The sequence below is a fragment of the Haemaphysalis longicornis genome, unplaced genomic scaffold (assembly GCF_048455015.1).
Source record: "Haemaphysalis longicornis isolate Haplotype H1 unplaced genomic scaffold, Haemaphysalis longicornis Haplotype H1 scaffold_6, whole genome shotgun sequence".
In the NCBI taxonomy this organism is placed as follows: Eukaryota; Metazoa; Arthropoda; class Arachnida; order Ixodida; family Ixodidae; genus Haemaphysalis; species Haemaphysalis longicornis.
Genome location: NW_027526407.1, coordinates 103,371,047 through 103,443,135, shown reverse-complemented (window position 1 = coordinate 103,443,135; position 72,089 = coordinate 103,371,047). Strand labels below are relative to the sequence as shown.

At 44.6% G+C, this 72,089-nt stretch overlaps 1 protein-coding gene, 1 long non-coding RNA gene and 1 pseudogene across 3 annotated transcripts; all 3 read left to right on the top strand.

Annotated features, from left to right (window-relative positions):
- The first annotated feature begins 21,930 nt into the window (after nt 1-21,930).
- On the top strand, nt 21,931-24,824 carry LOC144141836 (uncharacterized; annotated as a pseudogene). Its single transcript, XR_013316713.1, has 2 exons — nt 21,931-22,097; nt 23,186-24,824. The product of XR_013316713.1 is annotated as an uncharacterized LOC144141836 (transcript).
- Nucleotides 24,825-25,467: 643 nt separating this feature from the next.
- LOC144141835 (uncharacterized) lies at nt 25,468-40,808 on the top strand. The gene is made up of 3 exons (XR_013316712.1): nt 25,468-25,586; nt 27,267-27,439; nt 40,731-40,808. It is a non-coding gene; the product is annotated as an uncharacterized LOC144141835 (long non-coding RNA).
- A 1,567-nt stretch (nt 40,809-42,375) lies between these two features.
- LOC144141834 (A disintegrin and metalloproteinase with thrombospondin motifs like) lies at nt 42,376-60,874 on the top strand. Its single transcript, XM_077673321.1, has 10 exons — nt 42,376-42,504; nt 45,139-45,299; nt 51,634-51,705; nt 51,785-51,912; nt 51,998-52,047; nt 54,096-54,204; nt 56,539-56,706; nt 58,592-58,730; nt 58,849-59,001; nt 60,762-60,874. The coding sequence occupies exons 2-10, from the start codon at nt 45,288-45,290 to the stop codon at nt 60,837-60,839; spliced, it is 909 nt and encodes a 302-aa protein (XP_077529447.1). The 5' UTR covers nt 42,376-42,504; nt 45,139-45,287; the 3' UTR covers nt 60,840-60,874.
- Nucleotides 60,875-72,089: the final 11,215 nt, after the last annotated feature.

Genomic DNA, 72,089 nt, shown 5'->3' with positions numbered 1-72,089 from the left:
GTGAAACGCACAAGCTGTACATTGGTCGTTAGTGAGTGTTGCTGTTGGATAATTTTTTAGTAGACATAAAGTAACTGTAACGATATTTCTCGTTACAGTTACTCCACAAAAAGTAACAGTGTTACAGTTACAAGTTACTCTAACTTTAAAGTAACTAGTTACAGTTACAAGTTACACAAAAAAAGTAACAGTGTTACAGTTACAAGTGGTTCTAACTTAAAAGTAACTAGTTACAGTTACAACTTACTGAAAAAAGTAACTAGTTACCGGTAAGGCGTTACTAGTAACTGGTTAGTGCCCAAGACTGGAACCGTGTGTGAGCTGAGGGTGTATTCTGCTGCGGCAAGGAACACTTGTGGTAGTACGTCGCTTGAAGTGAAAGGAACAAACGCATGTTTCACCACAAGGTAAGGCTTTTTATCTCTATGGGACGGCTTGAGGAGTGTGCTTGATGATGTTGGCCGCACGTCCCCGTTGCTGAGGCGACACACATCGTTGCCGGAATGGACACCACGACAATAAATACAACATATACAGATCAGCGCCTACTCCTGAATTGTACAGGGGTCAGCTTGTAGGCAAGAAGTAACATTACAGGCAGTGTCTACACCGTGTGTTTATCGACTAACTGCGATGCTATAGCAGCTACTGCCCATGTCAACACAGCGGTAATTCAAAGGAATAACAGTATAACGGTTTATAGGCGCAATGCACCGCCGAACCGGCTGAACAAATATAGCAGAAGAGCAAATGTTTGCAGCAGGTTTGTACAAGTGTGTCAGTTTGGGACGAACAAGAGGAATTATTTCGCAAAGTGATAGTAGTCTCCCTGAATATTAGGACAGAAGCAGACGTATTTCACAAAGCAATAGTAATCTGCCGTAAATATTAAGACAGAGGCAGACGTGTGTGCAGGGAACGGTAAAAAAAAGCGGGTTATGTTTGTACGTTTCAGCGGAATACGGGTATTACTATACTCAAAAAGCCTATTTCATATTTTTTTTTATTCAGGGATTATAAACACGCATTTGGTATACAAACCAATCAAGCTGCTTGTTGTCAAATGAAGTATGTTAAAGGGACACTGAAGTGATATGTAAACATTGCGGGATTACTAGCGCAAATTGTAGTCCGGAGTCCCCAGGCCATATTTCGACCGCTCTAGGCGCGTTTACGCGATTTTATTTAGTAGAAAAACTAATTCGAAAACGCTGTCCTCCTCTCTTTACGCTCGCCCATTTTCTGTGGCGTTTTCGTGTGACGTCAGGAGGGGATGAGCTGGCAATTGGCTGCGCCACGGCTGCGCTACTGCACGGCTCCCCGGCCGACAGAGTCAGTTGGCCCAGCGTTTCGTCCGCCGGCCGCCGGCGGGTCGTCGCAATCAAGGAGGTTAAAAAAAAAAATGTTTGGTCGCAATTCGTTCGCTTAGTTGAAACGAAGCCAGGACACGTTTGTGAATGGAAGAATGTGCCTTTCTTTACTTGGTTTGTTTGTACACTGTATCTAGCTCCAAGTCAAGGTCGCTTCACACAAGCGCTGCACATGCGACGCTTCGCTGACTGGTACGCCAGTAGGAAAATATAAGGCCTCTTGAAGGCGGGAGAAGAGTCAGCGAAGTCAATATAGGTACTAAGCAAATAAAATCAACTGATATTTTTACCGTACAGCGTAAAACTAGGGCGCGGGAAGCACTTTTTTGCGCTGGGCGAACAAGCACAGCGGTCAGCAGCACGACTACGCATCTGCGAACGCTTTTCCGTCTACGAAATGCAATTGCTAGACGTGAGCTACTGTGGAAACTCGGGCGACGCTTACTGCACGATCGCAGTACAACAAATAGTCACCTAAGCGGCTTGAAATGCCAAAATTAAATAAAAGTGTAAACCGGTTGTACAATATATACCCTATATTAGCAAGGCGTTCGCGTCCCGCTCCGTGGCCTAGCGGTCTGGGGCGCTGGGATTTCTCCGCAAATGTTTTGCGAGTCACGGGTTCGAATCCCCGCGGGTACGTGCTTTTTTTTTGTAAGTTAACTTTTTTGTTTTCCGCCGATGTTTTCTATATTGAGTTCACCTTTTTTTGGGCCGCAACGTTCATGGCTACACGAACTAGTTCACAAAACGCGCGCAGGCTGGCACTGGCGCGCTAGCGAGTTCTCGTTGGCGTGCTGTTGCCATAAGCACCGACTGCTTGCAGGCAGTGGGCACAGGCCAGAATGAACAGACCCTTGGCCTGGTGCGAACACGCTTTTTACGACACAGGCATGAGGGAGGCAAGCTCCAAATATGGGGGAAAAGCGCATGACATTTGGGCGTCTGCGGGTACGCGGAGGGCGCTCATGCACTGCGTAGGTCTCGGCTAGTGAATGCTACGACTACAAGCCGTCCTGGGAGGCTTATCTTGTGCATTTTACTGCCGACAACATGGCAGAAGCGCGGTACGATGATTACTGAGATATTGAGAATGCCCATCCAACAAAGCCATTGGTTATGTTTTACAGAACTGAAACCGAAACCGAAACTTGTGTGATTGCTAACCTTGGGCATCGTCCAATCACGGCGCCCCTCCTCTCAACGTCACAGCCTTAGTTGGTGCGGCCGCCGCAAACCGCGCATGGTAGTTTTTCTTCTTTCGCGCTTTGTAAAATAATTACCGATTTGTCAACCGGATAAACGATGAAAAGTGTGCTAATTTGAGCCAGTCTACGCAGTGCAAGCAAAAACGGGAGCTTGACAAATTCACTTCAGTGTCCCTTTAACAAAGATGCTATACAAAGTGTAAGCGACGTTATTGATTTCTCACAACCAAGGGAATACGCTAGAATATGTACAAACGTGTTCAAATATCATCATCATCATCGCAATCATGTTTGTTCTCTTCAGGACGAGGCCTGTTTCTGCGTCGTTCGAATACCTTCTTTGCCACCAAATACGCGTGCGGAATCCAGACAAAGAAAAAATCTGTTGAGTGCCAAAACTGGTTTAATTACTTCGGACCTAACGCTTACACTTAATATTCCAGCATTCCTTTATTATTTGATGCATTGATGGCCCTCTGTCCATGTAGAATTGTCGCCGTTGTGCTACCTACTCCCGCACATGAGAAACGGAAGCGGTAGAAAAATATTGAATTTTTGCTAGTATATTGAAGTAAAAAAATCATATTATATTAAGAGAAAACTAAGCAAAAACAATATTTGTGCAGTAGTCCGAGGGGCCTGCTGAAAAGTGTACAGAAGGATTGCTAAGTTTTAATGTGTCACGCGTCAGCTCTTTGAATACTTGTTCAATGACCTTTGTGTACCGACAGACTTGACGCAGCTTCAGAATACCCAAAAACAATCTCTGAAGGGTCGCCAAAGTCGTTTGTGAAGCCGCTGACCTAAGTAGATTTTCAAACCTCTATGTAGACAAAAGGTATGAATTCTAAAGTGCACTAACGTTGCTATTAAAGTCAGGATGTCCCCTCCCCACAACCCTTGTGTTGATTAATTTTAAGCTTTCTTCTCTTTACCCCGATTAAACAGAATCAAAGGCATTATAATAACAACATGTGCGTCCTTAATCTTGTGTTCGTTGGTATATACACTAGGCAACCTTTAAGAATCAAACAGTGAGAACCGTTCTTTGTATATATTTCTACCTTTGACTAAATTTCTGTAAAAACGTCTCCTGAATGACGTATGCAAGCCTCGAGTATGCAAACCTTCTCTTGGGAAAGTATATCAGCTACATTTTTTCTTATACCAAAACGGAAATTTTTATATTTAATTAAATATTATAGTTAGGAAATGACGGGCTCTTTGACAAAACACACAAAGGTAGGTCGGCAGTCTAAAACGCCAAAGGAGGCATATGGGTGTTGTAGGGCTCTTTTTTACTAGGGTTATTGAAGTTAACAATTTTTAAATTTACGTAAGAAAGAACGAAAGAAAGAAGAACCCGCGCCCAGAGTGGGGACTGAACTCAAACCTTTCGATTTCATCTCGAATGCCTTACCAATTTGGCTATCTCGGCGACCGTGTCCTCCTTCACTTTGGGGGGGATTAATATTTACTAGAACTGTATCTGACACTTGAGGGTGGTAGCCAGCGCCACTCTGATTACACGGGGAGAAGGGGACCTTCTTTTCAACCCCCGGGGCGTGAGTCCAACGTGTACAGCCTGTCATGAGTGCGTAACTGGCCGGAAACCCTCTTACGCTACCACGGTATGAAAGCTGCCAGAACCGAGACCCTCGCTAGGCTTTCGCAGAATAATATTGTTAGGAAATGAGGGGCTCCTTGTCTAAATACAGAAAGATAGGTCTGGAGTCTACAACGCCGAAGGAGGCATAGGGATGCAGTAAGGCTCATTTTTTTACTTCGGTTAGTTAAGTTAACATTTTTAAAACATACGTAAGAAACAAAGAAACAAAAACAGGCGCCCAGAGTGGGGACCGAACCCATACTTTTCGATTGGACCTCGAATGCCTTACCAATTCGGCTATCTGGGTGACCGTGTCCTTGAGGATGGTAGCCAGCGCCACTCTGACTACACGGGGAGAAGGGGACCTTCTTTTCAACCCCCGGGGCGTGACAAGAACGTCTACAGCCTGTCATGAGCGGGTAACTGGCGGGAAGCCCTCTTATGCTACCTGGGCATCAAAGCTGCCAGAATCGAGCCGCTCGCTAGGATTTCGCAGAATAATATAGTCAGAAAATGAGGGGTTCGTCGAGGAAATACAGAAAGATAGGGTGGAGTTGTACAACGCCAAAGGAGCCACAGGGGTGTTGTTAGGCTCTTATTTACTAAGGTTAGTGACCTTAACATTTTGAATAATAGTTAAGAAAGAAAGAAAGAAAGACAGAAAAACACGCACTCAGAGTGGGTACCGAACACACGCCGTTTAATATGATCTCGAATGACTTACCAATCCGACTATCAGGGCGACTGGGTTCTCCTTTACTTTATGGGTTTTTCTTATTTACTACAACTGCATCTGACACTTGAGGGTGGTAGCCAGCGCCAGTCTTGCTATATGGGAGAAGCGGCCTTTCTTTCGACCGCTGGGGCGTGACTCGAACGTCTACAGCCTCTCATGAGCGCGTAACTGGCGGGATACCCTCTTATGCCACATTGGCATCAAGGCTGGCAGAACCTAGACCCTCGTTAGGCTCTCGTAAAATATTATAGTTAGAAAATGAGGCGCTCGTTGAGGAAATACAGAAAGATAGGGCGGAGTTGTACAACGCCAAATGAGGCATAGGGGTGCTGTTAGACTATTTTACTATGGTTAGTGAAGTTAATATTTTTAAATATACGCAAGAAAGAAAGAAAGAAAGAAAGAAAGAAAGAAAGAAAGAAAGAAAGAAAGAAAGAAAGAAAAACACGCGCCCAGTGTGGAGCCCGAACCCACGCCTTCCGATTTGATCTTGAATGCCTTACCAATTCGGCCATCTGGGCGACTGTGTCCTCCTTCACTTTTTTGGGGCATTTATATTTACTAGAACAGTATCTGACGCTTGAGGGTGGTAGCGAGCGCCAGTCTGATTATACGGGGAGAAGGGGACAGTAAAGATGGTTGTAGTTCGTTTCCCCGAAGTCCGGTGTCGATCAGTAACCCAATCGCCCTGGCTCCGCTTGATTTGGCAGGAGGCTGGCATGGCGATGGTTTTGAAGTTCTTGGAGATGGAGTTCGAATTGACGAACTCGAGGCGTTGAGGATGGTTAAGTGAAACGAAAGTTTATATACAGCTATTTACAGTAGAAAAACTGGGTACATGAGTAATAAAAAGAAAAACTTCAAACTTAAGCTAGACGATAGCTCTAAGTGCGCACAAATCACTTGAGCTTCTCAACTTCGTCTAACTCTCCTATCATCGGAGCGTAAACAAACCACTCGAGAAACGACGGCCGAGAATCTGTCTTGCCGCAAGATCCGTCTAGTTGCCCGGTACGGCGCTGTACCCTAAACCTCCGACGCGATCTTAACCTCTCGCCAAGGGGGCTCACAAACCCCAACCTAGCTTTAACGGTCGAGACTCCTTGTCCTGCCGGGAACTGCCCAGACCGGCGCTCAGGCAAGAACGATTTCCAACGGCCAAGCTCGGCCATATAAAACCTCGAGATCACCCTCTCTCGGGATCGCCCCTGTAGCGTTCCTACACGCGTAAGGGAGTGCCCAAATTCACGTAGAAAGCTGTCACTCAGCACGCCACGGAATATTCAATGAGGCGCCGCCATCTTTGGGTCAACGGCATGCTCGCAGACGAGCAGGTGCGCGCGACCCCGCGGGGTGAGAGCGAAAGGCGGCGACAGTGCACTGTGCCAGCCGGGCCGCGTTAACAATGGTGTCTTGCGCGGCGCGCGCTTCGACGTCGGTAATCCCACCACCTCCGCGCGTCACGCAGACGGTTTCCGGAATCCGGCGGTGCCGTCTGCTTTCTCAATGGGGGATTATCCCTGTGGTATGCGGTGGGCCAGACAATCCGTCTCTCGTGCGCGCCGTGACGAATTGGCGACGGCTGCAGCGTAGTCTACAATGCTGGGCCACCAGACAGAGTGGCGGGTTCTCACGCGCAGCCCGGGCGCCTGGCCGCTAATCTCATAAGCGGACCTTACAGGGACCTTCTTTTCAACACCCGGGGCTTGACTCGAACATATACAGCCTGTCATGAGTGCGTAAATGACGGGCAAACCTCTTTTGCTACCTTGGAATCAAGGCTGACAGAACCGAGACCCTCCTTAAGCTTTCGCAGAATAATGTAGTTAGGAAATCAGGGGCTCGTTAACGAAATACAGAAAGATAGGTCGGCAGTCTACAACGCCAAAGGAGGCATAGGAGTGTTGTTAGGTTCTTTTTACTTTGTTTAGTGAAGTTAACATTTTTAAATATTCTTAAGAAGAAAGAAAGAAAGAAAAACACGCGCCCAGAGTGGGGACCAAACCCACGCTTTTCGATTTCACCTCGAATGCCTTACCAATTAAACCATCTGGGCAACTGTGTTCTCCTTCACTTTCTGGGGGATTTATATTTGCTAGATCTGTATCTGACACTTCAGGGTGGTAGCCAGTGCCACTCTCACTACACGGGGAGAAAAGGACCTTCTTTTCAACCCCCGGGGCGGGACTGTAACGTCTACAGCCTGTCATGAGCGCGTAAGTGGCGGGAAACCCTCCTATGCTACATTGGCATCAAGACTGCCTGAACGGAGAGCGTCTCTAGACATTCCCAGAATAATATAGTTAAGAAATGAGGGTCTCAATGAGGAAATACAAAAAGATAGGTCGGCTGTCTACAATGCCGAAGGAGGCCTAGGGGTGTTTTTAGGCTCTTTTTTACTACGGTTAGTGAAGTTAACATTTTTAAATGGAGGTAAGAATCAAAGAAAGACCAAAACATGCGCTCAAAGTGGGCACCAAACCCACGCCTCCTTCCAACCCGCTCTTCCGGAAAAGATACTTGGGCGTTCCTTCCGCCCTGTCTCTCGAGGCCCAAGCAATCACTGACACAATCGTATCCTTCGCCGCTGCTAGTAACTATGTGATCCTCACCGACAGTCCGGATGCTCTTTGCCTGTTCCGGGAGCAGTTGCTTATCTTCAATATGACGCGTATATACCATAATAATCTGGCCATAATCATCTGGCCAGAAAGTGTCTGGTGTCTGATGCTGGTTTTCGCACACCGAGGGTGCGTTGGGGAAGGGTAGATGATTTGCATTGATGGTTCTCTTTTTCAGACGAAGAACAACTGCAATAATGCGAATTGTTACCTTTTTCAAAGGTTCCCGAATGCTTTGCAAATACGACTTACGGTAGCATTTTTTTTGCCCACATCATGCGAAAACTTCTTTCAGCGCAGCTATGTATGTTACCTCCCTTCCCCTTGCTGTCATGACGTTGAAGCCGTTTTACTCGGCACCGCTTCTTCACTGCTCTTCGCAAACTCCGATCCCTCTTCCAGAGGTTTTGTAGCCTTCACCACCACCAAAGCTTCTCTCACAAAGTGCACAATCATGTGACGACTGCACTAGCCCCGTTATCAGCAATTGAACTTAACGCTGGCTATGGGACGGGCGAGTGTCGTTCACTTGCAGAAGGAAGAGCTGAAATCGAAGTAGCGTCGATGAAATCAATTGGGCGAATGGGCGCAAAAACAATTGAAAAGCACCATCGCAGAACTAGCAGCCGCTCCTGCCTCAAGCTCCACCTCGTCGAGTTTGGATTTTATCACAAACCGCACGTCAGGCCGCAGCGACTAGTGGTAACAGCGCTGACCTAAAAACGTTTCCAAGCTCGCCGGGAATTCAACACATCATACAACAAATGTTTGTGGTGTGAAAATAAGCAGCTGAAAAATAAATCCACAGAAGTTCACAGGTGTTCCTGTACGTGCGAGAATTTCTCCCGGATGAAGAGCAACTTCCCCGGCCGGAACGCCGATAAGAGAGCCAATAATTCTTGCTCATCTTGAAGGGTTTTCGGAACGAATTTACACCGGTGTGTTTAACGTTTAGGCGCTCGCACAGTAGCGGTGGCGAGTGAACGCGTGCACAGGTGGGGTAGATAAAGGGAGGTGGGGCGTGGACACGCCCAGAGGCTGCATTGCTTCACCGATAACATGCCCGTCGGGCTGGTGGGAGTTTTAAACGTGGAAGCCTCACGGCCCCATGCGACTTGTCTGCTATCTTGTGTGGTCGACTGGCTTGGACTCTTGTATTACAAAGACAGTAAAATACAGGAACGCCGAGGGAGGGAAACAGACAGCCCTGCGTGTCTCCTCTAGAATAAAGTATGATCCCTTCCAAGTTCGGTTAAACTAATTGGCTAGGATGTGTGTTCAATTGTAAACTACAGAAAAACATGTTTTGTTTAGCGCAATTTATGAAGCTCGCCAGCTGCTCTGGCATCCTTCTCCACAGAGTAACACGGCACTGAATTTCTTATACTTTATATAGTTTCGAGGGTGCCTTTCTTTAAAGGCAGAAGCGGCCACAAGATAATCAGCTGAGATAAGGTGGTTCGATTGCTTTTCGAGGCTCATGAAGCTGCAGTGCACAGAGGTGTTTCATTATTGAAGGGAATCCTAAATCAAACATTTCAAAGGACACTTTTTGCTACTTAGGTTGGGCGAAAAGGCATCGATAAAATGTTTCTTTGGTACGTACCATATAGGTGGTGTTAGAAAAGCGTCCGTTTGGAGTTTAAAGTTTTGGTGCTCTATCATCTAAAATGTCATCACTGAGAAACCCCCTCCAAATAAGGCTAAACTTTGTTGATGGTCAATACAGCCCGCGCTATGCTGTTGTCAATACAAAAAAAAAGCACCAACACGTTGTACAGTGCGATATAAAAAAGGGATACCCTCTTCTTTGATGGCCACTGCGATGCCGTTATTCCCGCAATCACTAGTGTTATAGCGGATGCGTGTGCTGGCTCAAACAAAAGAAGGAAGATAACTTTTGTCTGAGTGCTTGGCACGTTAGCTCCTCGCCATTAAACTGCTTAGCGCTCCAAGAGGAACTCTCCCACTGAGATTCATCGCCGACCAAAATAGCTGGTGCCACAGTGTCACCAGAAAGAGGAAAAACACATAAATATCAGTTCATCTAGATGGTACACAGGACATCTGCATAGGTAGGTTAAATACTATCTGCCTAAAACCGCAGCCCAACCAGACCTGGTACACACTGGGTTTATTTTGTGTATATGCGTCCTCGTCATTAAAAGTAGGTTGTGAGGTGGTTGCCCTTTATGTGCTCAAAGAGCTTGCCCAGGTATGAGGTCCACCTTGTGATGTACTGTCAGCCCCGATGGGGGTAGCGCTGAAGCCTTCTCAAACACCGGGGCATTCCAAGGCACACATCACGCAAAGGCTCCGGTTTTTGACCTCCTCTTTCCAAACAGCTTTGATGAGTAAAATTGTGGGGAGTGAGGAACATCTACTGGGGCCGCAGCCTCTATGTCATACGGCATCATTTTTGTGAAGCCGTCAGGCTGAGCCGACTTGTCGGGCTTCGAATTTTTTGGTGTTTAAAAGCCAGAAATATTATTATACTTTCCCACACGTGTGACATATTGCACATTACTCGGTTGTTATGAAAGACCAAAGCTCCGAAATAAATCTTGCATTTCTTAATGTAAATCTGTCTTACAACAACCCATTTTGCGCGCTTGTTGCAAAGTACCTGAATTGTGTGGAGTTGAAATAGTGAAAAGGCTGTGCTAGTGTTGGGACCTCTGATAGGCTACGTTGGTTAATATTAGTAACTGCATAGTGCAGTAGTTCATCACTTTTTTATGAGGACGAGTTCTTGCTTTAAATAGTGCTTAATGCAAAACCTAAAATAAAACGTCGCTGGCTTTTTTTGGAAACCAGATTAAAAATACGAGCTTGTCTGAAGCCCGCTGTGTACATTTCAGAAGTTTTAAAAATAATTAGCATTTAACACACGCACAGCAGACGTGGAACGATACTGTTCAGACGCGAAAGTTTGGAGAATGTGAAGCAATAGCATAGAGCTTTTGTTAGCCAAATGTTTTTGCTTCGGTGGCTTGTCGGTCGTTTTAGGCTCATAAAAAGGCAGAGAAGCCTTCGCCAGCGGCATATGACCTACAAGCATAAGCCAAGAAGTGGCTGAAAATAACGTATGAACTCAGAATAGTGAGAACTCTGCATGCAATTTCCCAAGAGAACGCCGTGCAAAGAAGGTTACTGTGAAGAAAAATCCCATGAAGGTTAGCTTAAGTGCGCCATTTGATTCAGCTACGGCAGAGAATGAACCCATGGCTTTGACGTTAACCGCCACATCAGGGAGTGTAAATAGCACTACAGTTGGCACTGTAGCTAAAAAAGCTAGTTTTGTTTCTACCGGAGAACGTGTATACAAACAATTTTTGAAGTACCAGTCACGAGTTTTTTAGGTGCCAAATATGTAACTTTTGAGTATTTTCGGACTGTTAGAAGTGATATTGTTATGCAATGTTTTCGGGAAAAGCAGAAAAAAGACGTTCTGCCAAAGATGACGGCTCAAACGCCGGATAACACAGAAATCGTGTCTTTTGAGATTAAGGGATTCACTTCAGTGCACTGCTGTAAAACGAAATGAAAGCATAGGCCAAAAGTCTGCCAATTTGAGAAAAAATTCCGAAGTAGTATAACCACGCAGCAAAGTAAACTCGTGAAGATTTTTTCCGAGCACAGACTTTCCCAATTAGTACAACTTCGGCTTCACACTATTTCCTGAAATGTTGCTCAGAGCCCTCATCAGCATCAAACGAACGTGAATTGTGGGTGTTAAGAACACTCTCATTGTCGCGCCGCAAAACAACAAGTATAAATATGCGCCATGAATAAGGATAGCCTTCAACTTGAATCGCGCCTTGCTGGAAGTTGGTTAAAATTATGATAGGAACAAAATATCTCCCAAAGCAAAATATTAAGATAATGTTTACGTACGATGGTGCGTGCACCCTTCTGATGCTTAGTAAAACGTTGCCAGTTGAATCAGTCCACTGGAGAACAATACACTGCCGAGTTGTCTCCTCCGGAGACAGATTTGTGTGTTTACCTTTGATAGCCAAGACAAGAGGTTGCGGGCTTTACCACCATCAACGAAGCTGGCATGAATGTTTGTGTTCGCACTCGTTCGAGCCAGAGATGGTTCACAAGGCGCACTGCAACCTTAAACTCAGATATCGCTTTCGCTATATTGCAAGCGCAAGAGAGCGGAGAGATGAATCAGTTTAAGCACTAGAGTGTACCCTGAAAAGTGGAAAACAAATGTTGGCTAGTTGGCACATCTCGATACATTGGGGCAAAAAACATGCACCTCTTTAGTACTCGCCCTCTGCGCAGTTTTTTTTTTGTTGCACCCTAAAAACGTTGCGCAAGCGTGTGGCGACACTTTGTGCGTCAGTGGCCGCACTGTGTCAACCGATGAAAAAGCGAATTTGGGAACTCGTGCTAGACGAGATGATGAATACTGGGTGAGTTAGTCGCGCAAGACTGGTCTGTGCATTGCTGTCGAATAGATGTCACTGCTAATGAACACAATAACAGTTTTTGGTGTGTGTTTCTTGTTCTGTTGTGTTTCATACCTTCGTCTATAGTCACGCTAAATCTATGTCTTCAAGATGAATACACCACGTCGCGGTATTTGAGATCGCCGGGTGTATGAGCGTTGCTTACAGGCTGACTGATATGAGATAGAAATTTTAAATACGCATTACAAACGTTTTCCAATCTGTCGAGCGCAAACAAGAACAATTATTTGCATCTTTCAATTCCCAGATCATACCAAACATTTGCCATTTCGGTGGAGCTCTGATTCTGCTGAACCTGAAAATTTAGTTGTACGCCAAAGGGTTTCGATCATCCAACAGGCTCGTGGAAGAGTTGAGTATTTGTTTTTGGATGCAGAAGATTGGAGCACGAGACGGGAATGTGCGTTGTCGATTTGCAGTCGGAGGGTGAAAGAAGAACGGAGAACAAAAGAGCACGCGCGGAGAGGGGAGAATGCAGCCAACCCACTGATGCCAATTGCTGTTGTGGTGCTGCGTTCGCATTGCAGGTGGTATCTTTGCTTGGTACAGGTTAACTCGACGTGATGGTGGTTGTTCGCGTGTTAAAATGAAGTATTTATCGAGTGCATTGCCGAGTAGGCGGAAAAGAGGGCAGATATAAAATGACGGCGAAGAAATGGTAGACACCAAATAAAGCGACAGGCAGCTGTTGCACCAAAAAAGGGACAGGCAGCTATTGCCTTTACTAGAGCGATCAAATGTGACTACTGAGAAAGTCAGAAGGCAAAGCCCAGTATGCCCGGAGTACAAGGGGCGTGCGAAAAATGACATGTTGCGGGCTCTAAAGCTCGAGCTTAGCATGCACATCGGGGCGTCCGCGAGAAAAATCTTGAGCATGTGGAATGATGATATCCAGTATGAAACAATGCGAGCGCTTACGAAGTTTAGCATGTAGATGTTTTGTGGTTGTACATTGAGAAGCTCTGACGTTTTAACCACAGCCATGAAGCTGCTTAAGAGGGACCGCATGCGACACAGTGTTATGATTTGCTTCCTTAAAAGTATCGTGATCGGTGCATACCGGTTGGTTGTAGTGTGCGTTGATTTTATGAAACGATAAAAATTCCTCGGGCACTTAGCTTCACTTACGCGCTTTGCAGCAAAAGACTAGCGGCATACATTTATTTCTTTGCTGCAACATTGTATTTGATCTGCTTGCATAAATTTTGTTTTATGAGCGTTCGTCCGAATTACTTCAATGCCTTCTTTTCTGCTCCTCCATGTATGCGTCCCGTCGCTTTGGTTTTTCTCTTTTTGCTTTCGACAGTGATGTCAACAAGCACTCTGGTCCAAGCGACTTCTTCCCTAGTTTCACGGTTCCGCGTTGATGGTGAACATTTGTTCTATGCACGGGACATCACGTTTAGGTGTCACGAAGAACACATTGTTCCGCAATGTGTAGGTTTAAAATTCACAGTTTTGCAAAGTTCGGGAATCTGGCAGATTGCTCCTCAAAGCTGCCTATATCTGGCAAATTTCCAAATTGCGTATGTTCCAAGAAGTATGGGATGACAACGACAACTACTTTTGCAGTACGCTGGGAACGAAGAACTAGAGTTTCACGACGATAGATAGTCTGGAATGCGCCAAAGGCTAACAAAAAACGTTTTATTTACCAACCTACTTGGCAATGTGTGGATATAGCGCAGCTTGTAGAGTTCTGGGGTACCACTGTGCAGACCAGTGCGAATGCCATCGAATCAGGTGTGTTGTTTTATTTGCAGTTCACTACGGCGTTCCTTTTCATGACAGGACAACCGCAACTACAACGAGAACGGCGCTTATTCGAAGAATGAGGTAGTTAAGGGTTTCGCCTAAATATACATTGGGAGTGCAAACAAGGGAGGGGGCTTTTTATGTTTAAATGTGATGATCCCGGACACGCTATACCAGCTATCGTCTCTACCCCACATCATTAGTTCGAATAAAAGAGCTTGGCTGGATCTAAAGCATCTGCGATCCGGCTGAATGACTATAGCTGTGTTCTATTTGTACAAGTGCATGAGTTTCCAACGAAACGAGGGGAGCCTGATTCCCAGAGGCAGTCAGCGTTTCCCAAATTCAGGATAGAAATAGTCTCGTGCGTATTATGTGTAAAATGAATAATAATGTGATTCTCATACTGTCAATATGTTAAAAATATTGGTATATCTGGAAATGCACGGCATGTTCATATTCTGAACGACAATATATTTAAACAGCATTTAACTTAAAGATGTACCAGAATACTCGTTGCTGAATATAAGTGTTTGAACAAAATAATCGGTGACGACACTGATTTTTAGGACCACGGGAACATGCTAGAATATATAGGAACTGTGTAGAAGGGATCATATTTGAGGCCCTAGTAATGTTCATAGTAATAACGATTATGCATGACAAAGCCCCTCGCATTTTCTAATTGATCTTGTTTTGCTCTGGGCCAATCCATTATATGCCACCAAAACATCCGTGCTACAAGCAGGCAATAAGCACTGTGAAACCAAGCAGGTAAATGAAATTTATGAGCGCAAAAAGGGTTTATTGCATCTCACCTAAATACTACATTCTAATAACTCAGTTTATTTTTATACTTAAAGCATTCGTCAGCCCTGTCTTAGTAAATGAAATAGATGTAACCATAATACAAAGTCTTTTCGCCAACTTCTGTATATGCAAAACGGAGGCGAGCCGATGTTCGAGGACAGTCCGTTATACATGCTACGTTCGAACCAGTTTTTGTACACCGCAAAAGTTAAAAAAATTGAAATCCCTTCCGTATAACAATGACAATGGTTTAAACACGAAGTTTTCTTGCATGCGGAAATGAAATGGCGAAGCGCCAAAGTCAAAGCTGCTGCAACCGAAGTACAAGCGTCAACAATAAAAATGGAAACTGCCTATAAGTCAAAGTCGAAGATTAGACGACAGCCAACCAATCCCTCACGAGAAAGCTAAGCGGTCCAACGTGTTGAAGTCGTTCAAAGTAAAGCGTTCAAATTCGGCTTAGATTCCAAGTGCTCCTACCATGTCGGAAGGGCACAATCGGTCTTTGCTATACACAAAGAGCATGCGCGCGGGATCCCCTGCGGTGATCCAACCGTTGTATCGGCTCGAGACTTCCACCTTCGACGCCCCGGACCGGTTCAGGGCAGCGCCGTGGGATTCGTGGCCGCTGCACTCGACGTCGACAGCGCCGCAGTCTTACGGGACTACAAAAGGCCTTCCACCCCTTTCCGGGACAACTGGGCACGGTTGCCCCACAGCACTGACGATCGCTAACCCGTTAACTCTCAATGCACAGGTAAGACGGCGTTACGGCCCGTGCTACCGATTTGGCACCCCACTTCTGTTGGTGCTGACGTGCCCACGGCTTTTACTCGTGCGTCGGTGTTTGCAAGTTCATTAGAAAGTTGGTCTTGCTATGCGGTGATGTCGAGACCAACACAGGGCCTGAAATAAAACAAATCCTAGATCAACTCAAAGCCGTAACATAAGACATTAACGACATAAAAGAAACACGACTAGAAGACATCGACAAAAGGCTGGACGCGATTGCAGATCTGGCGCAAAAGTTCGAGCGATGTGTTAATAAAATAGCGGCGGCAAACGAGGTCATAAACAGTGCGAAAAAACGCATGGATGACCTTGAGAATCTTAGACGAAGGTTGAACCTCATTGTGTTTGGCTTAACAGAAAAAGAGGGAGATACTAGCAAAGATCTCGAGAAAGCCGGTAATGACAACATAATTAATCATACACTCGAACTGGAACGGGTCACCGGATAGAAAAACCTGGGGCCGAGAAAACACGGCCGGTAATCTTGAAGCTTTTGGATTCAAGCAAACAAATTCCCATACTAAAATGCTGCAAAACACTTAAGGGAACAATCATTCCAATCGGGAAAAATTTCAGCCAAAGATTCGGAGATGTCAGGAGGAAGTTATGGGACAGCGTTAAACTAAACAGACAAAAACCAGGACAATGTCTCTCTGTCTCTCCAAAAACTGTTTATCAATAAGTGCGTGTTAATTCGGGTCGAGGCTAAGAACCAAGGAGTGTCTTTGCAAAACAACGCGATGTCAGAAAGAACTGTCCACAAACCCACAGCCGAGCAAAAGAAACGCACTAATAATACTAGACGTGGATGCGATACGCATACTCAACGAATCAGATTTTGGTAGCCTGCTTCTTGAGCATGTACCCGACATCGTCGGCTAATCATAGTCCATAAACGAAAAAATCAGTGTGCATGACAATTACACCAAAAAGAATCCTTCCAACCTCTACGTTATTGAAGGAACTGTCCTTACTAAAGCCAAACAGCCCAAATATTTAGGTGTCACTGTAACATGAACCTTTCCGTGGGAGTCACACATCGACACCACTCCTGTAACCGCTCCGCGCAAGTTATTTTGTCTTAGACGCCGCTTGCGGCTCGCACCGTGGCATAACAAGCTGCTAGGCTTCACCACGTTCGAACGCCCAATTCTCGAGTACGCCAACATTGTTCGATTTCCGCACACAATTTTCAACATAAACAAGCAGAAATAAACTTGAAACGGTCCAAAGAAAACTAACAGTTCACCTACAACAAGTAAACTCGCAACGACTCGCCCACAATCTTGTTACTTCATGCGGGTCTTTCAACACTACCGGACAGAGCAAAACTAGCGCGCTTAACAGGTACTCCACCATCAGCTGAAAATAGATGCTTCCAAATATATATCACTAGGAAAATCCCGCCTGTCACGCCGCAAACAGTCGCACAAACTAACAGAGTACTCATCCTGTAAAAATACATTTCAATACTCTCTTTTTCCGCTTGCACTAAAAGAACGGAATGAACTGGACCAAACTATAATAAATCCAGTTTGCTTTTCAGCTTTCTGCAAATTATTGGACAATGTGTCAACCAATCAAGGTAGGAAACCTTAAACACGTTTAGAGAATTACATATCTGTACTCATTTCACAAAGTACTTCCTTTTCGAAGTGATATGCCATAGAATGCTACATTTCTTTGGTTTTGTGTTCTTTTGATCGTCCACTTCTGTGATGCACAATGATCTAATTCCGCGGTTTTCTTTACATGTCTGTTCGATATTGTTGCACCCCAACCAACAAAGCAGGAAATAGGGCCCCGTGGTTTCGAGGCTGGCTCAGCCTCTTCTTCGGGAATGCCGGCTAACTCAGCGTAGAGCTGTCTTGTACTTTTTTAACGTGGTTGACCTATCATAGGGTTCTTCGTTGCGGAACGTAGCCCCTGTTATACGCAGACGGGCGCCTCTCGGCAGGGCTAACCCGAGCGATTCAGGCCCTGTGGGGAACTCAGGGAGGGGCTGCTTGACCAAGCCTGTTTTCCTATTGAGGATGGTCGTTCCGGCGAGGTCAACTTTGTGGTTTGTCATTCTGCATTGTTCGGCGACGTCGCTTAGTTCTTTCTTCTGTCTCCTGACTTCGCTTCTGCGTTTGGGGTGCTCTGACCCTTGTCGCGCGGTATTTGGGGCGGGTATCGGGTGGCCCGTCATCGTTGAGGGCTTACCGGCCATTTGCACCCCTTTCTTCTGAATGAGCCGTCAAGAGCTTCGCTTCCTCATGGCGCGCAGGGCACGAGATTCTGTGTACCAGGGTTCCAACGGTCGATGTCCTCTGTTCGTTAGTCGCTCTCCTTTGCTTTGTGCGGCGGACTACGGAACGAATAAACCTTTAGAATAGCTTTTTTCGTGTCCGCAATTACCTGACTCTCCTCTCTTTTGCATGCATATTCCAAAGAAGGAATGGCTGACGCTCTGTAAATGAAGAGGACACAGGTGAGGCCTTTGGTTTGACGGGCTGGGACGAAGTAAACTGAGGGTGGCGATTCGTGTGCTTCGGCTTCTTGTTAGCGGAGAACTCTGGGTTGCGTTTCTACTCCTCATCTGGTAATCAAAAGCGAAAAGAGAGGAAAGGACACAGAGCCGTCGCCTGCACATTCAAGCGAGAATTGGGTGTCGGAGTCGAGGAAATTTCAGTGTTTTTCCAAATATAAACAGCGGTTGTCTACACTACGCAAAGGCTTTGCATGCCTGTAATATGCAGCGCAGAAAGGCAGCATGGTATTAGGTTTTCAATCGTTCATCTCCTTGCAGCAGTTCTGCCGCATAGAAACCTTTTGTGGTAATGTCGTAGATGTGTGCTTCTGGAACTTTAAAATGTACAAATGTGTGCCTCCGAAATATATCTTGTATCAACTCTAAAACCAATACCAGCGTTTTGAGTGGACTAAATAAAGAAGCGCAGTTTGTACGTTCGGTGGTCAATGTCATCTGGACCAAGTATAACTTTTCTTGCGCACAGCGGAAGGGTCACACTTTCCTTGCAAAGTTTGTTCCCGTGTCCTCAGCCAGGTTATGTTGTGAGTGGGTATCGATTACGGCATTGCATGTATCAGTATCCTTATGAAACGCCAAGAAGCCATCAGTCGGCCCTTTATAGTTCCACACAATGATACCAGTCACGTATCTTGTAATTTAAAGATTTTCACATGATCCGATTACCAAGGTGCCCAGCCGGGTAGCTGCACGCATCTGAGGAGGACCAGCAGGTGGCACTGGGTAAGGATGGACATGGCCTGGATGCGAAGGGATAGGCGGTCGAGTGAGAGGGACAGAGACTGTTGCCAGACGGGAACATGCAGATTCAGGGAGAGGCGCCGTGAGAAGTGGAGCACTCCTCCTCGATTGATTGATTGACTGCTTGATTGATTGATTGATTGATTGATTGATTGAATGAATGCTTGATTGATTGATTGATTGATTGATTGATTGATTGATTGATTGATTGATTGATTGATTGATTGATTGATTGATTGATTGATTGATTGATTGATTGATTGATTGAGGGGTTGAACGCGCTGATGCAACGCAGGCGATGAGGCACGCCATAGTGGAGGGCTCCGGAATAATTTTGACCCCCTGGGGATCTTTAACGGGCGCCGAAATTTGCCGAATTTCTAGAATTAGGTTCTGTTTTATTATTTATTAGAAATTTCGGCTTTTGTAGACCTGTTGGAGACACTTGTGCACAAGAAGTCAAACCATCAGCCGTCTTTTGTGGTGCTCGTGAATGGGGACGTTCTTAAAAAGCATAATATATAAACTTATGTTACGTCTTGGGGCCATTCTTTTATGGCTTTACTGGTGTTGGGAACGCGGCGAGATACCGGCACAGTGGAAAGACGCCAACATTGCAATCATTCTGAAGCCTAGAAAGAAACTTTACCTCGACAACCTGAGACCCATCTCACGAACATCGTGTATGGACAATATGTTAGACCACGTAGTCCTAAGCAGAGTTTCACGCGCTTGTAACCTTAATAGGGCTGAAAATGCCGCTTCCGTTCAAGATTACAAGCAATTCGTCAAAATATTACGCGAACACGGGAAAGATACGAGTCGTAAACACAACCGGTTTACTTTGCCTAGAATGCTACAGTAATTTTAAATATTCGTTTCGTAAATCCGACAGCATACGCTACCGGTACGGTGTAGGCTGAATGCAAGTTAGGAGAAACGCTATGAAGTCTTGCGTACTGTCGTGCCTTCTTACTTTTGTCGTGGTGGCCTAGTTACCGAACAATATATAATACCAACAAGGCAGGTATTAGGCAGGTAGGAAGGCAGACAAGTAGGTAGGCAGGCAGGCAGGCAGGTGGGCAGGTAGGTGGGGAGGTGGGTAGGTAAGTTAGCAGGGAGGCAGGTATGTGAGTAGTTAGGTAGGTGAGTGAGTGGGTAGGAAGGTAGGTAGGTATGTAGGTAGGTAGGTAGATAGGAAGGTTGAGTCTGAACAGGGATATTGTCATAACGCGGGAAATGTAAGCAGGAAAAAGTCTTGGATGTGCACTTCCGGTGACGCGATGAGTAATTCGAACACTGGATCTCTGGCCATACCGCATTAGGGTTGCTGTCTTTACATTGTTTACCTGTCTGTAGGTCTGTATTCTTGTCTGTATTCTTGTGTCTCTACCGTTGTATTTCCCTCCCCCTTTTGTAATACCCTGCAAGGCTTTCCTTAGGGAAACTGCAAATATGAAGATGATGAATAACTCTTAGAATATGCATGTGAAAAGCAAACGAGCAGACCCTTTCTATTCTAGACTCTTTTTTTGTTTCTTGCCCAGCGTTAGGTCGTTGGATATTTTCCTGCCGAAATTGTATGACTGCCTGCTTCTATGGTCTCCCAGACCTAGCAGTATTGAAAATAAATAACTAAATAAATAAATAATAAAAAATGAATAAACAATCAAAGAAAAATAAATAAAAATAAATAAATAAATAAATAAAGCGAGGGAGACAGCATCGGTTCCGAACACGGATGCCTTTTTTGAGGTCAGCACCATCATGCACCCGGCAATTGTGCAATGTCGGTTTCCAAGCTGTGCGTTTTAGGTAATGTCAGTGCCAACAGTGTAACACACCGGGCTATCTGCTATCGGCATTCGCCCTAGGCGATATCGTCTCGCCCTCCTCTCCCCCCTTCCGTCTGCTTTACTTTCCTTCCTGGCTTTCTTTCCCCATTCCCCGCTGTGAACACGGCTACTTAAGTGCAGCAAATAAACGGCCGGGGGTCTTTCGTCTTGGCAAGGCCCAGCCAAATGTTCATCGTCGCCTTGTTTGTCAGCCAAACGTTACATGGTGTAAGAAGTGGTCCTGACGTTCGAGATGGACGTCGTCAAGCCCCCGGAAGCACTGCAACTCTCCGGTAACATCAGGAAAAACTGGCTGGTATTCAAGCACAAGCTGCAGCTGTTCATCACCGCTACGGAACCGGAGAATCCCCGCCCATCGGCCGTAAAAGCAGCGATTCTTCTGAGCACCGCGGGGGACGAGGCGCTCGATGTCTACAACAACTTCTCGTTGGCCGCAGGTGAGAGCAGAGAAGATTATGACACGTTAGTGCGGAAGTTTGAAGACTATTGTGTCGACCAGGGTATTGAAGTCTACGAAAGGCACATTTTTCGACTGCGAACACAGGAAGAGGCCGAGCCTTTTGAGCGGTTCCTACGGGACTTAAAAAAGCAAGCAAAGCTGTGCAACTTTGGCTCACTTGAAGAGTCTATGATCAGGGACCAAGTGGTTTTTGGGACAAATAATGCAAAACTTCGAGAAAAGTTGCTAAGTGACAAAGACTTAAACTTGCAGAAAGCAGAAGAAATTTGCAAAGCCGCTGAGATTTCTGCCCTTCAGAGCGCAGCATGGTCAAAGGAAAGCCTGCACGTTGACTTCACACGCCGGACAAACCGCATGAAGTTTGCGAATGGGACTCGGTGTCGACATTGTAACAAGGTACATGCCCCCGAGCGGTGCCCGGCATACGGAAAAACGTGTTATGCATGCAAGAAACGAAATCACTTCGCTGCATGCTGCAACAATGCTGGCAGGATAAACGAGGTGCACAAGTCGGAAGAAAGCGACGAAAACTTTGACATCTTGGGCATCAGCGTTTGCGGCGTCACCGGAGCCATAGGAGCGGATTGGATGGTTCGCGGCAAAATAGCCGGTCAGGAGATACAATTCAAGGTAGACACCGGGTCTCAGGCAAATTTGCTGCCCCCAACTCTGTTCGACCGAATCGCCAACGCAAGCACTCCGCGAAAGAGCGCAGCCGTCCTCACCGCATACAACGGCAGCGCAATCATGCACGTTGGCGTGGCGACCGAAGATCTCCAGATCAGTGGAGCGCAGCATTCCGTCTCGTTCTTTATCGTGAAAAAGGGGCGCCAAGCCATCCTTGGCTTACAGGCGTGCCAACAGTTTGGCCTGATACCGGTGACGACGGACGCTGTGAATGTAGGCGGTGAGCGGGCACAATTCCAGCTTGCATTTCCTGAGCTCTTCAGCGGGACAGGCCGCGTCAAGCGACCCTACAAAATGGTGCTACGAGAGGATGCCGTTCCAGTCGTCCAGCCTGCCCGCAGAGTACCCATAGCGTTGAAAGGGCGCCTGCGACAAGAACTTCAAAGAATGGAAAAGGCCTCAATCATCGTCAAGGTGGATGAACCAACCGATTGGGTAAGCCCCCTGGTTGTTGTGCACAAAAAGGATGGCACGCTTCGCATTTGCATGGACCCGAGAGCAGTGAACAGGAACATCAAGTGGGAGCACTATCCTATGCCTTCTCGAGAGGACATAGAGAGCGAGCTGGCAGGAGCAAAATACTTCTCCCGGCTCGACGCCAATGCCGGCTTTCATCAGATTCCTTTAGACGAGGCGACGTCACGAATATGCACTTTTGCGACACCATTTGGGCGGTACCGTTTTTTACGGCTTCTTTTCGGAATTTCCTCGGCCAGCAAGGTGTTCCAAAAGACGTTAACAGAGATGTTCGAAGGGCTGCCGGGAGTGCGCGTCTACGTAGACGACGTTTTAATATGGGGCGACTCAAAGGAAGAACATGACGAACGCGTCACTGCGGTGCTAAGACGGGCACAGGAGGAAGGGCTAACATTTAATCCAGCTAAGTGTGTGTTCTGCACCACACAAGTTACATTCCTTGCGAATTTATAGGAAGAGACGGAATTCGTCCTAGTCCCGATTTAATTGAAAGCGTCCGTGCCATGCCAGTTCCAAAAGATAAACAGGGTGTGCGTAGACTGCTCGGTGTCGTGAACTACTTTCGGAAATACCTGCCAGCATTGAGCGACAAAACAGCGATGCTTGGAAGCCTAGTGAAAGACGCCTCGGTGTCTGAGTGGACAACAGCCCATGAGCGAGAATGGGACCAGATCTGCGAAGCGCTTACAAATCCTCCGTTGCTGGCGCTTTTTGATAAAAAAAGAAACACAAAGATAACTGCGGACGCCTCAGGAACGGGTATCGGTGCTGCCTTATTGCAAAGACATGGGGGTGACTGGCGCCCAGTGACCTACGCTTCAAGGGCGCTGACGCCGAGTGAAGAACTATACGCCCATATAGAAAAGGAAACACTTGCAATCGTTTTCGCTTGTGAAAAATTTCATCAGTTTGTATATGGACGAAAGATTACGGTTGAAACTGATCACCGGCAATTAATTGCGATTGCCCAAAAGAACATTGGAGATATGCCACCCAGACTGCAACGGTTTTTCATCCGTCTGATGAAATTTGATTTTTTATTGCAGTTTGTACCTGGGAAGGACCTGTTACTCGCAGACATGCTGTCCCGGGCCGCACTACCAACTGGCGGAAACGACCAAGTTGAGGACGTGGACGTTCACACAACGCAAGTAGTCTCCAGCATCATAAGCAAAGCGACTATGTTACTACTACAAAAGGAAACCCTTGAAGATCCGCTTCTCAGCCGCACTATGAAGCAAATGGAAGATGGCATGGCAATAGACGGCGTACTGAAGCCGTGTGCGGAAGAGCTATCAGTGGTCAATGGAGTGATGCTCAAGGGTTGCACAGTGGTTGTGCCTAAATCGATGCGTGCGGAAATTCTTGAGCGAATTCACGAAGGCCACTTGAGTATGAACAAGTGTAAGGCTAGAGCTCGTAGATTGGTTTTCTGGCCGGGAATGAGCAGTGACATTGAACAACGAGCGCGAACTTGCAGCGTATGTCGAAAGTACGCATACAGCCAACCGAGTGAACCCCTCCTGCTACAGCCAACGCCCGACCGACCGTGGCATCGCGTAGGAATAGACCTATTTACATTCGCTGGAGATCACTACGTTGTTGTGTTTGATGCCCATTCTAACTTTCCAGACGTCGAGAAGCTAAGAGGTACCACGGCGGTGGAAGTAATCGACAAGATATCTGCTATCTTCTCTAGATACGGCATTCCCAGTCAAGTTTGCACCGACAACGGGCCTCAATTTGCATCGCGAGAGTTCGCGTCGTTCGTTCACCGGTATGACTTCGAGCATATCACGTCAAGTCCCGAGTTCCCACGGTCAAATGGCTTAGCTGAAAAGGGGGTGCAGATCGTGAAGCGTATTCTAAAGAAAACCCACGAGTCTCGTGGTGATGTATGGCTGGGTCTGTTGGCTTATCGATCTTCTCCCCTTGACAGCGGTCCATCACCCGGAGAACTACTGCAAGGTCGACGCCTGCACGCCACACTTCCTGAATACAATGTCGACGGAGGGATCCCCGTAATGAAACAGCGTCAATCTTCCCGAGGCAGGCCACTACCACCCTTGGAAGCCGGAAACGTGGTCCGGATCAACACGGAAGCTGGTCACGCCGAGCGAAAGTGGTAACGGAGACTGCACCGCGATCATACGTGGTGAGAACAGAAGACCACGGCCTCCTCAGACGCAACCGACAGCACTTGCTGCGAACGGACGAAAACTTCGACGGCGAGGTCAGCCACGTCGGTGACGGTAACCAGCACCCCGACGCGAGGCCCTCGACGGAGTGCACTGACAGACATCGAGGCAACATCACGCCGGGAAACCCACCAGGCAGTCACCAGGCGGAACCAGCTCATCCAGGTGGTGATTCTAACGCCACCACTTCACCAGAGACTCCAGGAAGCCCACTGGCTGGACTACGCCGGTCAGGACGCCAGCGCAGCGAACCGAAGCGCCTTCACTACGGGCCATCCTTCAATCAAGTAAACGAGTGCAAAACAAATCAGTGTTTTGAAAATGTGTGAAGAGAAGATGTAACAGACCGGGCTATCTGCTATCGGCATTCGCCCTAGGCGATATCGTCTCGCCCTCCTCTCCCCCCTTCCGTCTGCTTTACTTTCCTTCCTGGCTTTCTTTCCCCCTTCCCCGCTGTGAACAGGGCTACTTAAGTGCAGCAAATAAACGGCCGGGGGTCTTTCGTCTTGGCAAGGCCCAACCAAATGTTCATCGTCGCCTTGTTTCTAAGCCAAACGTTACAAACAGTGAGACCAAAAAAGCTTTGCTTTAGAAAGGCTGTTGATACAGACCCCCAGGAAAGCTAGCAAAAAGTTCTACAAAGCGCTTGTCATAGACTGGCCGTTCATCGACTCAGCCCTTTGAGTACTTGTTCAATGACCCTGCTGATAACACGAACTTCATGCGGCCTCGGGATGTGAGCTTGTTCCAAGAAAATATCTCCCATAAATTAATTTAAGTTGCTCGTAAAGCCACTGACCTTGAGTAGAATTTTCAAGCCTTTCAGGAGAGTTAAGAAGTATTTGAGAGCAAGGTATACTAATGTTGTTATTAAAGCCCAGATATCCCCGTGTTGCCTTTGTCTGACGCTTTTCCCCTCTCACGCGAGCAAAGTAAAACTTGATATTAGGGTAAAAAAACGTGTATGCGTATATTCCACTTGGTGGTTTAGGAAAGTCAATCGCAAATACATACGCAATGAGAACCACGTTTTTTGTCTGACAGTTTTTTTTAACGCAGTGATTTTCAAAAACCATCTACTACGTGACACATATGTGTTTGTGCTCTGACGAAGTGATTTTTAAATGTCGACAGAGAGACATTCACGTTTTATAAAATATTGGGAGTTCCTCAAGCTGTGGAGTCTTATTTCTATTTGGAATGCATACTGGAGCCTCCGTAAGCGTTCTGCTAATAACGCTGCCATTTGGTATGTTTCTTTTTAATTCTTTGCTATGCCACTAACGGTAATACCGGGTTATTGACGCTGCCCTGCCTTGAGGCGGAAATTGACGCAGGTGTGTAGACAGGAACAGGACGTTTTTGTATGTGTATGGTCAAGTTAAGAAAAAAATACTTAGTGCTTCTTATGATTTGGCAGATATAGTTGAACGGTTACAGCACAGTTGGTGTAAGCCGTACCAACCAGTTGTTATTTTTATATTTGTTGCCTGAAGCGTTTGTGTCCATGTTTATGTTCACAAGCGCGACGTGTTGGAGTTTCCGTATTCGGGATTCAGTTAATAAAAAATACGATTTTCCAAATTCTGAAGAAAAGGAGGTGCGCAAGTTTTTATTGGTAGTACAGTTGAAGGAGTAATACGTAATCCCGAATTATTAGGCATCACAGATTAGGATAGTATTAGTAAACTTTAACAAAATACTGTCTCAAACAGATGATTGATTGTTGATCAGGCGTTAGTTTAATGCATAATGCTAGTTCAGGCAACAAAAAAAGCAGTGGAAGATTACTCAGTTTTCTGAGGTAAATGAACCGAAAGAACCATACAATCTTAAAAACGTCAATAATCTAGTACTGGAGCTTACTGAAATGAAACTTTGCTGAATGCTTTCCATTGCTGGGTAATGAGGACAGGGCTCTTTCGCGTAGCTAGTACCAGACGTAATTCTGTTTCTGCCGTACGTATTTGAAATAATGGCGCGACAAGGTTGGATGCTGAGACGTATTTCCATCGTGATAACATTCAGAAATAATATTCCTCGCAATTTAAAGACGATATGCGTATTTGTTCATTTTAGCAGATGAAACAATTGCACTTGTAAGTTTGAACACGGTTCGGAAAATAAGCGGAAACTGAGCGTAAACACACCTTCTTTCAAACAAACGTGCTCTGTGTCATTGGCACGTACAATATAGAACGACACCAAAATAAATGTGTTTTGCATGCGTAATGGCCTTACAGTGGCGGTGGGAATAGTTGGGTGTTATAGTGAACTTTCGTTTAAAAACTCTACACCGCTTGTATCCGATCATATCCCAAAACAAGCTGCGCAAGGGTTTACGGTCCTGCATATTCTACAGTCGTGTCTGGTCTTATGTCATTTATGGCCGCACACATTTACCAATTATATTGTTTAAAATAAAGCGTAAGCGGCCGTCCGCAACACTGTTGTTATGGTTATAAGGGTCAAAAATTGTAAACTTGCGTACTTTTAATTGCCGTCATTTTTTTGCCGTCATTTTTTTTTCCGGAAAACAGCTTTCATCACCACCGCAGTCGCCACAAAACAGACAGCCTGAACAATGGCCGAGTAGTGAAAAGTTCCCTTCGCGCTAAGCGACGGGGACACGATGTGCCACATGGTGCCATCCGTACGCTGGAGCGTTGTTCAATACTAACACCCTGTGCAACTTAATCTTGCAATGCGAAATAGCCGATAGCGTCAATTATTACTGCATCCTAACATGACGCATGAAAGGAAGATTAGCAAGAGTATTTTCCGAGATTGTGCGTTATAATGCATTTGAGCACGTACCCGCTTTACGCAAGCAGCCGTAGCCTGAAGCTGCTGAAAACCGTGCTCGAAAAAATTCTCTCGGTTGCTTTCCTTTCTCAGATGTGCTGATGTTCCTACTTTACATTTGCAGCGCTTGGGAACCATAACGTGGTTTTTCCCAGGCTCGTCGAAGGGCGATCTCTAAATGAAGAATTAATTTTGCATATAACGGATGGAGTTACACTAAAGCTTAAAAAAAGCTCGGTTGCTGCTCCGCAGGTACGCGTTGTAAGCTTCAACAATGGCGAAGAGGTGACAAAAATTGTAAGTACACAATCAAATTTTCAAGCTTAGAGTGTCCACAGTATAGCTGCATACTCTAAGCGTTCCAATGCTGTTCTGGCTTTATACATTTGTTTTCTCAGTCTGTGTAATGCAGTGAAGTTCCTAAATGGCTAGTACGACTATAGAACTTTGTCTTGAGCAACCAGTTAAAAGATTGGAACTGCTTCGGTCCTCGCTGAAAAATAAAATATACGAGGACGCCACACAGTCCTTATATCAGTCACTGCCACAGCATTGGTGTCTATTTGCCGAATGTGTCCACCCACCGCAGCCAAAACCTACATCTCCAGCGCCATCGTCATCATCAATTCCATCACCGCATTCGTTGTTTTCTCAATCATCACCATTCAAATCGGCCTCATTCTTTCTAACAGACGAGGTGTTTAGCCGGAGCGTTGTCCATCCCTCATACCGAAAATCCTCGAAGCCTAACGAAGAAAAATGTCTCTAGAGAGGTCCCAGGATTCGAACCCGGGACATTTACACCATGAAACCAGCTGCTTAACAACTGGCGGGTTAGGGGGCCGATCCCGTACTCCTCGGCCAGCCAAAGGCCCGAGGAGTACGGGATCGGCAGCGGCGGAGAAGAATAACTTGTGCAGCAAATTGGATAGAAAAAATGGCAGCATCTCCACTTCGCGGATGTTGGTGAGGGTGCGGTGTACGGGGACTCGAAATGGCATCCGAGTTGCGCCCCGAGTGACATCCGATTTGCGCCCAGACGGTCATTTGATTTGTGCCGTGAGTGGCACTTTGATTATTTCATAAATGAAACTGCGACTCGCGGCTCAAATCGATTTTTGCTTGATTTTCACTTGATGGTGGTGTGCGCACAAATGGACGCGGACGGACATTGGGTGGTCCTAAGGTACTGCGCACCCTTACAGGCGAGGGAGTAAGCCGTTTGACTCTCGGGTAGTAACTCACTATCGTACCACAATGGGTAAGATGACTGACACTAACTCTGTGTGGACTAGCAGACAGAGGCTCGAATCCTGCCGGATCATGTGTTATTTCTGCAATTGTAAATGCTATGCGCACGGACGCGGACGGACATTGTATGGTCCTAAGGTACTCCGCACCTAAAAAACGCACCCCGTGGGTGAAATCGAACCTGAGTGCCTCACGTTATGAAACTGGAGTATATATCCTATTGAGCTATTATCACATTCCGGGCGCACAGCATTGCCTTTGGATTCGTAGCGCGCGCGTTGGCTTTTGACTTGACGGCGGGTTCCAGCGCGTTCTAATGCGTTCCACTTTGGGATAGATGCGAAAGCCTGCAGACGAAATCATGTGGGCCTGCCAGTCATGGGGAACATTCAGCGGCAAGTGGAAATCTATCTGAGGTGGAACATCCGGGTCTCCGAAGGAAGAGGGGCGGCCAGCTCGAATGTTTCTCCAGCGTCGCACCGCTAGTGCGCTGCGCCACTTTTTGCACCGTATTTTTCTCATCTCGATTACTACGAATGACCACCCGCGTTCGCACCACGCAGCAGAGGGGATATTTACGTAGTTTTGTAATAAGCGTACTGACAAATCACGTGTATTCCCTAAAACATTTCTCTAAAAGACAATTCTAAGTCGAGGGTCACAACCAAATTTCTTCGTTCCCCCTAGGTAATTTTCCTTTGTGCAAGTTTAATCTCGTCTGTGATACTTGGTACCTCTGCTGACATTAAAAAAAAGTAGCATGTACCGAGAACATAACCTGATACTGGAATAATTGCAACTCCGGCAATTACCATGCTCGAATTACGCACGTACGCATCGGTACGTTTATTTTATACACCCTGCCAAGTAGGTTGTTTTGACACATTTACTAGGCCTTCCGTTAATAACGTATTCAACGAAGCGTTGTGATGGCGTACTCTCAAGGTCGGGTTAAACATTCCGCAGTTTTGTGGTTTGAACCTTAGCAAGGCGCGAGTTTACTGAATTTTGTTTTTAACTCCATTGCTTTTAGAGAAGTTTCGCTGACAATTTGGACATCAATTAGAGCCCTTTTTACAGTTTTATTCTTTGCGCCGATGACTTTTTGTGTTCCCTCTGTCGGAATTTTTGTGTGATGTCTGTGTGTCAGATGCGCGAGATTCCTCGACCACCCAGATCAACCATGCTTCCACCAATGATGTCCTTACTACAAACGTGAAAGCAGTTACTATAGAGATTTCAATGGTAGTACATGATTCAGTGTGTAAAGGTGCGACGAGACGAAAGATCCAACGGGAAGAAAGGTCCAACAGCGATCTTCCATCTCGGTGGATCTTTCATCTCCTTGTACATTGAGGCTCAATGGGACCTTTTGTTTGGGTGTATAATTTTTCAGTGGATATTCAGGCTCGATTGGACCTTCTCTCTCGGTGGATATTTGGTCTTGGTGGATATTCAGACTCGATTGGACTTTCCGTCTCGGTGGATCTTTCATCTCGTTGTGCATTCAGGCTCTTAAGTATTACAGTAAAACCTCGTCCATCAGAAATTCGGATAATTCGGAGTTCCCACTCCTCCCCTTCAAAAATGTACATTTTCCTATCGTCGCGGACTTTCGTTATTTCGGCGCAAATTTACGCACGCACGGCCTAATTATTCGAACGCCTTCTCGAAACGTTGGCCGGAACGCGCCGTCCTTCGCTAACTCGCTCTCTCCGCCTTGCAGAAAGGAGGTGCGGATTCGAGCGTATATCGCGGCCAGTAAACAGCCGACGGCGATTCACATGCGTGTGGGCGAATACGCCAGTAGAATTTGTGGCAGTCTGTTTTAAGCATAGGGGATTTGTTCGGCCCCCGCACTGGGTTGTATGCAGGTGAGCTACATGCAGAGCTCAAAAATATACCCAGTGCACTTCCTTTCCTTTTCCTTTCCCTCAAACCATAAACAACAACATAGAGATTTCGTTGATCAGCTCCCCTTCGACGTTGAGCTTGCTGACTATCAGCAAGGCTTGGGAGTGGGCTAGTTGGTGTTTTAGCATCTTGAAGTGCAGAGGTGCGCTGCCTGACACGAAACGTAGGACAGGGTTAGTACCACAAAAACCGACAAGGTGAGGCGCAAACTATCAACTGTTTATTATCTTGTGAAGGGGTGGCGGTTATATATGACGGAAATGAAGAACATGCACGAAAAAAATAACAATAAAACGCTACACGTGACATGATATCTATTCCTCATTTAGGAAACTTATTTCACGCGCCGAAAGCCGGATAGAACGGGCGCTAACTTTCCGGCTTTCGGCGCGTGAAATAAGTTTCCTAAATGAGGAATAGATATCATGTCACGTGTAGCGTTTTATTGTTATTTTTTTCGTGCATGTTCTTCATTTCCGTCATATATAACCGCCACCCCTTCACAAGATAATAAACAGTTGATAGTTTGCGCCTCACCTTGTCGGTTTTTGTGGTACTAACCCTGTCCTACGTTTCGTGTCAGGCAGCGCACCTCTGCACTTCAAGTTGCTGACTATGTTCCCATTGATGATGGCGGTGTTTTTGCTGGACATTTAACAACACGGTTCTTGCCTTTTCGAGATACCACTGGAGTGCTCTATGATATATTGTGGCGTTCGGATTCTAGAGCTTGTATAAGTGCCGCATGACCGTCCGGCATAAGAAAGCCCTCCCCCTCCACCCCCGACCAACGAAGTCCGTTTTTTGGGAGCAGGATGCGTTGGTGCAGAGCCTCTATGCGGCGGAAAGCGATCCACCAGAGTGGCTGCACCTGTTGCACGCGGGTGTCTACTTGCTGAATTTTTGACGGCTGGCTTATTGTTGCTGCTGTAGTGCGATGGTTCTGGGATATCTCCTAACTTTTTTATTCCATATTAACTGCTGCTGTTTATTGCAGTAAAGAAGAAATGTGGGATGGACGAGTGGTCTGAAGCACTAGATGCAGTGCATCGTAGGAGCAGGTTTGAAACTCTGGTTGAATTTGTTTTTTTTGGCAGTTGATTTCTTTTTGTATAGGTAATGTGTTTCCTACTGCATTCACCGCTTTGCGCTGCAATCATCATTGTATTATTAGTGAGTTTTCAGAATGCGTGCAGGCAGACACTGAAGCGCGGGTGAGTTTTCGTTGACGTGGTGTTGTGATATCACCGACATCTTGCAGGCATAGTGTTGAATCCGCCGAATGTCGGCCTCGTGCGAACGCCCCTCTTATGACACAGAGAGGAGCCAGGCAAGCTCCGAAGTTGAGGGAGACGCGCCTCACAGTTGAGCGTCTCCGATGGCGCGGAGGGCGTGCAGCCACTTCGTACGCCTCAGTCAGTGAATGTTCCTATTCTAAGCAGGGCTAACAGACGTATCTGACTTATTATGGAGCCGACAACGACAGCCAACCAGCGGTAACCTTGGACGCCAAGCATGTTGTTGCGGGGAACCAAAACCGACACTGGTTTGAACAGCTGTAAAAAAACACCTCATTCCGGTGCATAAGCTTGTTGCTAATGATGTTAAGCTTTTTTCTAAGCAAATAACATTGACAAACAATCAAGTGCGTATACACGAAGCCTTGGGCATTGTCGATTTACATCGCGCGACGTATCGTCGTCAGTGGTGTAGTGGTTACGGCCGCCGCTGAGGCGCATGGCTATGTTTTCTTCCTTTGGATTTTATAAATAAATACTGCTTTATCGGCTGCACAAATGATGAATCTATGCAATGCAAATACAAATAGAAGTTTGAGGGAGTCACTTAAGCGACTCTTTAAAGGTACACCGAAGTGATTTGAAAACATTTTGAGACTAAAGTGTGGAGTCCTATATGCCAGGTGCTGACTACCCCGAGTGTGTTTACGTCACCTGATTGAGTAGAAAAATGAATTGCAAGGTGATAATCTTTTCGCATTCTCCTTACTATTTCCCGTGACGTTTCTTATGGGGCAAACTTGTCTTGTAATAGGATCGGATGATGTTTAACGTACTAAATTTTATTCTTACGCTATTGTGTTTTGCCAATGCTATTTTTTCTTTGGGAAAAACTTTAGTACAATTGGCATGAAGTGACATTGTGAAAATGTAGTTTCGAGGCTTACTTTTGGGGAGTTCGAGATAGTTTCGGTTTCCGTTCCGGTGTGCGATACATTCATGATTTTTTACGACATTTGTAATCGCGCATTAGTCATACTTCAGAAATCGCCATGACCCACTATTCACATGTTATTGACTGCAGAAATGGCGGGGATAAACCTCATCGCACCGCTTCAAGAAAGAAGTATTGTTTCACTCAGTAAGGAAGGGCAAGCCTAGATGGACGCAGTGGATGAACTCCGGTGCTCTAGTTCATTAGCGATGGTCAACCCCGTCTCTCCCGCACCTACGGATTTCACCTACATGTCTTTTGTCCGTAGTACTCACCTTTCCGTCGGTGAAGTGGCCAATTAAACACCGTCGGTCAATAAAAAAGCCCTATATCCCTAGATATGAACTCTCACAGCGGCTGCCACTTGCTTTGTGCTTCATTAAATTAGGCTTCGGTAACAAGCAATCAGGCCTAAGGTACATATAAAAAGTAGCTGTTTTTTCGCGCTGTTGTTCTTCAGTTTATAATGAACCAACTGGCCCCACTTCAGACATTAATAAAAAGTAGATATGTTGAGGCCCACCCCCGTTCTGTCGGAAATAGCTGTTTTTGTGTTGGATTGCTGTAACTTGAGCTGCTAAGCTGAACCTTGCTTGAATAACGTTTGTGTTATCGAACGGAAATGTGTGGTCGTGCTGAATACCGGTATGTCATTTCACCGTGTAAAAAGGTTTAACGGTTTACATAAGAGATTTCTGTAGGTTTAATTTCCTTGCTACGTACATCTTGGCTCTTATCTGGCTTTAGATTTTCTGCAGGCGATCCCTTCGCACAGGCATATACAGCTTACAGCGAAACGCCATATGTTCATTATATGAAACAATACTTGCTCGCTAGAAACAATCATCATCATCGTCATGATCACCAGCCTACTCAGTCCCACAGCAAGACGAAAGCCTCTCCCATTGCCCTTCAAACGCTCCTGTGCTGCGCTGTTCGAGTCCAATATTTACCCGCGAATTTCTTGATTTCATCCGCTTTATAAGGTCAGTCTCTTAAGTCAAAAACATGCAACCAAGAGGTCATGATAACTTCTGAAGTATGGTTACTGCGCGATCACAGATATGGTTGGAACCTTTGGGTGTGTTGAACGGCGAAACCGAAACTAGTTCGAACTCTCCAAAAATAAACCACGATAACTATATTGCGATACACACTTGTCACGACTTGTGCTAAACCATTTCCTAAAAACATCTTTGCGACAAAAGCAGTAAACATGCGTAAACTCTGAAGTCTTGGTCATTGCCCATTACATCGCAAGTTTAGTTTGCGTCATTTCGCGGTACTGCTACAGTTGTTGCGGCCGCCGCAGACCTCGCATGCTATTTTTCATTCATTCGGGGTTTAAAACTTAAATACGCAGTGACCTACTGCATAAACGACGAACACCATGTTTATTTGCGCACGTCTATGCATTGCAAACGCAAAAAGAAGTTAACAAAATTGAGAAAAGCGGTTTGTTGCGACTTCGAAACCAATTAACTGCGTTGTGAAGTATTCATAAAATTGCAATTAAGCTCTTTCTCGGCGTGTGCATTTTTCACGGGACTCTTCATAGCCTCCGCTTCCTCCAAGCAGTTCAATGATTGGCGGATAATGAAGAAAGTAACAGATTGGCGCGACCCTCCAGCGAGGACCTTACAATGATGAAACTGCGTGTCTGCCTTTGCAAACAATAACATTAGGAAAAAATAATATAACAATCTCATTTGACACCATTTTATACCTACAATAAGGCAGCTCAGTGTATAATTAGGGTACTGCGCTAGTGAATACGAAGTGTGACTTGATTCCTAGTAATGACAGTCATTTTTCTATCAAGTAAAATCAGAGCAGCAGAACTATAAAGTAGCATAAGCAAGAACGTCTATGTAGTTCGAGTGTTGCTCCCTTTCAAATCAATTAGGGTTCATAAATTGGTCCGTAGCCCATCCTTCACCTCCCACGGTCTCACAGTATCTTTTACTCGGACATTCCAGTGTCGACTGAATTTTAACACTTCGAAATAGTTTGGCATCCCCGGATTACTTTTAGCTTTCCGCAGAAGTAATACACTGCAACTTTATAGTAATTAACAGCTTTATTTGAAATGATGGAGCGAAACAGTGACAAGGCTGGTTGCCAATGCTGCAGCGATTAACTTAAGTATTCGGGTATCTATCGGGATACTTTTGTCTGCACGTTTATTCCCGACGAGCTTAGCGTGAATCAAGATTTAGAAGTGCGCCGGTGAACTTAATGGGATAGGTCTTGCGTTGATTTCAAATAAAATGACAAGTGCAAGAAGTTAGTTTTCCCAACCAACTTGTATTTATTAAACTATGATTTTCTGTCCTCCTTCTTCACGTGTATTTAGTGATGCGACCACACTGTATATGAGAAGCTCAACGGATTAGACCCTGACAAACTGCAGTACCCAAAGCGAGACTTTGTTTTTTTGTTTTAGTGACACACCATATTGCTGAATTCGGCTAAAACATCGCGCGACAATACGCTCGCGTGCAACAGGTTACACATACGCAAAACGGAGTCTTGCAAGCATGAGACTAACAATATCATCAAAATGGTCAGCTCACTTCGATGGGGCAAACTTTTATACAACAGATTCAAACCCATCGCCATCTGCTTTATCCGAATGAGCACACTAACTTGTCTTGTTCTTGAACCTTTCGTCTTAGCGGATGGTGCATCTCGGTGGAGATCAAGCTCAATTGGATCTTATATGTCGATGAGCATTCAGGCTCGATTGGATCTTCCATCTCGGTGGATGTTTCGTCTCGCCGATCATGTGGCGGATTGCACCTCCCGACTGCAATGAAATCCCGGTATTGCTAAGATCAGATTAACAATTTTTTCAGATTGACGAACATTTTAGAAGAACGTATTTAGAAGAACGTATCGAATTTTATCATCCTCATGTAAACTAACACTTCAAATTAAGGAATTCTGAGTTTACGAAATTACTCGTGTTGGTCTGAACGACGACTACTGGTGGGCATGTACAACTATCATCATCAGAATAGTAAATGCGCGTTAGCTCTATCGCCGTCGCCTGCGCTTGGGGGGGTCTCGTCGCCATGCTAGCCAGTGGCGGCGAAAAGACAGTGAAAAATGCGAGGCATGGGATGAAGTCGCCGAAAAGATCGCCGTGGATGCTGGAGTAAACTTTGAAAATTACGTGCAGTGCGACGATGAAGGAAGCACGTATGCTGAACTGACGACTGAAGACATCGTCAACACCGGTCGTCGCGATGACGGAACCAGCGACGAGGACACCGAGAGCGACGATGACGATGCTGGAACAGAGCCCTGAAGCCAAGGCGAAGAAGCCATTTTTAACGCCAATGTTTTGCATTGCGTAGCGAAACTGCGCACTTTTCTTAGCAGGTGCACCAATGCCACCGAGGCAGTGCACAAGAACATGGACAGCTTCGAATCGTTCGTCTTGCAGCAGTTGAGTGGCACACGTGAGGCAAAGATCACCGATTTCTTCCAATAAACGTGCATCCATACCCTCGTTAGAGGCTAACGCGATTGGGCACGTGTTTCCAGTAAAGGTAGGTGGATGCCTTAGTTAGGTGCACAATTCTGACCACGCATTTATTATTCTTTACTATAACGATTATTCAAAATAACTAACTATTTTTAGCGGTCCCTCGAAATTCGTTGTATCGAGATTTGACTGTAGGTGGCTCTTCCTTCTCGTTGGACATTCATGTCCCAAGCTGTAGTGGAGTGTGGTCATGTCCACTACATAAAGGGCAACAAAAATTATTCACGCCATTCTTAGTCTGCGTTTTAAGGCGTAATTTGATTGTCACTCTAAACCACATTATGTCGTTCGTGTTGAATTTTTCTTATCACGTGTTTAACGATATACACTTTTAGCCTCATGGCGCAGCGTATTTTGTGTATGCACGCCATTTTGCTTGGTCGCTACGGTTGCAACGCTAACAAAACAAGAAATACGTTCGGTAATCTGTTTTGTCCAGAGCAACACCATGGTATATGTAAAAGGGAGTTCAGGCAATCGACCCAAGAAAAATGTTGTGCTCTCCAGGAATAAACATGGCGCGTGCAAATAGCACACAAAGAAGTTGCAAATGCGCTAAGACACTGACATGTCTTTTAGGTATCACAAGCAGTTGACTGTGCATAAGGCGCACGATTTGGGGGAAAAAATTCCGATACGAAGTAGCCGTTTTTTCCACGAACTTATTTTATCATGTAATGTAATCGGCGGAAGAAACCAGAAGAAAATCCTGTACAACGTGACTGCCGAATGTTATAAAGACTAAGATAAGTTTCCTTTAGGGACAACTAACCCAAAGGCGGAAGGGCATTTGCCTTGAAGTTAAACGTGAGACTTCGTATAAACTGCAATGTATGATCATGTAGGCAAAAAAAACTGTCACCGCTTTTGTGTGCCATGAGACAAAGTAATGCAGTGAATAATTAGTTTGTGCACAGCCAGTGTTTCTGCAAAAACTGCCTGCAAATATTTTTCGAGGCATTCGAGGCAACTTGTGTCTGCACCTTAAGAACTGCGTTACTTTCGAACTAAAAAAACACTAAATATTGCCTGCAGTGGTGATATGCTAGAATAAGGTAGGGGCCAACACTGCTCTATACCTAAATACAAAAAGGGCTTAAAAAACATCCATGCTACAAAGGTTTAAAATGTAACGTTGTGCGGCTTGTTGCCTGGTTTATTTTTGGTGTTCATTCGAAATTTGTTACCGTTTCTGGCGGTACATTTTCACAGCTTGCTCTTTTAAAGTATTTGTTCATGGTTTTGCACCGCGGCCTATATTTTTAAAATTTTTCTTCCCCACTCCCTCTGTAATCTGACGGCGCTCATATATCGAATGAAATAAAATGGTGCAATGGTGCTCAGGGTGGTACCGCACCGTAGAAAAAATTCTTCAAGTAAATTATCCGGCTTGTCAGTAAAAGCGGTCACGTGTAAAGGATTCACCAAAAAAGAAAGTGAACTCTTTGGGTTGTCCCCCGAGCAGTTTACTTTCATTCTTCTTAGGAGTGAGTGGTCATTCAGCTACTTAGCTGTAAAACAAACTCAACGACATTTAAAAGCCTTTGGCAGTACGGGTCTTAGATTGGGGGATACTATTTTTCGCACCAAAATAAAACCTTTGGAACATAATAAACTCTAAAAGGCATAATGATGTCAAGATGGTTGTTGTCTGCGAAAGTGCAAAGAAATAACCGCGTGCTAAGAAACAACTTTTTGTTTTGAAAATAAACGCTGTGGTTTCCGTCTTGCCCGTCAATAAGGTACCTTACCAGTTGCCGCGTGTGCTATAAACCTAAATGCATATATTTGGCAGCAGTAGTTTAGAAATAGCTCAACAAGTTGTAAGCAATCGTTACCGGGAAAGAAACTAGTGTTATCCTACGCATGCACCAACAATTATGGAGCCAAAATAAAATACATTTTACACACAGAAGGTGTAGGGTCTAATTTGTGGCGCTGGCGAATGTCAGGATGCAGTGAAAACATTTCTTACCACGGGCTATTGCCCTAAGTGCCACCCAATGGCCATACAAATGTGTTCTCTCTGGTAAAGGGGTGTCACGTATGCCCCTATAATGTTACTTTTCGGATTGAGTGCGATGATTTAGTATGGCAAGTTTGTTAAGAAGTTGGAGAATGAAGCAGTTGTGCGGGCCTAGCTGATAAGCTGCTTTAGAATTTATTCTGTTTGTTTTGAGCCAACTATGCTGAGCTATTTTTGCAGGGACGCTATCACTGGCGAATATTTGATATGAGGGCTTATATTGCACCCAAAATACACGTCTTCCCAAAAATGCGTTTGGGTTTAAATGTGAAATTGACTTTAAGAAGTTCGAAGTTCGCTTGGTATTTGTGAGCTGGCTTTCTCACATTATGTGTTGCCCGGTTGAGCATGGCCATCTGCGGAGGGGTATGGCTATTAGGGGCGTAGCCAGGGTGGGTGCTTTGCTGTCAGAACACCCGAAGAAATTTTCGGAGCGGTGCGCTTTACCCTGTGTCCCCCTTGCGTTTCGGCCTTTTTGTCGTTCACGATGTTCACACTCCGCATCGGTATATTAGTATGTATATATGCAAAAATCAGAAAATTTGATTAAAAAGGAAGATAAAAGGACGCTTTAGCGAAACTATGTTTCCTTTTAGGTTTTTTTTTTGCCGGTGGCGTATAACACACTCCCTAAAAATTGGCTGGGGATTACGATATTCCCTAATGCGAGATTTGAGCGCAGCTGCTTTGACTGTGCAAATTGTGTTGAGGGAAAACGTTTCTGACGGACATATTTGTACGGTTACAGAAAACTTATATTTGCAGTGGCTGACGAAGCAGATGCACCGGTTGCCTCGTTCATTGTTCAGCGCTTACTGAGAGTTCTGGCGCCGGCGGTGCTGAGCCTCCGCTCTGGCAGGTAGTTTAGCTGCACCAGCTGACGAAGTACAAAAACAGTTGCTTCACTGGCAGTTCACCGCTGACTCCTGATGGCTACACTGCGCTGAGGCAGCACTCACTAGTTCGTTCTCTCGACGGCAGCTATGGTGAGCCTCTGCGTCGGCAGCGCGAAATGCGTCTCAGGAAGGGACCGCAAACCGCGTCTTAGGAAGCGAACGCACACCATCGTCACGCGCACGCCCCCTCACGTTTCCGCCAAGCGTCGCGCCATCAAGTGTCTCGTGAGGGCACAGCATACTGACCCTCCCTATTCGCTAACTTTCGGGGAGGCGTCTCGCGCCATGACGGCGAACCGCACTCCCCTCCCAATTTCTAATCCGTCTCTTCCTCTGCTTTCTTTTACTCTTCGGACTTGCCATCGTTCGTTAGATGATACCGAAGGCGACGTCCCTCAGACCACGAACGGGCGCATAAGGGCGGCGCCCTAAAATATGTTTGGTTACGCCACTGATGGCTACTCCCCCTTTCCACCGCCACCTCATCTTCACCAAATCGCGTATACTTCTCGCCACGCGGGGCGTTTCTCTTTCCCGTCACATTGTGCAGCACCGCGCGCAGTTTAGCTTTAACCTGTGTGCGCACTATGTATGTCTGCATTGTCCTCATTGACCAATCTTTTGTCTTTTGTCTGTGATGTTGAGATCGCGCAACTGTGTGTATAATTTAACTTAACAACTTCCCAACATATCGAAACACCTATCTAACCAATCTCACCAGAGCCCCACCTTCACGGATCTCTCTTCATGCAGTGGAAGGGCTCTGATTTTAGGGAGTCAATATTGGTACGTCGTTATTCAAATGTGTTTAACAAAAGTGTTTTACACTAGAACCATTTATTGCAGCAAACAGTGATAAAGCCGAAGAACCTATAGTCGCTTGTACTTCGGTAGATTTTTCAGTCACCTGTCATCCAGAGCAATGTTACTTCTTCAAGTTGCCTATGAATGCAACACCGATTGTACGCATAGCTCGGAACATTTGCAAGGTGTGACGACATGACACCGGGCCTATGTTGTATTTGCTGTGTATGTGCCAGTAATAATTACGTCATTAGAGATCCGTACGAAGAAGAAAAGTATTCATCATTTGAAGATCAGGTCATTCATTCCGTCAAACCTTTATTTCAGAAATAGGCGCCTCTCGGCTTTCATGACGTAGTGACGTAACCAGTCGGCCCCCTATTCTTCACGCCATTCACAAATAGCATCAACAAAGACCACTTGTACACTGGTCGTGCTGATCGCTCCTTGATAGCATGTATATCTCGATAGCGCCAGGAACAAGTTAAATCATCGGGCTTAAGTGTGCTGATACATTATTTGAGTACCATCTTTCTTGTTCTATTTCTCAGAGAAGATTGAGAGTTATAAACGGTAGCAAATATTTCCGATGTGAGAAAACTTCAATGCAAATTCTTGCCGAAAGAGGTAGTTTAAAAACACTTACACATAAAAATACTGTGGCTTCCACATAATGTGATCATATATATTGAATAAGCACTGATTTGCTTCACTAATAATGATTGCACATATCTTAGGTACACGCATCTGATATCATGTTATGTTTTGCGATTTGTAACGGGATTAGGGCGAAATATTGTTTATAGGTTATAACACAACCCTATAGCTTCATTTAGTCTTTGGACGTTGAAATTTTCGTCAATGTGTGATTACCTTTCCTGCCCCATGATGTGTTGTGATGTTCATTTCTAGTACGACGGAAATGAGATTCAGGAATCTATTTATCATGACGCAGACCAGTTGGCTGCGGTATCTCTCGTGCGAAGTAATGGTGCAGTTGAAGTGGTGAGTGTTTCACACTTTACCGTCCTATTTGATACACAAGATGTTCAAAGCAAGCAAGGGTGAAACTTTCAGTTATGTAGGAATTAGTTTTAAGCCCACAATTATTGCCCAAGAATGGAAATTACATTTCTTGTTTTTTGGGAATAAAAGGGTACGTTTCACGTAGTAAAATATTTAGCGTGTTTTTGAACTAAATTGCCTAATTTTTATAGCAAGGGTGTTAGTTTGAACACTGATTTTTCTTTTTAAATTGTTTTCTTCAGCTTTTGTCTGTTTGTTTTTGTTTGTTTTCGGAGAATAAGGCCGTTCAGTCAAGATTTGGCAACTTTGATACACAGTGCCCTGGAAACTGCGCGGGCAAAAACCGTGTAGGATGTAGAAGTAAAATTAAGTTTGTAATTGCTGCGCGCTCATTTTTATACGCCCCTATTTATTTTGTTTCCAATACACCTATTTTACTTCTCTCAGCCACTTTTATGGCAGAACCTACGAATTGAAAGCATGATGTTTACTGACACCAAAGGCTGTCATTTCGTAGCAGGATATTTACAATTGCGTGCAGGCCGAAAAAAGCCGCTTATGCCTTGGCAGTATTTGGCTATGAGCTGAACGGCTACGGAACCACAATAAATAAGTGAGCATTAAGTGTTCAGTGCCCATAATGCTAAACCCTTTGTTTAAATTGTAACAACTTATATTTGTGAGTGTGCTGACTGCAGCCAATTATTCCTGTTCTTACTACCCTTATTTAAAATATTTGTCGTGTAAAATGAACAAATCCAGTCAGAGTGTCCTAAATTCTTCAGCCTCTGCGGTTCGTAACTGACAAGCAAAGTTTTCCCTTCTTTACCTGAGTTAATCACAAAGTTCTACTGCATGAATGAAGGGGTTTCAAATGGAGATAGACCATATGTAAGTACAATGATAGATAGACGAGCGACTTTCTACATGGGTCAATATTTTTCGTACTTAAATTTATAAAGAAGTGAATATTTATGGGGGAAATATTATTTGTTAGTAATAAAAACTGTTTTGTGTACACTTGCAAGCATGTTCTAGGCAATGGTAAGAATTCATGATGTCCTCTGTTGGGTAAAAAGTGTATATTGCCTTGGTTACAAGTGATTTCAAGTGGACGGCAAAAATGGCAAGTGTATTTTTATCAGCTCAAATCTTATAGCGTGTAATGATTTCTAAAAGTCAGAAGCAGATGTGATTAAAAAATTTATAACGTATTAGTAAAGTTAGTTAGACTGGTAGGAAAACTATTGTGCTTTAAAATGAAGCGCAAATCAATGTAAACAGCGTAATACAGGGGTGAACCACGTTGGTTAAATAGTTATTACTCTGCTAGCAATGTTTGCTTCTCCAAACCATTACCATACAAACAAATGTACAGCGTAATTGCTCTTCAGACTCATTTGCAAATTAAGGGTCTATAAGGAAGGAGTGGGGTATGTACAGCATTCCAGCTGATGTCGCCGATGCCGCATATATAAACGCCACTTCCAAATAAATTTCACATTATTTCCTTTTTTACAGGAAGGCGTCCTTGGACCATACCAGCGAATTAAGCCAGCTTATACTAAGCAAAGATCAGAAGATGGACAAATTGCGCACGTTATTTACAAGATAGAACAGACCAATTTGTTTGATGTACCTTTGCCGACTTCGAACATCGGTTAGTACTAGCCGCATACATATACATGAAGACGAAATCTCTCCCATTATGGTATCTTTGAGACAGCTTGAAATATATTGATTGTAAATTATATAAACTCTTACCACTCCTGTTATATTATAACCAATCTTAAAATGCCTTCACCAGATAAAGAAACCTGAACACTGTTATGAAAGCGTAGTACAAAGTAGACAGAAAATAGTACCGTGAAGCCTGGCTATGGCGATGATGCCAAATCATATGAAGTGTAATGTAACGCATATGATTATTCCTAGAGCACTTTCTACCTAAGCATTTGTTCACCTGAAATTGTCCACAACGCAAAGATTGGGATTTTCAGCGTGAATAATGTTTAGACATAGCCACAAAACGTTTTGAACGAGAATTCATCCTGGTACATAGCTTTTTTGACAAATTTTCTTGCATTTTCAGTATTACATTCGTAGACCTAAATTAAGTTCGCATTCATTGCCCCAAATTCGAATGACTTTCAGCAAAGCGTTCTTTTTTTGTACAGCTTCAAAGTACTTGCGGTAACTTGAACGACAGACTTGATCATAAAAAAGTACGAGCTGTACTTAGAACCTTGGGCTTGCGTGACGTAAAAATATATTCAATTTAGGTTCTTGTCGAAGTCAACTGTATGCTAAGCCAGTATGCCGAAGTTGTCGAAGTCAAGTGTATGCTAAGTTCATAGGGAAAATCTGTTACTTTTAAGAATGACGTTTAAACATCTTTAAGCGTCTGCCACCCTAGCCCCCCACCAAAGTTAATTATTGTGAAACCTAACACACAGAAGAAAGGTTGCGTGCGCTTCTGTTTTATTCTAGGAAGCCAACTAGAAAAAAATTAAGATTTTTTACTGTTAACTTTGAAGTACCACAAAAAGCAATGGAAAGTTAAATTATCCTACTCGCCTCAAATTCGCCCTCGTTAAACCCATGCTTCTTATTAGCCCTTGTGAATACATTTTCAATAACAAAACGATTTGAATGACGCCCTTTTTTACGCAGTCCACACTTGTAGCACTGGGAGTGTCCTTCCTTACCTACTCAGTTAGACTCGTATTGAGCTGAAACGAATCTGTGTATACAATGCTTCTGGTAATCGGGTTTGTGCTTGCAAAGTAACCCTTCCGCCAAAGCCATTGTACGTTCGTGGTAGTGCGTTCTGAAAGGAGGACTCAAACTTCAAAGGTCGGCGACGTCGATGATCGATGATCGAAGCGATGATCCGATGAAATGACCGCCGCAACGATGACTCGCTGGCTCGTTCGCCGATGGCACATAGCCGACGACGCTCTGCTCCAAGTCAACTCAAAATGTAGAATATGTACACATTATTTACACTACGTATTTACAACTCATGGCTCGCGATCGCAAAACAAAAGGTCGGGAAAGGCCCGCGTCGAGCGGGGCTCGCCGCTCCTCTCCTGTCTCCTCCCAAATTGCTTGTTCTCACCGCTCTGTTTAATCCTTAAACACATCAAACTCATGGTTTTACCAACAAAACCTCACCCACAAAAGGGACGTCACAACTTGAGACTGAGGATGGCTTATTGTTTAGACCACACTGGGCCACTGATTGGCCACCGTGACAAAGTGAATTCAAAATAGTTAAGTGACCCACCTCTTTCACTCTCATACAGAAAATCAAAGGTATTCCGCAAAACACAAATATAACAGAAATGAATACACACCAACACAAACAACACCTAACGACAGAAATTGGCTCTCGGGCGGCACGTCTTAAAGTACTGTCATACCGTGAACGCCTCTTTTGTGCTCCGCGTTGCCGGAATTCATTTCCTTTGTGAACGCGTGGAGCGCCTAACAAAACCCGGTCGCCTACTCTTTGACGCATCACAGCTGCCGAGTCGCCAGGTTCAGACGCGTGACGAACGGCAACTTCGCCCAGCAACTTTGAGCAGTGAAACTATCAGAGACAGAACGTCTGGTGACCTCTTCCTATGCTTGACTCAAGGTTTTACCTCTTGACCGACCTTCAGCTCCCGTCCAGTTCGGGGATTCTCGTGGCGGTAATCGTGGTCATTAAAATGTCAACGGTCGTCCTCCGCCGGATTTTCAAACGAACGCAAGCTGCCATCCCTTTCACCTATTCTGGAGTGACCGACCATTTGTATGCATCGTCTCCGGGCCCGCTCGTAGGGTCGACACAAAAGCGCGGCGAGTAACAAAAGCCTCCGCGGTTTCTCCCTGCGCCCCTCATGCCCAATCCGGCGTGAGATAAAAAAAAACACCATGCAGGTAAACAAGCTAACCCCACCGAAAGATATCTAGTTGCCGGGCGGTTTTAATTGATGAGTGAGGGGCCCGAGCTTAACAGGAAGCTTTTGTGCACACTAGTTTAATGTTTTTATGACAAAATTAGATTAGTTTTACATCCAGGAGAACCTACAAAAATTCATATTTCGTGATCGAAAGCAAATTTTTAATATTTGAAATATGCCTCCAAATGTAATGCACAAATGTAGCCCAGAACCAACAATACCCAATGTGAAATTACGACTTGTTAGGAGGGTAATGAAAGAGAAAATGCAATGAAAGAGCATTGTTGCATGCGCCTTTTTACGCATAATTCTAAAAAAAGCCATTTCTTCACTGTCACTTTCAGTTACCCGAAATGACGTGCTTGGCAGAAAAGCAAATACGGCCGGCAGCACTGTTCCGGACTTTGTGCTAGTTGAAATTTTCTTTATTTTGGACAGCTACCACCATAAAATTTTCAAGAACGAATCATTGCTGCTCCGCTATTTGTGCATTATGGTTGCCACCGTAAGTAACACCGTATAGACCTATTTTGCGATAACGTTTTAAAGAAAATTTGGAGCCATCCTCAGTGCTTGCTTGCTGATACATTTACTAGATCCTCATATATTTTGGAACGTGTATTGCGTAGTTGTGAATTCCCTGACAAATTTAAAACAAAACATGAAAGCTCTAGGTAGAAAATATATCGACGCGAACAACAAATAGCCGTGGGACATGCGGGGTACCTATGTGTGGTAAACATGAATAGTACGTGCTCACTGAACCCACAAACATGTTTTTCTAAAACTTTTATAGACGCAGATGTGTTGCATTTGTTAAGCTTTCTTTTAAGAGGATTAGACTGCTTAGCGTGCCAAGGAAATGGATGTTTACGTTGGTTCAGTGGGTTATTGAGGTGTCCTACGGTATTTGGGATTCACGCTAAGCTAGACAGAAGATCAAATTTGCGGTATTTATTGCCCAATATTGTGCGCTGACCATTTGTGTGTTTATGTTTTGTTACAACGCGGAACCCCATCCGGCTATCGCGTATGTCACGCTGTGCGCCAATTACCTATACCCGTCAATGGTTCACCATGCAATCTAGATCAAAAAGAATGGTTGTAACCATTTGGCTGCTCAGGCTATTCTTGCATAATTAAATTTGCTGTGGATTAAAAAAAACGTTTCTGGGAAAGAGACCAGTCTGACATAAATACATGGAGAGCAGACGGAACAGGAATACCTATACAGGGCAGCATTATTTCGCTAACGCTCTACTTTGTCGGTTACATTGACCGCTGGCTCGACGTTCGTGCTTTTTTCTATACTTCGTCAGTAGCGCTAGTTCGCTCCAATAAAAAGTATTTAATGCAAGGAATCGTGTCTCTTTGTCTATAAGAGACAGCTAGCATTAACGTTCGGAATGATGCATTTGTACTACCTCCGCCTTCGAACGCCCACCTGACCCGTCCAACTCGAGTCAGGCACGGACTGCAACGCTTTCTCTTGGTAGTTGGTCTTCGGCAAGACAAATTGTCTATAGTTGTGGCGGTGACTGAAACAATAAATGCTGCTACTCTGAGTTGCAGGCAGGCTTGTCACCCGTAGTTGTTAACCAAACGATCATTGTATATACTACGTCTTGAGAATTCTGGAAAATGCTCAGGGCAACTGAGGTTGGTTTGGAATTCTTAGCACTTGGATGACAGTACAGCACCTTGCTAGCTCACTGACGACTTAAGGATTATACGTGAAATATTTTTGAAGACGTGTACTGCTCTCGTACAGCAGAAACACGCCCATCTATTGCACTGAGAGACAGGCGCAACCCTTAAAAGGGGCCGCAGTTCTTGCATTAAAATAAAAATGCCCTTCTCCAGAGTTTACCCTAAAATACCAAAACAGGAAGTTTCGAAACTAAATGGGCAGAGTGAAACAAGGGCTCGCCGCTGTTCAGTCCGCATTCCTTCAAAACCATCGAAGAGTAGGTGGCTGAAGCTTCTAATTTACAGAGGACCCCGCACATGCGCTCGCTGCAATATTGTCACGTAGCCGAAGACGACGCAGCTGTCTTGAAGAAAAAACACGTTTATTGGAGCGAACGTGTGCTCCCCTAACAACTCAAATATTACACAAGCGGCGAAACAGCAGCCAACAAAGTGACGTGCGAGACTAATGTTGGCGAATCGAATACCGCGGAATCGGCTCTGCAAGCTTTTATCTTTCGGCGCGAGTGTTTCTCGAACAGTCTATTTACATAGAGAAAATTGTAGATGGAAGAAAAATATTCTAGTCTTGTGACTTCCGGGCGAAAAGCTCTCCTTAGCAGAATGACATAGCCCGTGGGGCATAAAAATAAAGAATAGAACACGGCCTTCGCTTGGAGCACAGATAACACAGCCGGGCACGGCGTGGCAGTAAAAACAAAACATAATCAAACAATCTGAATGCATCGTTCACGACAAGAGAGAGTTTTAGCTGACCGTTTGTGACGGTCCGTTCCACGCCGATAGCTAGCGAGAGCGCCATTGCGCATGCGTGGCGCGGAAGGACGCTAGCGGCGATACCGAGCGGGTCCCCGCTCCGTTAACAGGGGCCTCTAGCGGACCGTCGCGGCAGCTTAGGTTACCGTGCGGGTTATCAACATGGCTGCTCCGAGATGCGAGCGCGCTCCCGCGGACTCCGTTTCTTTAGTCGAAACGTGAGCGACGAAATCGCGAAATCTCTTTCGAATAGGCAAAGGTACCACACTCCTCAACGAGCTTTTGTACGGAGGCGAAAAACGTCGACCGAAGCGCGTGGCTGCTTCTATACATCGCCGAGGAGGGCAACCTTGCCTTGGCTATTCCAAAGTTTACCGGCTTTTTAAAAATAATTTAGAATCTTTATACCATGTAAGTGACTACATTGTATTAAAAATGTGGAATAAGGCACTAAACACGGTACTTTACATTACTTGACCGAACAAATTTTAATTCTCACCTTTACTTTGCGATGACGTTCTGGATTGCGCACGCACACGACACAGCAAGTGATGCGAATCATTCCCCGTCGAGGGAGACACGGTTATCGCTTAGCTAAAAGCCTTTCTGCCGCTTACACTGTGGTTGTGCTTAGCGGGCTGACGGGAGCTTAGTGGAGCGTCAAAAACGGTCAGCTAAAACTCTCTATAATGACCGCCAATGCAAGGCGTTCACGGTGAACCCGTCCACTCGAGTCGGCTCACGACGGACACTTTGCAGAAAGCAATGGGGGCCGTAGTTCGCGAAAAAAGCCAAGATACCTTTACCTTGCACGGCCAGTGCCCGGTTACATCAACGAGTCCCAGCCTCAGACAAGCCAAACGCCAGAATTCTTAAAGAGTTAGCTGTGGTCCTTTTTGCACTGACCACCGAACTACCGAAGAGGCCCTTCTCGTGTGGAAGGTCCTCCAAAAACGTAGAAATACTGAAAACAGCGACTTGTGAAGGTGAAGCTGGTTCACGGCGGAGTAACAAAAAAACTTCCCATGACACACTCACCCAACGCAGGCAAGGCTCCCAAACCTGCCTACATCTCTTTCGCAGGACTCCTGATGTGACACCCGAATACGACGATTTCATCAGAGTGCGACGCACACCTCGCATAACGAAGCCCTTTATGATAAAGACGAGGAGGCGCAGCAGCCAATCATCACGAAAAAGTCGGGATGCAATACGCTGGCGCACCCGGTACATTACTACGTCAGATGCGCAGTTATCAATGGACGGCCTTGACATAGTTGCACAAATAAACCCTTGAGCCAACCATTCTGCACTGAACGAATAATTCGCGTTAAAGTTAAAAAAAACATCGCGACTACTTCGGGCTGCCCGCATATCTGCATACTAGGAGGTCATGTCGTCACACCAAGTGGAATGTGGACAATAAGCTACATCTTGTAAACTGATGTGTTTCTTGCACTACCTAACTGCTCCGGGTTCCTATTAATAGGGACGCCTTTCTGATGCACGATGTTGTAATAGGTGGTTTCTTGGGAAAATCGCAGCATACTCTGTCGTTCACATCAGAACGTGGAAACAAAATCCGAGGAACCTCCCGCTATTTGGAGTGCTGATAATACGTCACAGTGCCTCCCGCATTAGCCGATCAACACCGTTCACTGTCAAAATGCCGTTTCTGACTGAAATGTTACTGTGGAGAGTGACTGGAGCATATTTCCAAAAATGCTGTTTCCGTCACAAGGGGAAATAATTGTACGCATGCAGAGGAGAACGTCAACAGTTTTGGTCACGGATTTCACTTTGCAGTATCAGCATTTATAAAATGGCCCATCTATTACATTTTTATTTGTCAACGTTTCTCAGTTTCAACACATCTTAATTACATCTCCTGGAGATAGGTTGGCTGACCCCTTCAGGTTACAATCAGCGCTTTCCTGTCTTTCGTCGACAGTACTTAGTACGCCCTGCCGTCACCCAGTTTGCTTAAGCTTTAACCTGATGCACATAGCAGGTACTAAATAACATCATTAAATCCCACAAGAAAAACAAGAAGACGACTATCTGATATGGAAGTAGCCGTATGAAACTGAGCACATTATCTTAATCCACGTAACATTAAGGGCCTCGAGAAGGGTTGCACCGTTATTCCTATCATTTTATAGGGCAAGTACGTTAGGCAAGTATTGTGCATAGTTGTTTTTACTTGGGTATGACGTTTTGATGGCTGTTGTGAGTCAATGTTTTTGGAGGGACAAGCAATTAAGGTTGGCTATCGGCAGACACTGCCTAAGATACTATAGACCATACGCTGATGTGTGGGCGAGAGATCAAGGTGACACAAAACGAGTGCTTTTACTCTGAGTACTGTTTTTTGTTCCCGTTGATTTATGAGTCAATTGTGATTGCTTACGATTTCTTGTAAAATAATTTCGTTACGTGCAAAGGAAGCGTCATAGGATGTTACTTTTTGCCAGTCTTGCCAACCAACATTCAGATTGTTTGCACTTTGTTTAGAGATAGTCTTTCCCGGACTGGTTATACCTCCCACCCGTGGTTTTGTGCGACCAGTAAAGGCGTCTTTGTTAATTTTAGTTATCACAACGTCTCAGTACTTGGCGATTAATTCAAGTTTCTAATACTCACCGGACATATGCAGTACCCATATATGCTGGTGTTGATTAGCACAATTGAGTTCGCACGGTTCAGAAGCTCACGATGTTTAAAAGGCCAGAGAGCACACTTCCAAGCTTCTGAGCGCCTAAAAGGCAGAGAGAGTGACTCTTGAGTGACCGCACAGAAGCAGCATCAGATAATTTGATACAGCAGGTCCCTACAAAGTTTCTCGATATCAAAAAGTTGGAGAAAGGGTTCTTCAGTTGCCGCACATATCCGGAATAACACGAGCCTAAAGTAAACACTTCCAAGCTGCTGAACCTTATAAACGTGGAGAGTATGTTCGGTTACCTCACACAGCCAGCATCACGGAAGCCGACAGACCAGGAGCGTTTCTTTTAAGCTGGTTTTGTTACTTTTCATGTGCATAGCTGGCATGTGAGTGATAGTTTTCTTGGAAACAAATTCGCGCTGTATCTAAATTTTCAATATTACGAAGCTCCACAAGATGAAGCTGACCGGCCTTTGTGTGGAGTGGCGTGTAGTTCATTGAATTTGAAGTCCACGTGAAAATTAAAATCAAGAGTCCACGCTAAAATGAAGCTGTTTGGTGACTGTTGGCTACCAGTTTCTGCATTGTTGTGATTGTTAGAGTGCGCTCACATCTTTTTAGTGATATGGCTGTCTATTCTAACGTTTGTCTTTTTTTTCCTTTATTGTATAATTATTTGCTGCTGCAAAGTCTGTACTTTGTTCCAACCTTTCAAAAAACTGTTAGATATTCGGTATTTGACGGTGGCTGCTTCTGTTAAAATTCCAGTAAGAATTTACAGCATAAATAAATAAATAAATAAATAAATAAATAAATAAATAAATAAATAAATAAATAAATAAATAAATAAATAAATAAATAAATAAATAAAACTAAATAAATAAATAAATAAAATATAGTGTCCGGAAACCACAAGTAAGCATCAAAGAAACTTTATGACAAATTTTTCGGGAAGATCAATATTATTGCGGCGGCCGCTTTTCTGATGGAGGCGAAAAGCAAAAACGCCCGTGTGTACGAGATTTCGGCGCACGATAAAGATCCCTAGGTGGTCAAAATTAATCCGGAGCCCTCCACTACGGCGCGCCTCATCGCCTGCGTTGCGTCGGCGCGTTAAACCCCACAATCAGTCAGTCATCAAGATGAATATTATTAGGACAGCGCAAAGTTATTGCTGGTTAGAAGATAAATATTTAGTTTTTAACATTTATAAGCTTTTCTTTTTCAGGAAAGCGCTGCTGTATCTGTGGTTTTCAACTCTTTCTAGTGTAGCGATGTAAGGACTTGGTTTTTTATAAAAATACCTTGCCTGGAAAACCACGATGTACTTCAAGGCATAAAATTGTGTCCTGAAGTCACGAACGAACTAAATAAAAATGTTTATTTTACTGATAACCAGCACTTCATGCCACTTGACACTTGTGAAATATTTTTACAGCAAATATGCATTTTGTTTAGGCTTGGAGAATTTGGTTGATACTTGAGACATATTAGACAGCTATCGACAAGCACGAGGGACAGCTTTTAAACACTGTTTGCTGCTTAACAATCCCTATAAAAATAAAAAAAAATTGTCATGCTGTCACTTTTGAGCGCCCACGCCATTTACAGCGATAGAATAAAATCAGGGACAAAAGGTGAATGAAGAAGAAATGTCATGGCTGAAATCGCAAGTAATTTACTAATTCACCTTTTTAATGACGTTCAGGTGAACATCCGTCTTGAAGAAACAAGCAGCCCTCAAGTGCAGCTTGCAATTACCGGAATCGAAAGAAGTGAGGTAACCACGCGCAGTACTAAGATTTATGATTTCTGAAGTCCAGCGGGGTGTTGAAAAAAACTTACAATTTTTTTTTCAGCGAGAAAAATACATTTCTGAATATGGCTACCAGATAAGTTCAAGCGCCACACTCGCCAGTCTTCGCAATTATGCACACTGGAAGAAGGCTCACTTCAGATATCCCGACATTGTATTTCTGTTGACTGGGTAACAACTATTTTTTTAGAAGCCCTTTCAGGTTGATAAAAGAAAGGCGCAAGGCTGTACTTAAAATTCGGGTTTTTCATTTTAGCCGTGACGCCTATATCCTAACAGATGGGAAGAAAGACACAAGTGTCGCTGGTGAGTTGCCTTTTTTTTTGTCCCCAGGAGTCGAGTCGAAGAAAATAGATTTCTTCCTGCGGTTGAGCAAATTTGTCCTTAAACACACAGTAGTGCCACGTTGGTTATTTTCACCACTAATTCGCGACGCAACCTAAGCGCCAAAAAGCGAAAAAGTGTAAGTTTCAAAGTCTCTTCTTGGGACAAAATGTGGCTGGCACAAAATGTGATTGAAAAATAATCATCCGTCATAAGCATTAGGTGTTTGGCTAAACTATCTAAAAATAAAGTAACCTAGACAAAAAAAGCAAGACTATGAAATTGGTGAAGCTATTATAGAAATTTCGAGATATGAAAGTTTTTTTTCCTATGACGTCAGAAATGTGTCTTTAGTGTCATATTGTGAAACTAAAACTTTGATACTGGTTGGGTTTCACATCTGTTCTTAAATTAGACTATTTAGAGTCAATGTACTAAGACACCGAACTCATGAAATCTGTCGAGCAAGGTCACAGGAAGGCAGTAGGGTCATTTTATGCACAGTAACGACGTAGTGCATAAAGGGGCAAGTGTCCAGTTGTACGCATGTGTTATCTTATTACCATAATTACCTTTTTTTTCTTGCGGTAGTATCATTCTCGTTTTGTTATTATGACTGAGATGTTCGGCCAATCGCCACGAGGAGCCCCAAGTATACGTCGTTATCTGGAACATGCTTTGCTACCCGCGGAATTGCTAATTGTGTATTACCATGCGCAATTTTTTTGTAGAACTGAGTACATTTCTGTCCCCCGCATACAAGCCGAAGGGCCCAAGCCTTCCGTTAGACTCGTCTTTACTCAGTTAGAGTTGTCGATCTGTGGTGTTCGGGGCCTTTTATTCTCATCTTGCATTCAACAAGACTATACTTTGAACCCCGGATACCACAGAATTTGTGCAATCGCTTGTATAAATCATATACAGTCGACTCCCGTCAATACGGAATCCACGGTACCTGAAATCTTTTGGAAATAACCGAACTTCCAATTAAACAAAAAGTACATGCCAAAAAATTTGACAGTTCCGACTATGACTTAACGGGTCACTGACCGCACCGAGCATGAAACGGCTATGAACAATCTCATCAGTCTCAAAGGGCTGCGATAAAACTTACCCACCCAGTCCGGCTTAGGCTTGAGCGAGCCGGGCTAGCACCTCAGTTTTGGGTATGCCCGTCATGAGAAATTTTTTATTATGAACCTGTTCAGCAACTTCTAGTTACGAAGATGACGCTGTGAACAGTTTTCACGAAGGTTTCGTATGGCTATGAAGTGTAGAAATTCGGTAAGATTTAACGCAAAATAACTGATATGCATGCAAGGAAATGTGTAGTAGGAACTTTAGAATTGAAAGTCAGAATAACGAAGGCGGCGAGTTGTTGGATTGAAGAATAATAAAAATAAGAGGAATAAACACTAAGCAAATCCGAAATACTATTCCTGAGCCTTCCTTGGAGTTCTTAATGAATCGCTCCTTTATATGGGAAATGAACGAGCCCCTGATGCCATATTTTGAATAGCTACACGTATAGCAAAATTCTGGTTCCGGCGGTGCTTGTGGTCGCTTGTGGTCGCAGTAACTCCCTCATGGGTCGCATGAGGGAGTTACTTGCCAGTTGAAAGCACCATACACGTCGTAGGTGCCGCTGTGAAAACACAGGGTTCGAAAAGACGAAGGCGCTCTTAAGGAAGAGTTGTCGGAGTGGTGGTGGCTACCGCCCCACGCGTAGGATACAATTGCAGGAACATAAGTGCGCAGCAAGGTGAAGGAAGATCAGCCTTTGCTTTAGCCCAGTTGGTATGACTTCAACCGCATATTGTGTAGCAGCGGCTTCAAGTTCCCGACGAGGCGAACATTTCCGTCCTTTCTTGTATCCAGCACTTAAATAAATACCGGCTTCAAAAACAAAGAATGATGAACCACTTGTGCTGTGCCTTCCTCGGCATTCTTGCCTAGTGGCTGTCTTTATGTTTGTATATGTATGCATAGTCCTACATATAACCGTACATTTGTGTTCCTTTCCCTTCAAGGACAGGCTTACTTGTGCGGCGTATGCACCACGGAATATGTTGGTTTGGCCGAAGACAAGCCCGGCACATACAGCGGAATGCATACATTTGCGCATGAAGTGGGCCACTTGTGAGTAAAGAAGCCACACATTTTGAATAGAATGGTGTACTCCCTAATCCTCCAAACTGAAGTGATTTAAAGAGCAGCTGTAGCTGTAGTTTTATAATAACTCTATGACTAGGACAATGTTTCGCGTTTGTTGTCTTCGTTGGTTCCCATGCAGTCACGTAGAGAACGAAAGACTTAATTATCCATACCCCGAAAATGGCTGTATGAAATGTTAGAAGAATAATTGTAAGAGCCCATTAGTTTTTCCACGTAAAGTACTGCAAAAGGCAAGTAACAGCACCGCACAGCACCGTTTTCTGGTCGGTGCTTTCGCTGTTCTATACCAGACACCGCAAAGCAAGCAGCAATCAGCATATGCAATCTCCACGCCACGGGGCCAGAGGCGCAGCGCGGTCCTACACTGCGCGGTTCCTGGCTCTGTGGTCACGTGACCTTTGCCACCATTAGTATTGACAGCGACCTCGAACGGTGGTCCCTTTCAGCTTTTATTGAGGCTAATATGGTTCTCACCTTAAAAGAATATTGTAGAGGAACGAGATGCTCACCCAATTAGAAAGATCTCACAAGAAATCCTAAAATATTTCTTGTTGCTGGCTACACAGGGTGGTCAATTTATTGAAATATGAGAAAGTGGTGCAGCAGAATTGTCTTATAGAGCACAGTCAGTTAGTTTATGGCAGAAAAAGAATCGCATTTGAGGGGTGGTTTATGGTAAAATAATTAAGAGATTGGGTACTGCTTTTAAAAAGGCGCACTTACAGTCATTGGAGAGGAAAATGTTTTTCAACACTGACATTTCTTTCTTGATACCCAAGGTGTTTCAACATAGAGAATGCCGTTGCAAAAAAAAAACATTGCGAAAAGAACTGTCTTGTTGAACCCCCCTCAGAAATTTTAAGCGAAACACTAGGAAAGTCCACCCACAGTTTAAGCATAAAGTGTACTTGTATCAAGCCGGTTTCATGTTTGCTACGTTGACTTGTTCTACTTGTTATTGTATTGCGGGCTAACTCCGGGTGTTCAAGTGAATTCATTGCAAACAATTATGGGCTCACTAATCATTTTCAACAGTGGTTAGGTACAAATCGCAAAAATTTAAAGTGCCCTGCAGCACTTACCATCGACTACTAGGAATGTATTTTGGGGTAAAGTCTATTGTCCTAGCAATCTCCTTCCGCAAGAATTATAAAAATTCGTTCACTATCACTGAAACTACGCTCGATCAGAAATCGCGCATAATCGTTCCCTCTCATCTCGACCGCAGAAAACGCGACGAAAACTTCTCGCTCTCTCTCCCGGAAAAGAGGGTGGCTCGCGGCGTTCTTTCCCGCGGCCTTCGCTATATCAAAGGCCGGGGAGTTCTCTCCTTTTCTCCGAAAGGTGGAGGGGTCTATTTCCGGTCTTGTGCCACAAAAAAACAGGCATGGCTACCTGCTCGCAAGCGCGCGCTCGAGCTGGTAGGACGTTTTTGAAGCAATAAACGTTTCTTCTCCAGTGGGCTGGTTGAACGGGAAGTATTGAGCTAATCACACAAACTCCACGCGCACTCAAAACACAAAAGAAACGGCAAAACTGTGCGTATAGGTTCAGGCATAGAAGGGGTTTATACACGACGCCGACTACGGCGGGTCGTCACAGGAAATGCGAGAAAAACTGCGAAGTTGACCAGTTGTCGACAGCCAAAGGATTGCCATGGCCTCGATGACGTCGTTTAGGCCTAGTCAGGGGTGCATAATGAGGAGAACTGAAGATAGCGTGGTTGGTTTTTCCGCATCTTTCACAGCGATTTGCGTGCTCACAGCTTCATGTGCACGTGTAATATTTGGCTTAGGTATTCCTGGCGGTGTAAGCTAAACGTCGCGCAGGCTTACTTGCACTGCTCAAATGGTGTTGCAGGGTCCCTTTAAAGCAGTTGTAGATTTTTTATTAACTTTATAGGCTAGGACATTTTTCCTGTAAAGAGACTAGACCTTGTTATGCACTGCAAGTATTCACCTTCTACAATATTAGATCTAACCCACATAACAACTTAACCCAGAAAACACTCTCAGTATGGCGCCTGATATATAAATATAATTTTTCAGGGTAGACTTCAACCCCCACGGGCAGCGGAATTTATCTCTTCAACTAATGCAATGTATACCCGCAGTGATTTATTTTGGTGCGGTCCAAGTATCCGAGTTTAGAAGATTACGTCACGGAAAGCACTGACCGGTCGACAAGTGCTTGGCACTGTGGACAGCGGTTAACTAATTATGTAGCAGTGCACCAAAAGTGACACAGCAAACTTTTTTTTATGTTTGTCTGTGTTCTGAAAATTCTGAATGTTCTTAGGTTGGGCGCCTCCCATGACGGCTCCGGTATTGATACAAAGGATTTTAAACGCCCAGACTCAAGGGACTGTTTTTATAGAGAGGGATACCTTATGAGTTATGTTGACAGGGGACCTCAAAAATACCACTTCTCAAACTGCAGTTTGAAGCAAATTCAGTACACCATGAGGTAAGTACAAAAGGTTTGCTCAAAGTTGCACATCATCAAGCGGTAGCTGAAAAAACCGCAGAAAGGTCATTTAGGCCGAAGTGTCTTATGATTTGTCGTAACTTAAGCGTATGGAGAATTTAATGTAAATATTCAGTTTTAATTACTATGTCGCATAACCAGAAGATCAATCAGGCGTGTGTAGTCTGCGTGTGTAGGTAAGAAAATTGTTAAAAAGGCAGGTGTGTGAGTTCAGAACATCCAGTGCTCAAGAAGGGGCCAGGAACGTGGAAAAATGCGTGTTTTTGGTGCCGTTTGTACAACCACAGAGGACATAGATTTTATTTGTTTAATCAAGTTTGTTGCATCCCTGTTCCATTGAGGTATCGCTGTTTCATCTGAAACCCGAAACAGACAGAAAAAAAATTCGTTTTTGGTGAACATCCATTTCAAAGTCTTAGTGTTCTGATTTATGGCGTCTGTAAAGCGAAAACGCCGAAGTGAAAGAAAAAAAAGCTTCTAGTGCCGGGGATCTAACGTGGGCTCCTCACGTTATCAAGACGGCGTTTATCCTGCTGCTCAATTTTCATATGGCCGAAGTGGTTCGGAAAAAATTCCCCGCATTTCCCCGAGGGGAAGAATGTGAAAGTGCGAATGCACGAGTTGAATTTGCGCGGTTCGGTAATGATCGCGAAAGAGAGATCACACACACACACAGAACTACAAAGAAAGAAAGGTGCATTTATTCACAGACACCTATTTGTGTTGTCGTTGTACTTGATTGCTAGAGCGGATCTCAGCTTTGAAATTTCGTGTCAGTACTCCTTTAAGCAGGTGCATTAGCCCTTCTCACGCCCGATTCCTGGCCAATCCCCCACGTGGGTATGTGCCATGTCAGCGGACAGGCAGCGCGCGCCCATCTCCCCCCGTTGCCAAGGAAGACGAGGAGATTCCTGGCCAATCCCCCACGTGGGTATGCTATGCGGACATCGCCGGTGGACGCAGGTTCAGGGTCGCTTAAGAAGTGCATCGCACTTAAAACGTCGACGACAACCAAAGAATCCATCACGAGAAAGTTTCGCGTTCAACCATCGTCGTCGCTACAGGGGGAAGGGTGGGGTTGATTGTGTTGAAGCTACAAAAAAATTATCTTTTCTACGTGCACTCACCACCGAAAGAAAATAATTAGTCACCAGCATACCTTAGAAACGATATATTGTGTAATCTGTACCTACCGGCCAACACAGCTAAATAATGTTGCAATTACCACCAACACAGACACATATTTCATTCCTCCCGAGAACTCACATCAGCCTAATAAAAACCTAATTGTATCTAGGCAGCAATTTTGTCAGTTCAGGTGACATCTTCGCTGAACGGTTCATCGCATTTGAAAATAAAACATCTCATGTTTATGTCATGAACAGGTGAACTTATTTAAACTGGCTGACTCAGGGTAAGAAGATTTGGCCACCCTGGTTTAACGATGGTACTGTGAGAATGTATTACTGATTGATTGATTGTTTGTGGGTTTAACGCGCCGACGCAACGCAGGCGATGAGGCGCGCCGTAGTGGAGGGCTCCGGATTAATTTTGACCACCTGGGGATCTTTATCGTGCGCCGAAATCTCGTACACACGGGCGTTTTTGCTTTTCGCCTCCATCAGAAAAGCGGCCGCCGCGGCCGGGAATCGAACCCGCGACCTCGTGCTCAGCAGCGCAACGCCTTAGCCACTGAGCCACCGCGGCGGGTAGAATGTATTGCTACATATCCTTGTCAAGATCAAGGGAGTTTTTATGTTGTTTTCAAGAAATGTGCCCATTACCTCCAAATTGTGAACTATTGCTACCATAAGCGGCGTAAATATGTTGACGTATTTCGGTGTTCACTGATTTTGGTTGACAGCCGTGCAGGATTATGGTGCTGGAGGGCAAGTTACTGGAGGTTGATCAACGGCACTGGAGAGTACCCTGGAATGACAATGAGCTTGACAGAGTACTGCAAGAAATTGTTTCCAAGTGATTACTACGTCCATGTTGTCGATGTAAGTTTGTTAAAGAGAGGGAACCCAACATTCATTACGCTTTACAGCTAACCCAAATGCACCTAACCAAAGTAGGATCGGAAAGCGTTGAGCTATTTGAGTTTATTTTGCCTTTCAGGCCTCAACGACACTAAAGAAATGCAAAGTGCACTGCAAATTTATGCGTTATTCTCCAGTATTTAGGCACGGCCGCTGGGCAAGTTCTTTCGAATCCTACGAAGCGGTTCGAGACGCACTTGAATATACACCATGCAAGGAGAATACCACTAAGGTAGTAGTATATATTTATTTATTTCTTACACGTGTGATGCATATTCTTGGTTTCATTGTTGTCATTTTGGGTTCGTAAGGGCACTGACAGATTCAAACTTGGTACTGAAATATCTAGGCATTTTTTGGATGCATATGAACAAATATTTTTTCTTGTGATTATAAAATACAAGGTAAAAGATTGAAACACTGTTTTTGCTTAGACATGAGTCTTTTATTTGATACAGGCTTCATTTGCTTGCCTTTAAAAATCTAGATGTTTAATTCAGCGTTTAGTTTTTGATATAATAAGTATTCAGACGATAAACTGCCGTTCCACCGCAAAGGCGGGTTATTGCAACTGGAAAGTTTATTTTAAGCATAAAGCGTTTGTAGCAGTAAGAAGCAATGCAATATTATTAATGCGCTGTAGTGCGAGCGAGCGCCTTTAGCATATACTTGAAAACTAGATCATCTTTTATAATTTAACATTGCCTACACGTAATTCAAGTTGTGGACCATTATCCCTATGAGACAGCTCTGCTCCGAGTACAAAAGACATTTTTAATTGTATAGGAATGTTTTGTCACGTGACATGTAAATCCACTTAGATGTTGACATGGCTTTTATATAAGCTTGAACTTAAAAAAAGAAAAAGTTCACACAGGGACGCTGCTTCATATATCTGCATATTCAACTGGTCTGATATAAATGTCCCGGGCTTGCTTACTGTAGTTAAAAGACTTTACTGCGATGTAAAAAAATATGTGTCCAAGTTGTAGCTCTTGCCTCACAAAAACGTTGTGTGCCCCAACACATGTCACGGGCTAGATGTGCGATGGGCGAAGGTTAGCTAGATTCTCTTGCAGTGCTAGGTATACGGGCTCACATCTGTACTTGGTGGGTTCATGCTTTCAAGCTTGCAACGTCTAACGGATAATTTTCGCATCCTTTGGAGTCACTGGATCTCGCACGTGAAAACCAGCTGCAACATTTCTGGCTAACGGAGTTTGCCCTGTCGATAAGTTTAAAATAGTATAACACAATAGGGCGCCCCTATGGTTACGTTTGAGAATGTAGCCAAATGGAGTCGTTTTCTCCAAAACGAAAGTCATGGTACAGAGAAAATGAGGGTGGCACATCCTACAGTAGCAAAAATATAAAGGTGAGGTAGCAGCACTCGTAATGTGATGCCACTCGTCTATCTGAGTGACTGTTTGAACAAACTATTTTTTGACCAACGCGATTCATGTACCCTTTTCGGGCTTGTTCCTCGCAGCAAAGACTTGCGAGAAAATGTACCCGATCTCACAAGAAAATAAAGTATAAGGACTGACTTTTCGCCTAATTGTTTTGCGTGAATGGGAAATATTATCGGTTTTAGAAGAACTACTCACACAATTCGCTTTAATTGCAAGCAATTTGTTGAAAATTTGAGCGCACCCCCAAAGTAGGTTTTCAGAATTATTCCTTGGTTCGCAGAACTCGCCGATGGAGTATGGGAAGGGGGGGGGGGGGACTTTGACTATGCCTGTGTGTGTAGCGACTGTTGCGCTAACGGCTACTCTTTGGACATATCAGATCGTTTGAGGAAATGCTTTAAATTCAGAGAAATGACAGCAGACGTAATCCCAATAGCGCATGTATCCATGACTGTCATTATTGCCGTGAGAATATGTGAAGGTCAATTACGCAGCACAGATCTACACATTGTTCCAACTACCGTGAGCCTTGCTAGAATATATTGCTAAACGTGTGTGGTACAATTTTATTTCTTAACAGGTGTGCATTCAAGGAAAATGTCTGGGCAAGCGAGCACGCAGGTTGAAACTCAAACAACACGACACAAAGAAAGAATGAATTGTACTAATAGAACCGGCTTTAATAAAAAAAACGTACGTGTTATTGAAACTAAATGAGCGTTGCGAAGCAATATCATGAAACCGAATTGAATTCAAAAATGGTACAAACCTAATGACAAAGAACAAAATATGTCGTGTTGAATACATATCGACGGGTGTAGAAAATGCGGATCTTGAATAATCATCATTATTATATTCATCATCCTGCTCAGGACCACTGCTGGACGAAGGCCTCTCCCAATGACCTCCAACCGTTCCTGTCCTGCGCCACTCGAGTCCACAGTTTACCCCTGAAGTTCCGTATTTCATTCCTCTATCGTGTTATTGACCATCCCCTTTATCTATACACATCTCTTGGTATCCAGTCTGTTGCCCTAACTGTCCACCGGTTGTGGGTTTGTCTCACTACATGGCCAGCTTTCGTCCATTTGCTTTTCTTTATTTAAACTACGGTATCGTCAATACCAGTTTGTTCTCTGATCCAGGTAGCTCGTTTGTTCTCCCCGAGTGTTATTCCTAACATTATTCGTTCCATCGCCCGTTGAGCCGAATGCTTATTGTTGTTACAAAACACTAATGTAAAACATTTAGTGGTAATGTCGTTGATTGGTCCTCCTTAGTTATTTTTAGCATTATGCGGAAAGCTGGCTCAAGTAAAATTTGTCCACAGTTAACAAGTTGTGTGGTAGTTATTATTTTCTACCTAAAAAGAGCAGATCGCTTATTGTAGACCCGGTGAGAAGAGGGTGTTTATTTTTGTTTTTGAATTAGAAATAGAAATACTGTAGGACATTGCTTACATCTGACATTCGCGAAACAATAATAGCAACAACATTAAAACCGAAGAATATTTACGGATACTGTCTGCATAAAAACGGAGAAATATTTGGACATCTGTTTTGCAGTTTCTGAGGAATACGAAGCCTCAGACGAACAAATGTCGCCCCGAGACGTGCTCTGATTCACCGTTAGTGTCACTTAAAAACGAGGCTCTACCATAAGGCAACTATGCGCTTATATCCACAAGCTGCCAACTATGTCAAGGTATTTTTAAAAAAGTTAATGAAGGCACTATGACACGTGGAATAGAGTGAAACTGGGCAACAACGTAGCTGCTCAAACCGTTCAACTGGGAAACAGTCACTTCAAAACCAGTTATCGACTTCATGGCTTCCACCTTGCCAACAGTGTGGCCTATAAAGACCATGAAATTTGTTGCCTGTTTTGCCGAGTCAAACATCAGACCGGCCACGTACACATGATCTACGCGGCGTAGGAAGCTAAACGTTCTTATTGGCAGTGCTTGAGGTGACAGAGCGACAGAGTTGCATTTTCTTTACCTTGTTTTGTGCTACTTTTTACCAGCAGAAATTCGACGCCTGTGTTCACCCGTCTGTTTATTTTTCCCGGAGATACCAATGCAATGTGAATTTTAAATACAGGAACTCCGGAAATGTCCGTATATTGCTTCATTTAGCGCCAAACCTGATCAAGGTTTCTGTTGCGAAAAAAAACGGTGGGAAGTGAGCGCTCAACCATACGTACCAGTGCGCTGGGAAGCGCGTGCGCATATATACTTCGTGTTATTGCCTTTTGTGGTTGCACAAAAATCTTTTGTAGCGATGTACAGTTCGCCACTAGCTGACGACGGCTTCAGGTAAGCTGCATCTATAAGTGATGACGAAAGAATAAAATCTGCACGTAAATGACATCCTGTCTCCTATGGTGGGAGACAGGACGGATGCAGGTCTTGACAAAGGACATGCGAGGGTTCCTGAACTATGTTTTGGATATAAAGTGTTTCGCAAAAAAATAGGGGCCCTCATTTTAATTATTTCTGGGTTAAAAGTAGGCCTTTGAGGCGTCAATGGCTGCAGTGTGGGCGTGTAGACGTTTGAGGGTATCATAAAATAGCGTACTAGATGCACCCATCATCAGTTCAGGCGGGTTTAGAGCCTATCGCAAATAAAAGGCGCCCGCGTGTGTTGGGATGCTGTTCGGGGCACAGAATTCTCAGAAGGGTTACCCGCACTAAATATTCCAGGCGGTCGAATACCGTTTTCTTGGTAGTCTGCCCAAAGAGACTGCACACTTTTAAAATTCATCGCCGGGAGGCTTCGACACAACACTCCAGAACGACCAATCATCGCTACCAAATGTGCAAATTAGGCGAATAAGGATGCCCAGAATGCGGTTAAAGCAAAATATAGTATGTGCGCTGTTTTCGACACGCGGATACTATTTACAATATACAATATATTGCAATAAGCAAAATATTACCTTTCAAATATTGCCATGCAGGGCTTTAACTACCTGAAAAAGTACGGCGATTTTGAAACGGAAATTTTAAGGAGGATCGCCATTAAGGGCAGGTTGAAGTGACCTCGCAGCCGGCAAGCGAGTGGCCGACCGTTTGGAGGAAAGCTGCGCGCCATTCCCCCCGAAAAAGGGGAAGTGGGCCCAGGAAAGCTCGGTTGATTCTCCTGGTTGTCCGGACGAGCAAGCATCCGGCAAGCCGGAATGTATCTTCAACATCATGGTTGTTTCCGCGATCTGCAGCAGCACAAGTTTCGTCTTCTAGGCAGCTTTTGTAAGCGCTTTTAACTCGTTAACAAGGCCATTCACGGAGCTAACAGTCACACCTAATTATTTGGTAGTACCTACTGCACGTTGAAAATAAACTTGGTCGAGGTGAAATTTGGGAGCAGTTTTTAAGCGATCTGGGCCCGCATCCGCACAGGATGAGCTTGATTGATTGATTGATTGTGGGGTTTAACGCGCCGACGCAACGCAGGCGATGAGGCGCGCCGTAGTGGAGGGCTCCGGATTAATTTTGACCACCTGGGGATCTTTATCGTGCGCCGAAATCTCGTACACACGGGCGTTTTTGCTTTTAGCCTCCATCAGAAAAGCGGCCGCCGCGGCCGGGAATCGAACCCGCGACCTCGTGCTAAGCAGCGCAACGCCTTAGCCGCTGAGCCACCGCGGCGGGCGCACAGGATGAGCTAATGAACAAAACAAGGTGTGGACGGCTTTAAATGTTGCACAATGTACTACAAAATGCATTACAAATTATTAAAATATCTTTTTATGACAAAGTTTAGCTAGTGTCGACATGATGTGCCATATAACCTAAGGACTAAAATGTAAAGACAGGGCAGTACGCCTCCTCTTTACGCCAGCGCGGAAGCCTGCTGTGTGATAACATTGGATCTAACCAATGCATAGAAGTGAAAAACCATGAATATCCACCGAAACATTCTGCGGAGTACATCATCCGGCTAGAGTGAACAGTATATTTCCGCATCAATCTTGGCATTACTAAGAGACAATATATAGATCCAGTGCTTAAGCGTGCACTCCGACAGTCCAGTGAAAGAATGACGATGTAAGGTGTGGTATTCACATTTATCGCTGGTTTAAGAAAGAAAGAACAAAAGAGCCAGAATGGGTGCGCGATGAGTAGCGTGTAGTTGCTGCTATCGTTTTATCGCTGAGAGTGACGGTGAGTGAATTAAATGTGAAAAGCCGCCGCCATAGACATAGGGACGTGGTGGTGCGTCGTCGATAGCGGCAAAACATAGCGTAGTCATATCGTCAACAACAACCTGTCTAAGCCCACTGCAGGGCAAAGGCCTCTCCCATTAATCTTTAATTATCCCGGTCCTGTGCTAACTGCGACAAATGTATCTCCCTAAACTTCTTTATCTCCTCTGCCCACCTAACTTTCTGTCCCCCCTGCCCCGCTTGCCTTCTCTAGAGATATCCCCTCTGTTACCCTTAATTACCAACGGTTACCTTGCCTTCGCATTACATGCCCTGCCCACATCCATTTCTTCTTTATTTCTAATATGTCCTTAACACGCGTTTGTTCCCTGTCTCACTCTGCTCTCTTCTTCTCCCTTAATGTTACACCTATCATCTTCCGTTCCATTACTCGCTGAGTCGTCCTCAATTTAAGTGGAACCCTTTCAGTGAGCCTCCAAGTTTCTGCCCCGTAGGCGTGTACCGGTAAGATGCAGCTGTTATACACTTTTTTTTCAGAGAGAATGGTAGGCTGCCATTCATTATCTGACAACGCCTGCCGAATTCACTCCACTTCATTCTTATTTTTCTTATTATCTCTGCCTCATGGTTGGGATGGCGGGTCACAACTTGGCCTAAGTAGATATATTCGCTTACCAGGGCCTGGCCATCTATCTCAAACCGCTGTGCTCTCCCGAGGCTATTCATTACTACTTTAGATTTCTGCATGGTAATTTTCAGGCACACGATTCTACTCTGCTTGTTCAGTGCAGTAATTATGCTTTGAAATTAGTCCCACGAGTTTCTCAGCAAGGCAACTTCGTCAGCAGATCATAGGTTAGTATAAAATCAACGGTGTATATCTATTATCGGAGGCTATCTTTACGCATTTCAACGAGTTTTGTCCAACGTCTTTGTCGTCTGGCTGGAAGTGGATCATAAAAAACTTGAGAAGTCAAGATTGGGACCAAAAGAAACAGCGTGACGCCAGAAGGAGGGCGAAGTTATAGAGTCGAGAAAAAAAGCAATGACTGTGCAGATCTTCGCCAAACAAGAGTTGTGAAGAGCAAAGTGAAATAAAGGAAACAAATTTGAAAAGCTGTGGTTGTTGCTATTCATTTCTTAGTAGCACGTGGCCAGTTGGGTGACTTACATGCAATAGAGAGCTTTAAGGAGCGCATGGGCGCAGTTCTGAAAATTCACAAAACTGTGAATTGGAAAATAAAAGTTGCAGAATAATGCGTGACACGCGAACGGGATGGTAGATGAGATGACATGTGCACACAAGCCGCGCAGAACCACGATTACAGGGAGGCTGAGCTGTGTGCCAGTCTTCTTGCTGGCGAGTTCACTACGAAATCAAGAGTAGAAACTGCCGCAAACATGGTAAAGGAGCAAAGAAGCCTGTCGAAGTAATGCCAATATAATGCCGGAAGACAACGAAATAAAATCGAGAAAAAATACGCAACTCCAACAAATTAGTTAAGAATTACCGCAAGTACAATGCTCAGTTGTTAATAAGTATCGCAAGTACAATGTATCAGTGGTTAAGAAGTATCGCCAAACTTTTCCCATCAAATCACCTAATCAGACTGAAGTGCTTCTAGGAAATTCCGTATGTGTAAGCTGACAGAGGGTTTCGATAACACCGAGCAGCAGTTACTTTAAATTTGGCGCATTTCCATCACTATCTATCTTTTTTTTACAGTCGGCCTTAGTCATGTGATTGCGTTGTCTGCCACCTACGGCAGAAATGGGCAGAAAGTGCTGCTTTGGAAGGCGAATTTCAAACTAGAATCTCATGAAAACGCTTAAAATAAAAATATAAAGGCACTTTCCAGTGAAATACAGGGTATTAAAATAAAAGTGCGATGAAGTAGTGTAGTTGGATTTGCTTGCCCCTGCAGTGCGCCACCAGTGCAGCAGTGGAACGAGAGAGGGCAGTGAAAAACGCGCCACGCCCTAGTCGCGCCTTCTTGGAACGCGGTTGCCTGGACGGGTTACGTCACCTCAATAATCAGCAAATAGCATGAATTGCATTTGTAACGCGCTTGAGCTCCGCCTCAAAATATTATCATTATGTTACGCGGGTGTCGCTAGAGCCACTACAAACGTGCGCGATGTGGACTCCAAGGATAGCCCGGACGTGTATCCGAGCGATGTGTGCGCGGTGTGTAGGAAGGACAGGGCCACGATGGCTCATATCCTGTGGAACTGCAAAGTGAACGACGGCGCTACAGAGACGTTACCGCCGCACCTAGCAGATGCGGTGGCAAGCAAGGGGTACGACGTGCAAAACAGGGCCGTCCAGCAAGTGTTGGAGGCTCTCGAGCGTCAGCGGCCGAAAGCACTGTCCCCTCGGGGGCTGGGTGCGTGTGGGTAGCCGATGCCGAGGGACCGACTGACACGACGTTCGACAGCGTCAATTTTGTCGGACAATAACGATTTTTTATCTATCTCTCTCTCTCTCGTGTTTCCGGAGTTTCGCTTCTTGCTTCTGGAATAGCACCTCTGGCTTCTGGAATCTCGGGCCTTCTGGAATAGCACACCAGGGTTTGGGTTTTACGCTTGGAAGGGTAGCAAAACAATAAAGAGGCGCTTGGAAATATTCATCGGTTTCTATTCTTGCAATATATGGACGTACACTATTTATTCTGTTCGTTAGCGAGTATACGCCCCGAGCTTCGCGATCACTGCGCCGCCTGCCGCTGCTTCTCCGCAGCGCTCACGGGATGACCGCTACGCAGCTGATAGCTGCTCATGCAGTGTTTTGGTTCTCATTCGCCTCTTTTTTCCTTTCCACGCGCTAAACAACTTGTGATGGTTATGCCTGTGAACAAATAGCTCGTTTAGGGCACTTCAAAAAACAGCTACGTCCTGATACAGTGCTCGAACACCAACAAGAACTACCAGGGGAAGCGGTACTGCGCGATTTTTCGCCGCTCTTACGGGCGTCGGCGACGACAGCAGCATATCACTACTGCCACCTCCGAATACATCAGGCGCAAGTGAATTCTGTTGGAGCCCTCAATGTTTAGATCTGATACTGGCGGAGTGAGAGGTTGGTTTCGTTTTTCAGCGCGGACAACGAAGGCGGCCTTGTTTTGAATATATACGTCGTAGAAAAATATGATTCGGGGATCTGTTTACGTATTAACTGACAATAACTTGTGCCTTTAATAGGAATAGAAGCCACGCGAACTGAACAAGTTAAGTATATTCGAAGTCTGCGGGTCGTTAAATATGTGCTCACTCCCGTCTGATTGCAAGGACCAAGGAGAGTTAATTAAACCACGGAAAAATAAATAGCCTGCCAAGATAATAGCCCTTACGGAAATGAAAAAAAAACCCACTGCAGCTTCGGAAATCCCAGAGACGTTCGTCTTAACTTAAGCAAAGTAGGACTCACTAAACCAACTAGATGCGAAAGGCACTAATATTTTTCAAGACAGGAGGGGGGATGCAGGGCGCGCTTAACTACCGTTGTGTACAAATGCGGGGCGAAATCAAGGAACAACCAATTTAGTTACCGCACAGACAACCTGCGCGCTCAATTTTTTTTTATTTTCGACTTTGACGAACAGCAGATTCCTCCGCGGACAGATTTTTTGAAGTATACAGTATACAAGTTCACAAGCGATAAAATGTGTCGCTAGAAGAATGTGGTATCTGATAAGGCCCTCTGATTTTACCTTTGTGCTAGGTTCTGCAGGCTCCCTGTGTTATATGACATTGTTCCGAAGAATCCTTTAGTCACGGACGCGGATATAACCGGAGGATATATGTAGCAGATGATGAAGGTTTGGGAGGGCTCACCTCGCGACAAGACGACCCAGCAGTAAATTCTTTGTCGTGTGCTGACACCCGCATCTAATTTTACATTATCCATCGTACTAATTGCGTCGAATGTCCGTAAAATGTATGCCACATTGGCTGATCCAGATTATGAAAGCACAGGAAACCGATTTACACTGCAGCGTAGCCTATTACACTGAAACCGATTTACACTGAGCATCTGAACAACCTCTGCTTACGGAGGTACTGTTAGGAAACTCCTCGGCAGTGGAACCACAATAAGCTCCATGCATATGCCGGTTTCATGACGCCGGCCTGTGACACACCTGGCGCTTATGCGTACCGAATACACCCCACTAAGATCGTGTCAGAAGCATTTACACTCTCGCAAATACACCAACTTTGCGAACAGTAGTGACTGCTTCACATAAATGGGTATTTACATTGCATACAAACAAAATAACAGTCGCGATGGTGCCGCAAAAGCAACGGCGACAGTGGTGAGCGGGACGGAAACTCCCGCGACTGCTTTCGAAACGGGCTGCTAGGGGGGTTTCAGTGGAGCCCCTACAGGCAGCGCTCGAGGCGTATATCAAGCATTCAACATCATGATCATGTCAGAATTGTTAGGGTTGAGAGTCAATTCGTTATGGTAACGATGCTTACGATAGAAATTCGGTGCACAGAAGCCGCCTTCGACCACTCTAGGCAACGTTGTCTGGGACGCGGTTACGCTGGCGTAGCGTAAACCTTCTCATTGCATGTGCATGTGAATAAACAACATGCGCAGTGGATATGCACCTTTTTGCACACAGCCATAAGGAAAGGCAATTTGTTAAGAAGGGAATGTATGCCATACAGCCTGAAGAAAATATCCACACGATCTTCGTGAGCCTCCCGAACACCCCCAAACAATAAAAGAAGACATTTCTGACGGTGCAGAAAAAATTATAGCGCTAGGCACACACTCACACAAAAAAACGATCATCTGATACAAGTCAACAGCAACGAAAGAAATAGAAGACAGCCGCTTTATTTCCTGCTGTGCGATGGGCGTGTAGGGGCTCGTTGCTTGGTACGTAGCATTACACTGTTGAATCTTCATGAGAGCATCTCACAAATACTGTATGGAAGCCTACGCATTTGGAAAACTTATCGAGGAGCTCCGAGCGCTTAACCTTGCGATTAAAAGCAAGTTGTTCTCTCTCTCCTTGTGTATTGCAGCCTTGTGGGGGATACAGCTCAAAAATATTCAGACGTGTCAGGATCTGGCACACATAACTGAACTACTAGAAATACGCTTTTTAATGCAATACAGCAACAAAGTGGGCGATATTTATTACAGGCGCTGCTGCCCCTCCCAAGCGGAGCGTACTAGACGACAGCGGAGCGAATCCCTAGGCCAAGTTGCGATGCAGAGGTGCGCCACTAACATCTTATCATCTTATCACCAATAGTGCCTCCTATCCGAGTAACCGCCACAACACCCGATGACCATCAACGCAGAAACGTGCTAGGCCTGCCGCAGCTGTCAAAACATGCATTGAAGTCACGCGAGCAGCGATGAGAACTGGGCGATAAAGCCGTGAAAGTGGGTGGCTCTGGCGTTACAAACCACGGGTTCAACGGGCTGCAAAAGGACGCTCGTAACAGGAACACCCCGCTGTCCAGCGGAGCAACGACGACGCTCTGACCGTGTTTCCTTTCTTATAGCTCCTGAATTGTCAAAATACAGATCTTTAACAAATTAGGTCACATTGTAAACCGCCTAAGCAGAGAAAAAGAAAGAGTGAAAGAGAAAACGATAAGACTCATGCGGGCACTGAATATGAAATATATTCTGGAGCCTGCCGCACCACAAACGTAGCCTCCCCAAGGAAAACCCAATAAACTCCTTCTTCAACACAGAATTGTAAAGCAGCCCTAATCTTCCTATTTTCAAGGTCGCCGAAATGGTCTTCCAATTGAGTCTCTATAATACATTTGAAAACACCAAGGGGGCCACACTTCAAGCGCACAAAAAGGGGCTGTGAAAAAAATTGGAGCGGACTAGTATATGAAAATAGCCCCCCCCCCCTCCAATCCAAACCTATAAGGACAGGAGAGAAGACAGAATCGAATTCGTTTGATTGCACAATAATAAAGAAGAAAGCAAACACAGTATACACCGAATGCGGAATGTACAAAACTACTGAGGCAGCAATCACCACAGGAATACGGAACTCCTATGTTCCGAAAGTATTCAGTCATTTAAATGATGAATTATGTACGTTAAACACGAAGCGGAAATTAAACACGAGGCGGAAACAAAGCAATAAGAGAATGGTGTGCATGTTCAATAAACACTGATGAGGTAATGCCACTTAAGATGGGAGGATTTGTTCACCGGCTTGGTGTTAAACTTGTTTATATTCATATTACTGTGCATGTGTGTGTTTCGCAGTGGCATTGAATTATATTCCAGTAAGTGAGTTTGCAATTGGTGTATTGCTTTTATAGGTGTTATTGTAACATTCAATTATTCCTAAATAAAGTGTTAAATAGAAGAAAGCTGATAAATATTCGGGAGAAAGAAGGCACTGTTTTTGGGTGTGCGCTTTATGATTTGCTTTGTTTTGTGCACTGGGAATTGATGAGTGTGCATGAGCAAAAAATTATGGTTCTAGTTTTCGTGAAATGTAATTGGAAAAAAAAAATGTTTCACCGATGGCCGGGACACTATACAAGCAGTGCGTGCTTATATTGACATGAAAATTATTCCTTTACAGAAGGCTCGGATAAATGAATGAATGAATGAGTGAATGACTGAATTAATTAATTAATCCATAATTATTAATTATTGAGTAATAAATAAATAATTATTTAATTATTGATTATTAATTATTTATTAAATAATTGATTTTGCAGTTTCCTTTTCAGAAATGAAAGGTTTCACTTCGGCCGAAGCTTTTACATCAGTCACATCGGTAATATACTACAAGTACATTACCAATAGCAGCAGTTATCTTAATTTTGAGCACAGATAAACCAGGATGTAGCAACCCTCTATGTAACGAATTCCTTGATTCAACGAAGTTTTTCAATTTCCCATTGCCACCACCGTTGAAGCCCATGTGTTTGCGACCCTATGTAAGAAAACGTCGCGGTGGTTAACCTTAACGTAGCGAAGTCGGCGAGCTTATCAGTCATTGTTTTTTCCCTTTTTACTCAAAAATCGGATGGAGAAATGAAATAATTTAGCGAATACTAGAACTACTGCAACGAGGCAGCAGCAATGAAAATGTATGGAATCACCTAAACATAGAATTCGTCATGATGATGATGGTGGCCATGAACGGAGCGGATAGCATCATCCCGTGGATAACGTAGAAGTCACTTCTGGTTCTACTTATGTAGCATGACACCAAACCAGCTAGCCAGATTGACAACCCTTGACGTTTTTCCCCCGCACCGCAAACGACCATGCGTTTCCACGTGTGAGTGCGGCTTCGTTTTCCGACTTGGGTTTTGAGGTATAGGCCGTCCGGTGGGCGTGTAGTCGCGTGTATGCACTTCTATACGTGGTATCGGGTGAACTATAACCGCATTGAAACGTAATGCTCTCATCTTTCAGCATGCCCTACGGTTCAGTAAGAAATAAAACAAAACAGTGCAAGTCATACAAGAAATATCAAAATGTCTCACATTTTTGTCAATCTCAGTTAATAGTTAACTCAGTTAACACCAAACAGCAATATATTTCAATAGAGGAATCAGTAGCAACGTTAGCAACGGAACACGCCTAAATATAAAAAAACATGGTTTAATGAGCTTGCAAGAATAAAGAACAAATAATAGAATTGGCAGCGGGTTTTGAGTGGTTTTCGCTTTCTTATTTCAGTTGTTTGCCGCCTTATGTGCATGGTATAAGCATCATTTAGGCTGGACT

Coding starts and splice junctions, on each gene's coding strand:
- LOC144141834 (XM_077673321.1), top strand. Junction 52,048..54,095: donor GAAAGACACAAGTGTCGCTG/GTGAGTTGCCTT, acceptor TTTCCCTTCAAG/GACAGGCTTACTTGTGCGGC. Junction 59,002..60,761: donor GCAAGGAGAATACCACTAAG/GTAGTAGTATAT, acceptor ATTTCTTAACAG/GTGTGCATTCAAGGAAAATG.